Below are 52785 nucleotides of genomic sequence, written 5' to 3' on the forward strand. Positions count from 1 at the left end.
AATGTCTAGCAAACTACATGGGCAACTGGGGTCTTACAATAAGCCACTGGAAGTGTGACAAAGCCTTTCTGTGCCAGTCATTGCTTCTATGGAAAGCTGTCTTGGCATGACTTCTTTCCCTCTCCCAACAGATTCTACCAAGGTTCTTCCACCTGAACAATTGTAAAAGGGGGAACTTAGGCCGTAGTCATTCGATAAAACCGGAGGCCCACCATGACACCTTTATTTCACTGCTTTTGCGGCGGCTGCCTGGGTCCAAGTCTCATGATTTAGATGGGAACTGCATCCTGAACAGCCTTTCGGAGTGCGCCTAGCGGTTCCCGTCGGTTTTCTGCTGCGCTTCTGAACGTCTGCACTGAAGTGGAGCCTGAACTACTCTTAGCCTGTAACCCTGAGCGGGTCAAACCTCCGTTCCTATGGTTGCTAGTTACACCACTATGGCCTCTTAGGACAAAGGGCTCTTCGGAAAATACAGCAAATAGCTCTTATGTCTTGTAAAAAGAGGAGGTTCCTCAGCAGTCCGGTTTAAATTGAGCTTTCTTCGGATTGGATGGAGAAAATCCTTTCTCCTCCGTAGGGACCGAGGATTCTTCAAGTGGCTGCCCACCCACCTCAGCCTCAGGGAGACCCTCGAGCATCAAGTTTTGGCTCGTCTCTGCACTGGTACCCTCCTTACTAATGGCTTTGGACTCAACCTGCTTGTTGCAGCTGGCCACTGCCGCTTTATACTCCTTCCGGAACTCCTTCAGCATCGCCAGGGCCTGCCGGTACTCGCGCCAGTTGTCTTTCTTCCTCCGCAGGATGCACACTGCAAAGAACGCAGGAAAGAAAGGGCCTATTCATGCCGTACACAACTAAACTATGGAACTCCCACAGGAGGTAGTGATGGCCACCAACTGGGACATAGCTGTCAACTTTTCCCTTTTCTTGCGAGGAATCCTATTCGGAATAAGGGAGTTTCCCTTTAAAAAAGGGGAAACGTTGGCAGCTATGCACTGGGATGGCTTTGGAGGACGATTAGACAAATGCATGGAGGGCTATCGGGGGCTACCAGCCATGATGGCTCTGTTCTGCTTCCAATGTTTCTGAATCCCAGTTGCTGGAAACAACAGCAGGGGAGAGGGCCCTTGCGCTTGGATCCTGATCACCAGTTTCCCACAGGCATCTGGTTGGCCACTGTGAGAACAGGATTCTGCATTAGGTGGGCCATTGGCCCAGTCCAGCAGACTCTTATGTTCTTATTAAGAGAACCAAACTGCAGTCAGGCAGGTCTATTTTTCATTGCATTTGCATAATGTACAGTGGTACCTCGGGTTACATATGCTTCAGGTTACAGACTCCGCTAACCCAGAAATAGTACCTCGGGTTAAGAACTTTGCTTCAGGATGAGAACAGAAATCGTGCAGCGGCAGCAGGAGGCCCCATTAGCTAAAGTGGTGCTTCAGGTTAAGAACAGTTTCAGGTTAAGAACGGACCTCCGGAACGAATGAAGTACTTAACCCAAGGTACCACTGTATTCTGCTTCTGCTAGCGAGAGAGGAGCAAGGGAGGTTAGATGGAAAACAGCCTAGCGTTGCTGTGTGAGTGAGTCTTAATCTCTTCTTAGTCTATTTTTGTTTTAAGTTTTCAGAAGGTTTCATAGAGTTGGAATTGGAAGCGACCCTGAGGGTCATTCAGTTCAATCCCCTGCAAAGCAGGAAAGGGCAGCTGCCCCATACGGGAATCAAACCTGCAACCCTGGCATTCTCAGCACCACCTTCTAACCAACGGAGCTAAAAAAGGTAAAGGTAAAGGACCCCTGATAGTTAAGTCCAGTTGCGAACGACTCTGGGATTGCGGTGCTCATCTTGCTTTACCAGCCGAGGAAGCCAGCATTGTCCGCAGACAGTTTTTTCCGGGTCATGTGGCCAGCATGACTAAGCCGCTTCTGGCGAACCAGGGCAGCGCACGGAAATGCCGTTTACCTTCCCGCCAGAGCGGTACCTATTGATCTTCTTGCACGTTTGATGTGCTTTCAAACTGCTAGGTTGGCAGGAGCTGGGACCGAGCAACGGGAGCTCACTCCGTCGCGGGGATTCAAACCACCAACCTTCCAATTGGCAAGCCCTAGGTTCAGTGGTTTAACCCACAGCGCCACCCGCATCCCCCATCAACAGAGCTAAGTGTTGCTCATTTTTCTAAATTTTTCTCACTGATACTTTCGTTGCTTTACCTTGTTTGTAATCCACTCAGAGGTTTCTTCTTTCTTTCTGCAATCAAGTAGTACGTTAATTTTATGAAATAAATAAATACCTAGTGGCATCTGTATGATATTCGTGGGGTTGCGCATCTTCAGGAGGATTTCTTCCAGCTTCTGCAGCCGGGTCTTTTCAGCTGGTGGCGGACGGACACTCAAGGCCTGCACAGAAAGCGGATCAAAATGAGAAGGCCACAGACAATCCCCACATCTTCACTTACCGTTCCCTCTATTGGTGATGCTCAGGAGTGCGGGCCGATCCTTATCCTGTGGTACCTCAGGTTACAGACTCCGCTAACCCAGAAATAGTACCTCGGGTTAAGAACTTTGCTTCAGGATGAGAACAGAAATCGTGCTCTGGCGGCACGGCGGCAGCAGGAGGCCCCATTAGCTAAGGCGGTGCTTCAGGTTAAGAACAGTTTCAGGTTAAGAACAGACCTCCGAAATGAATTAAGTACTTAACCCGAGGTACCACTGTATAGGCAAAATGGTGCGGGGGGGGGAGTGCTAAAAACAATGAGGCAGCTGGATGAGGACTGAGCATGCTCAGTGGCCATCAAATGCCCAGTGTCTGCTTTTTTTTTGGGGGGGGGGACAGGAGAGGAGGCAGGAATGCAAATGAGCATCATGGAGGGTGTTGTGTCTGTCTGCCTGAAGCCCTTCACGCTCCACGCTGCAACCTTTTGCTGGGGATTGCCTAGGTAAAGGTAAAGGTAAAGGTACCCCTGCCCGTACGGGCCAGTCTTGCCAGACTCTGGGGTTGTGCGCCCATCTCACTTAAGAGGGCAGGGGCCAGCGCTGTCCGGAGACACTTCCGGGTCACGTGGCCAGCGTGACATCGCTGCTCTGGCCAGAGCCAGAGCTGCACACGGAAACGCTGTTTACCTTCCCGCTGGTAAGCGGTCCCTATTTATCTACTTGCACCCGGAGGTGCTTTCGAACTGCTAGGTTGGCAGGCGCTGGGACCGAGCAGCGGGAGCGCACCCCGCCGCAGGGATTCGAACCACCGACCTTTCGATCGGCAAGCCCTAGGCGCTGAGGCTTTAACCCACAGCGCCACCTGCGTCCCATGCGCCACCTGCGTCCCATGCGCCACCTGCTTCAGGATTGCCTACCGAGGTATAAATAAAGGTAAAGGTAAAAGACCCCTGACAGTTAAGTCCAGTCACGAACGACTCTGGGGTTGCGGCGCTCATCTCACCTTCAGGCCAAGGGAGCCGGCGTTTGTCTGCAGACAGTTCTTCCGGGTCATGTGGCCAGCAGGACTAAGCCACTTCTGGAGAAACCAGAGCAGCGCAAAAATCTGTGCCTCCCCCCGGCTTCCATTCCACATCAGGTTCTGCACCTAGTGTGACCGAACCAGTTGTGTCCCCCTAAATCCGCCTCTGTTGTCATCTTCCTTAGTGCTATTCTGAATATTGCTTTTTATAGGGTACAGTAATGGAGACGGGCAGGGACGTGGGTGGCGCTGTGGGTTAAACCACAGAGCCTAGGACTTGCCGATCAGAAGGTACCCCCACGACGGGGTGAGCTCCTGTTGCTCAGTCCCTGCTCCTGCCAACCTAGCAGTTCAAAGCACGTCATGTGCAAGTAGATAAAGAGGTACCGCTCCGGCGGGGAGGTAAACGGTGTTTACCTGCACTGCTCTGCTTCGCCAGAAGCGGCTTAGTCATGCTGGCCACATGACCCAGAAGCTGTACGACGGCTCCCTTGGCCAATAAAGTGAGATGAGCGCCGCAACCCCAGAGTCGGCCACAACTGGACCTAATGGTCAGGGGTCCCTTTACCTTTAATGGAGACGGGCAGTGAGTTTACAGAAACTAAAGGGGGGGTGGCTCCGAAAAGTTTGGAAGCCACTAGTCTAGAGGGTGACCCCAGTACAATTTAGCTTCGATATTTTGCAAAGTATTTCACAAAGCGCTTTCTTGATGTTCTTGTTCATTTGACAGCACGCCGTCCTCCCTTTGTATCTTCCCATTTTACAGACAGGGGACTGAGGCGCAGAGGGAACCATTTGCCAAACATCCCTCCCCTAAGTAGAAGTTTGAGCTCCAACCTCCCAGGTCTGGAGGCAAGAGTTTTACTTCCCTGGATACCATTTACCGTATTTTTCACTCTATAAGATGCACCTTTTTCCTCCTAAAAAGTAAGGGGAAATGTCTGTGCGTCTTATGGAGTGAATGTGTGGTTGATCGCTGGCTCCCTTTCCTGCCCCGGCCCTTGCCCTTGTCCATTCTTGAATGTTCTGCAAACGGAGGCTGTTAGTTTCCCCAGCGACATGAGACTGGCTGATTAGATCATCTGTCTGGAAACAGAAGAAACGGCTCCCTTTCCTTTCCTAAAAAAGCTGCAGAACTGTGAGCTGAACCCCATAAAAACAAGATTTTTTCCCTTTGCAAAAGAAGCTGCACAACTTTGAGCTGATCTCAAAAAAAATGGGGCTTTTCCCCTTTGCAAAAGAAGCTACATAACTGTGAGCTGATCCTCAAAAAAACCCAGGGGTTTTCCCCTTTCCTCCTCTAAAAACTAGGTGCGTCTTATGGTCTGGTGCGTCTTATGGAGCGAAAAATACAGTACCTTTTTCTCTGGAGGAACATAAGGCTTCTGGTAGCTGTCCAGCCTGGCCTTTGATTCGCGGTACACACGGGGATATCGGAGCGCCTTCTCCAGAGCTTGGACATTGTGCTGTATTCCTGGTTGAAATAAAAATGGGAGCACAGGGGAAATTGGGGGTGGGAACCATGTTAACGTAAACCCTGTTTAGAAGATCTCTCAGGAATCCAACTAGAAAATAAATTCCACCACGACATCACAAAGCACTTTAAAATAAGCAACAAGCAATAAGATACACCACCCATCTATTTCTGAATTATGTTAGGGTGGGAAAGAGCAAAAGACGACCCCCTGCTTCCCCCTCCCCATACAAGATTATGAAGGGAAATGAATCCCTTTTACTCCCCCAACAGAAAGCCCTGAACCTTTTCTCCTCTGCAATTGGGGAGGCTTAATCCACTCTGAAGTGGCCTGCAAATTTAATCCACTTTATCCAAAAAGGGGGAAAGTTATACAGTGGTAGATCGGTTTTCAAATGGTCCGGAAGACCATTCGAGTTCTGAAACGTTCGAAAACCGAAAACACAATACGGAAAATTCGATGTTCAACTTCCGAGGCATGTTTGAAAACCGAAGCGTTTACTTGCAGGTTTACGGCGTTCAAAAACCGAAATGTTCATCAACGGAGATGTCCGAAAGCCGAGGTACCACTGTAGTTGTTTTTAGATTTACCATTCTAGTGAACGGGGACCACAGAGCTTCATTTTACACACAGCAACTCAGCACCCGAAACACAGATCAATGCAGAGAGTATAGAGTGACTTCAAGAAATAGATGTGCATTTTTAAAAACGTGAGTACATACACTAGGTGAATCTTGAGGGCCCATGCAGTGTAGACAATGCAGAGACAGATGGACCTTTGCAAAAGTTAGATGGTAGCTCTCTGTGTGATGGGAGAGGAAAGTTCAACCATGGGCCCCAGCCAAGATCCTTTTGTCAACTGGAACAAGGAAGGTCAAAGCCTGCACTTGACATTTCCAGCAGTCCCAGGTCAACTCACCCACTGGGTCAACGAAATCTGCGCCAGGGTCTCCGCCGAGCAGCTCTTCATAACCCTTGTATTTTTCGGGGACTGGCTGGGCTTGCCTTCTTCCTTTGCCTGACATCTTACGTGGGGATGCCACCCTTTCAGTCTTCGGCAAGGGACCAGACTCCTCGTCCACCTTCAGACCCAAGAAATAAATGGAGGTATGTGAGAGTCGGGACGCAGGTGGCGCTGTGGGTTAAAGCCTCAGCACCTAGGGCTTGCCGATCGAAAGGTCGGCGGTTCGAATCCCTGCGGCGGGGTGCGCTCCCACTGCTCGGTCCCAGCGCCTGCCAACCTAGCAGTTCGAAAGCACCTCCGGGTGCAAGTAGATAAATAGGGACCGCTTACCAGCGGGAAGGTAAACGGCGTTTCTGTGTGCAGCTCTGGCTCGCCAGATGCAGCTTTGTCACACTGGCCACGTGACCCGGAAGTGTCTCCGGACAGCGCTGGCCCCTGGCCTCTTAAGTGAGATGGGCACACAACCCCAGAGTCTGTCAAGACTGGCCCGTACGGGCAGGGGTACCTTTACCTTTACCTATGTGAGAGTCATGCACAAAACCCACACAGAAACATATCATTGCTTATTTCAACTCGCTTGTGGAAACAACTCAGAGGTCATAAAAGAAGGAAGGTTAACAAGAGGAAGATTTAAAGGAACTATTGGAAAGACTATTCAAGGCAGCAGAGATATGAGATGATCAGAGCCCCCCCCCCCGAACGTGAAGCATGGGAAGTCCCAACAATTTTTTTTTAGAATTTAGGCAGAATATTTGGACTAGAGGGACGCGGGTGGCGCTGTGGGTAAAACCTCAGCGCCTAGGGCTTGCCAATCGTATGGTCGGCGGTTCGAATCCCCGCGGCGGGGTGAGCTCCCGTCTTTCGGTCCCAGCTCCTGCCCACCTAGCAGTTCGAAAGCACCCCTAAGTGCAAGTAGATAAATAGGTACCGCTTTATAGCGGGAAGGTAAACGGCGTTTCCGTGTGCTGCGCTGGTGCTGGCTCGCCAGAGCAGCTTCGTCACGCTGGCCACGTGACCTGGAAGTGTCTCCAGACAGCGCTGGCCCCCGGCCTCTTAAGTGAGATGGGCGCACAACCCTAGAGTCGGACACGACTGGCCGTATGGGCAGGGGTACCTATTTGGACTATTTGATATGTATATGTAGTCCCCAAACATCTGGAGGGCCGAGTTTGGAGATGCCTGCAATATGGACTTCAAACCGGTATTGGGATGATACGTTGTCTAGTGTAAACTACAGGTTGGGATTCTAGAATGGCTTCATTGGTAAACATCTCTTGCTTAAATACCATGGCGTACTACCAGCTGACATACCTGCGTCATGAAAATGGATTCTGTTTCCTCTGCCTCCACGAACTCCCCGCTGCCGCTAAACACCTCGCCCTCACTAGAAAGACTATCATATGTTTCAAAAATAGGCTTCGTGCTCGAGTGGACTTTGGCAAAGAGCATGTAAAGCTCCCTGGAAGACGACCCAGACAGGCCACATTCCACAGAAGTTAAGCTGGCTGGTCGAGATTCTGAAAACTCCTCTTCCTCTGATCCATCTTGGAGCTCGGAACCCGATCGGTCGGGTTCTTGGACCGGTGAGGTGGCCGGTGGAACGGGTTCCAGATGATCCTGCCCTCCTGGAGGGGATCCGGTTGGTTGCGAAGTCCAAGAAAGATTCCGTTCAGCTGAAGGAGGACTTGGCTGGGCCAAGTCTTGCTCCCCTGGAGGGGATCCAGGTGGTGGAACGGTCTCTGGCGGAATCTGCTCTTGTGTGGGTGAGGTGGGTAATGGAGCAGATTCCAGGTGATCTTGCTCTGCTGGAGGGGATCCAGGTGGTGGAACAGGCTCAGAGGGAGCTGGTTCCTCCAAGCAGGGCATCGATGGAGAGACAGGTTCTGCCAGGTCCTGAGAGGGCTCCACCTGATCTTGCCCTTCTGGAGGAGAAGTGGTCGGCAGGAGAGTCCCAGACAAGTGTGGTGGAGCAAGTCCAGGCAAACTTTCGGAAGCTGAGCTATGTGGCAGTGGTGGCTCCACCTGACCTTGATCTTCTGCAAGAGAAGTGGTTGTCAGGAGAATCCCCGGTGGACCTGCTGAGGTTGATCTAGTAGCTGAGACAAGTTCTGGCAATTCTGGTCCTGGAGGAGCTGAGCTGGCTGGTGGGATGGGTTCCGGGTGATCACCCTCCACTGCCGGTGGTCCAGCTGGTGGAGAGGCATCAGGAAAGCCCTGTCCCACCGACAGGGATCTGGCTGGAGACCCGGACAAGTCCTGCTCCCCTGCGGGAGAATGAGCTGGTGGAAGAGGTTCTGATCTACTTCGTCCTGGCAAAAGCGAGCTGCGGGGTGGAAACGGCCTCAGCTGATCTGGTTCTGCTGGAGGACCTTCGGAGAGACCCTGCTCTTGCAAAGGCAAAGGTGAGTTGGGAGGAGGAACAGGAGCACCGTGGTCCTGGCCTGGCAAAGACAATGAGATGAACTGAGGCCTCTTGGGCAGCTCTTGTCCTAGTGAAGGTGCTGTGATCAGAGGGCTGGGTTCAGGCAGATTCTCTTCTGGTGGGAGAGGTTCAGGTGGGAGCTGCTCCACAGGAGGTTGAGTGGACGCAACATTTCCAAACACTAAGTCAGCTAGCGAAGACTGGCCTTCAGGAACATCTTCCACCTGGTCTGCTGAGAGCTGGTCTGCTGAAGCATCACAAACACAACACTCCAGAGAAGAGGGTGCAGATATTTCCTCCTCCTTAAGAGGCAAAACGGGCTTCTCTGGTTTGTACGGTAGTGAAATTCTCTTGATGGGTGGAAGAGGCTCGTCCAGACTCACTCTTTTATTGGGATCCAGATCTGCACCTGTCCACAGCTGCCAGAAGGTGGTCTCCAGGTGGTCTTCTAGCATCTGAGGCCGCTTTTGGACCTTGGGCAGCTGTGCTTTCACCTGCAAAAGACACAGAAGGCCACGGTGTGATGCATTCTAGACCTGGGAGGACCACAGCGGAACAGTCTCCTGTCTTTCCAAACCCAGCACCCATCCCTGGCTGCAACCTACAGCTCTTAAAACCCTAACCATTAATCAGCAGAGCTGGCACTATTTTAGCTGCCCCATGGTGCCCATTCCACATTTGTAAGGCCTTCTTGTCGTTGTTTTGCAATCAAATGGTGCAAAAACTTCATGAAATAAATAACCACAAGTGTCGTTCTTCCTGCACCCCACCCAATCATAGCTGTCAACTTACAGATTTGAAAATAAGGGACCAACAGCCTCAAAAATAAGGGATCAGCAGCCAAAATAAGGGATTTTGTTTAGCTTATGCACGTCGGGGCTGCTGTCGTCCTGGCGCGAGGAGTTCCATCGGCCCTTCCCCGCCCGAGAGAGAGGGAGGGAGGGAGAGAGACTCTCACCCACGAGCCTGGCATGAGGCGGTTGCGGCACAGCCGCAGCCGCTGAAGCACCACCCTTCTCCATCCCTCCCCATCCCCTCCTCTTCCTCCTCCCTCAGGCCGCTTCCTCAGCCACCGCCGCCTCCAGCTTCCCATGGCAGCGCAGTGGAAGTCTCACAAGAGAGCCCGCCGCCACCTGTCTCCTCATGACATGCCCCTGAGGGGGAAAAGGGAGAGATGGAGACGCGGCAGCTCGTGCGCACTCTCTCTTGCTCTCTCGAGGCGGAGGACCCTGAGCCACCGCTTCCCTCCCGAGCTGGGTGAGCATGAAACCCGGGAAATTTAAGGGACATCATCAACCCCGGACAGCAGCAGGAAATGGCGCTAGTATAAGGGAGTTTCCCGCCGAATAAGGGACGGTTGACAGCTATGCACCCAATCACCGTTGCACTTTTCAGAAACTAAGCAGTGGGAGAAAACAGCACCCCTTTTCCCATTGCAGAGGAGTAGCTTTAGGAAGATTTGGGGAATGAACAGAGCTGAGAAAATGAGAAGCTGGCCTGGGAAACTCAGGGCTTGAGAGATGGATAGAGGAACCCATAGGCCCTCCAGATGTGGTCAGGCTCCTTCTCCCATCAGCCTCATCCAAAAGTGGCCCAAGGGTCAGGGAGGATGGGAGTTGGGAGTTCAAAATCTGAAAGGTCCAGAAGTTCCTTATTCTGAGCCTAGAAGGGGATGCATCTGCTGCTGGCAGAACAGGAGTAGGCAGGACTTTGGAAGGGAAGGAATGAGATCTTGGATCTGGGTTGCCAAATAACAACTGGTTGTTGTTGTTGTTGTTGTTGTTGTTGTTGTTGTTGTTGTTGTTTCTTACCCAGGATGGGGGGAGTGGGGGTTACTGGTATGTTTTTCTTCTGGCTTTCATTATGTATTTAGTGTTTTTATCTCGTATTTTTATGCTGTGAACCGCCCTGATACCTTCGGGTGATGGGTGGTGTACAAATTTAATAAATAATAATGAAATAATTCATCCTAAGGCCCAAGGGCAGGTCATAGCAATTTGATATGAAAACGAGTTTAAAACAAATGACCGCCACAGCAATTGGTCGGGTCCTGAAAATGCACATTTCAGGTGTCAGGGGCCAGGGAAAGGAGGCGTGTCTTCAGCTTATGATGGAAACTATGGTATGCAAGGAAGTTGCCAAGCGCACCTTTGTGGGGAGGGAATTCCATGGCTGAGTGTCTGTGACACAGATTGCATTCTCCCAGGCCGCCCCCACCAGCTTGCGCCTGAGAGTGGAGAAACTACTAAGAGGGTCCCCCCTCTGCTGATCTTAACACCTGGGAGGGTCTCTAGGGGAGCAACAGTAGGTGGGCAGAAGCTAAAATTCATATATTAAATTGAACTCCATGTGCCAGCCAAATCTTCAGGTTATGAGTCTCTCTCAGCTGCAGGGAGCTTCCTTGGCCCTTCTAAGTTTGATGAGCAACAGCGGAAACATCATCTTCCTCTTGCCCCATTCTCCTCAATAAACAACAACAGAATGATAGAGCTGGAAGGGACCCCACCGGTCATCTAGTCCAACCCCCTCCAATGCAGGAATCACAGAGAATTCCTACACCCCCGACCTCTGTTTAAAAGCTTCCCATTCTGAAACGGACTTCCTTAACGCCTTCCTAAAGGGCTCCTACCTTCCGGCTAGGCTTGTTGGGTATAAAGATACGTGGCTTTTCCAGTTTCGAAATTTTCTTCCGAACCATTTTAATCCCCAGCTTGTTCTGAAGGAAACTGGTGAGTAAAGGTGGGTCACCTGGAAAGGAAGAGAAGAAAAGAAAGGGGGAGGGAATCGTCATTAAGCAACTGGGTGGTCTATGTTGAATAGATTAGCTTCATTTCCATGATGCATTTCAGCTAGCGACAAAGAGGAACCACAAGGCAGCACAGAGAGTGGAGGCAGCTGCAGCAGTGCTGTGCAGACTTGGGACTAAAAATTTGCACCTGGGTGCTCCAAACTCTATGAATTCTGCAACCTACATAAAATGTGCAGATTGAGGCAGATTGACTTTGCCCTCTTTATTCTGGCTCTCCTAGTCACAGGAAGAGGTGAGATCTGCAGAGCACAGAAAATATAATTTAGGCACCTTCTGGTTTCTAAGGTTTCACAGCAGGCATTTTCATGCCTATAACCACAGGGACAGGGACGCAGGTGGCGCTGTGGGTTAAACCACAGAGCCTAGGACTTGCCGATCAGAAGGTCGGCGGTTCGAATCCCCACGAGGGGGTGAGCTCCTGTTGCTCGGTCCCTGCTCCTGCCAACCTAGCAGTTCAAAGTGCAAGTAGATAAATAGGTACTGCTCCAGCGGGAAGGTAAATGGCGTTTCCGTGTGCTGCTCTGCATCGCCAGAAGCGGCTTAGTCATGCTGACCACATGACCCAGAAGCTGTAGGCCGGCTCCCTCGGCCAATAAAGCGAGATGAGCGCAGCAACCCCACAGTCGGCCACGACTGGACCTAATGGTCAGGGGTCCCTTTACCAACCACAGGGACTAGAAACTTGTTGCTGGCCACACCCATAACCACAGGGACTAGAAAATGGTTGCTGCTGTTCTCGTTTTACCGCTGCGCGATGTGGTGAAAGGGTTGCCGTGGAACGTCAGCTCGGTCAGCGATGGGAAAAGAGCCACGGCTAACAAATCTTCCTCATGTTCGATCTGCAAATCAGAACACAGCAGCGCTTTCAGGTTGGTAGGCAACCGTGAGTCACCGCTGTGAAAGGGAGCCAGCGTTAAAAGGACCAGCGTTACGATTTAGGCTTAGGAAGGAGGCTGGTGCATTGGGGCTACCCCACTTCAAAAAGGGCTCACAGAACCGAATATTCACACAATCTATCCATCCATCCATCCATCCATCAATCAATTACTGGTCATAGAAAATGCACCCAGCATCAAGGAAACGATTCTGAAGATAATGCAGACATTGTATTTAACCTCAGGTAAATATCAATATGCGCATAAACATACTCCACTGATGTGCTGATGAGCATGTGGGAACAGAGGCAGCTACAGACACCTGTGGTGGACATGCACAAAAGTGGCAAATTGGGGGGAACAAGTGTTTAATGCGATAAGTAAAACTACTCATCAGCATATCATGAAGTCTCCAGAGCCTACGCTACAGAGCCTGTATTTAAACGACGACTGAAATCAGGGCTTGGTGGATGAACCAGTAATTGGATTTTATTTAGCAGCAGTGCATAGGGTTATAGCCACATTCGGAAGAGACTTAAAGGGTGCACATTTGAAAGCTTGGTACAAGGGAGGGTGGCATATTGCCCTGAGGGGAAAATTGCCTCACAAATTAAGACTGGCAGGGGGAAGAAAGCAGAGAGGTGCCTTTGCTGGAGCTTCATTTTGTTCACTAATTATCCAGGAAACCAAAGACCAGAAACAAAGGCAACTTGTGGGTCACTTCATAAGAACATGTTTTACAAATGGTTAGATACTATTTTAAGTTGTAGTGCATGTATAGGAATAAAGGCCTTTGTAACGGGTGGCGCTGTGGGTTAAACCACAGAGCCTAGGACTTGCTGATCAGAATGTCTGCGATTCAAATCCCCGTGACGGGGTGAGCTCCCGTTGCTTGGTCCCTGCTCCTGCCAACCTAGCAGTTCGAAAGCACATCAAAGTGCAAGTAGATAAATAGGTACCACTCCAGCAGGAAGGTAAACGGCGTTTCCGTGCGCTGCTCTGGTTCGCCAGAAGCGGCTTAGTCATGCTGACCACATGACCCGGAAGCTGTACGCTGGCTCCCTCGGCCAATAAAGCGAGATGAGTGCCACAACCCCAGAGTCAGCCACAACTGGACCTAATGGTCAGGGGTCCCTTTACCTTTAATATATATATATATTGGGAGGTCTTTCTTTGGAAGGAAGGAAGGAAGGAAGGAAGGAAGGAAGGAAGGAAGGAAGGAAATTTGCATGTCAGGGAGAAGGGTTCTAGCCTTTCTCCTCCCTGAGGGGTCTAGATTTCAGTCTGGAAGGTTGGTTTTTTGGGGCTGTTTTTTATGAAGAAGAATGATGGGCAACAACTTAAAACTCTGAAGTGCCAGAGAGATTTGCCACCTCTGTGAGAACTTGTTCTTAGTGGTGGTGTCTGAGTGCTGTCATACTTTCTAGGCAGGGCAGAGCATCTTCTTGGCATGCAAAGGTGTTTCCTGCCCCACCCCATACTGAGTGTGGTCTCCTCTGCCACCAGAAGTACCTGCCAGGGAGTGGCTTTGAAACGTGAGGTCCTCTAGACACCTGAAAGAACGTCTCCACTCCCATCGTTCAGCCCGGACACTGAGGTCCACCTACGAGGGCCTTCTGGCGGTTCCCTCCCTGCGAAAAGTGAGGTTACAGGGAACCAGGCACAGGGCATTCTTGGTGGTGGCGCCCAGCCTGTGGAACACCCGCCCATCAGATGTCAAGGAAATAAACAACTATCTGACTTTTAGAAGACATCTGAAGGCAGCCCTGCTTAGGGAAGTTTTTAATGTTTGAAGTTTTATTCTGTTTTCAGTTCTGTTGGGAGCCGTCCAGAGTGGCTGGGGAAATGTAGCCAGATGGGTGAGGTATAAATAAAATTATGATGATGTTGAGGACTAGAAGCCAGGTCCTCCAACGGGGTGATAAAAGATCGTAGCGATTCCTAGACAAACTGGCCTCTACCACTTAGTTGCAAAAGATCAGTGTGTCTCGTTAACAGTGGAAAAGGAAGGATCCAGTCACCTGGTTGTTGGCCAGGCTGAGAAACCTCAGCTCTGGTAGGGGAAGCGTGAACTCGGGGTTGAAACTGGCACAGGAGGCCTTAGAAGCGATCTGCGGTGAAGGAGAACTGTCCTGAAAAGAAGGCAGAGGAGAGGTCAGAAACAGAAGCCAGGCCACCAAAGAAGAAAGAGGACCTGCCCCAATGCATCATGAGTTGTTGTGATCCTCCTTCTTAGAATCTCTGCATATGGGCATGTCAGTCTCTCCCTGGGACTGTCCAAGTCCAGAAGGCAAGTGGTGGCTCTGTGATGCCACCTGACAATAACATATAACAATAATACCTTTATTGTCAATGTACAGCCTGTGTACAATGAAATTAACCAAGCCTCCCCCCCCAATACACTCAATCTCATTGCACGGTGTGTGCTTGTCGCACAACACACCAACCCCAAAAGGCAGTTGCACTATAGTATTTTCTGTTCAGCAGCCTAACAGCCCACAGATAGAAACTGTTTTATAGCCTGTTGGTACGACTGATTATACTTCTATATCTCCTGCCCGGGGGTAGAAGATTAAAGAGGTGCTGGCCAGGGTGTGAAACGTCCCTGAGAATTTTTCTTGCTCTCCTAAGGCATCGATCCCATGCGATGTCATCTAGCGGGCTCAGGGGACAGCCCATGATATCATGTGCTGTGTTCACCACCCTCTGTAAAGATATGTGGGTAGTACCAGACTTCGGGAAATCAGATCCCTCCCCCAGTGGCAGTAAACAAGCAGATTAAACAAAAGGAGCGTTCTTACCGGTTGAAAAAAAAGGTAAAGGACCCCTGACAGTTAAGTCTAGTCGTGAACGACTCTGGGGTTGCAGCGCTCATCTCGCTTTATTGGCTGAGGGAGCCGGCGTTTGTCCGCAGACAGTTTTTCCGGGTCATGTGGCCAGCATGACTAAGCCGCTTCTGGCGAAACCAGAGCAGCACACGGAAACGCCATTTACCTTCCCACCACAGTGGTACCTATTTATCTACTTGCACTGGTGTGCTTTCGATCAGAAGGTCAGCGGTTCGAATCCCCGCAACGGGGTGAGCTCCCGTTGCTTGGTCCCTGCTCCTGCCAACCTAGCAGTTCAAAAGCACATCAAAGTGCAAGTAGATCAATAGGTACCGCTCCAGCGGGAAGGTAAACGGCATTTCCGTGCGCTGCTCTGGTTCACCAGAAGCGGCTTAGTCATGCTGGCCACATGACCCAGAAGCTGTACGCCGGCTCCCTCGGCCAATAAAGCGAGTTGAGCGCCGCAACCCCAGAGTCGTCCGCGACTGGACCTGACGGTCAGGGGTCCCTTTACCCTTTACCTAGAGCCGAAGAGGATGACTTGAAAGAAAAGAAAAATCTTACCTGTGTTGGCAGGTCTGGGGACCAGGATGGAAAGATAACTTCTGTTTTTTGTAAAAATAAAATAGAGAAAGAGGAATATCAGTATCAAGATGCTGAATACAGGTGAAGGATAAACAGGACTAAGATGGCAGCCCTAACCATGGCTATATCCTATGAGATTCAATGGGGCACTTCCAAAGAAACTGTGAGCTGTAACCAAGGGTTGTTCCTGACTCGTGGTTTGTTTTGGGGAGAAAAACTCTGAACTGCCTTCGCCCATCCAGCTCAGTACTATTAGTATTGTTGTTGTTGCTGTTGTTGTTACCACCTTGCATTTTATTGCTCCCACACATACCAAAGAGCCTTCACTTTTCAATAAATTGATTAGATGGTCTTCCTTCCCTTCTCCTTACTAGGTCTGTCAGTTCTATCATTTGCACTGCTCCTAGGCTAGCTATACATCTGACGTCAAAGAGTTAAGATTTTCACCCAATTAATAGCCATACGAGTGGCTATCAATACTGTATTGGCCTGAATATAAGCCTCACTTTCCCCCCCAAATGCTGACCGTGGAAAAAATGTGGCTTAAATTTGTGACCTTACAAAAAATGGCGTTTACGATATTGCTGTTGAAACAGACATACAGTAAAATGGAACGGGTGCCTGCGGAATTTTAAGGGAGCAGCTTATATTCAGGTATTGTCTTTTTTTCTCTTCTCCCCCCCCCCCGCCTTGAATTTTAAAGGTGTGGCTTATATTCGGGTGCGGCTTATATTCGGGCCAATACGGTAAATAATAATAATAATAATAATAATAATAATAATAATAATAATAATATATTTATATTCCGCCCTCCCCAGCCGAAGCCGGGCTCAGAGTGGCTAACAACAGTAAAATGATACAACATTCTAAAATCATTTCATTATAAAATCAGTTCAAATCAGATTAATGACAACCATTGGGCTAGAGTTCTGTGAGGATTGCCAAAATGTACTGTCAGTTCTCTTATCTTCTGATAAAACCTGGTCCTTAAGTTAAAATTTTATGCTGTTAATAAATGGCTTATGTTTTGTTTCTTTTTTGTTTCCTAGGCTTGTGTCAGGGAACTGCCATCGGAGCCAGAGGGAGGGCTCCAGAGGGATTACGGAAAGCGTCCCACGAGGGAGAGAAGCAGCCCAGCTATTGGGGAGGGAAATCAGCATAGCACCAGTGGAGAAGGGGGGCAGATGGGGGAATCGGCGAGGTGGCTCCATGACTCCTCGCCGGAGACCAGCGGGGAGAGTAGGGGTCCTCCGTTGCCCACGCCCTCCCTGTGCAGAAGGCTTCCGCGCAGGGAGAGTAGGCGGAGACTAGGCGTCAAAGAGCTTCTTTGCTGGAAGAAGTTCAAGAAACACCCACTGACGGATTCTGCCAGCGACTGAGACAGCCACGGGTGAGTGGCTGTCCGGACAGAATCGGGTTCACCCAGGTAACTCAGCCAGGTGTGGCGACGACTTACGCATGAGCAACCCCTAGAACCATTACAGCTTGGTTCGCTTCTTTCACCATCATCCACGGGGGCGAGGAGCACCACTGCACTACAAAGGAATAATATATAATTATGGCCCACCAGTCCTGTCTGGGTCCTTGCTGTTTTGGAAGACAATGTACTCTGGCTGCCCACCACCAGCCGGGGACTTATCCTGGCGGATCTGTTTCCCAGCACTCTTGCGGCTGCGCAATCCTTCCCTGATGCCCGACTTGGCGGATAAAGGATGGATGGAGAATCGGCCGCTGTCCAAGTGGTGGAGATACGGCACCTCTCTGATTCCGTTTCTGTCCAAGTTTAACTGCTTCAGGCTGAAATGGAAACAAGGAGGCCAGCGGTAAGGCCAAGGTTTGCAGAACTCCTGCAGAGACCAGGGCAAGGTGCAAGACTGTTTTCCAATTATTGCTATATAATATTTTTATTTATTTTTTGCATATAATTTTTATTAATCAACATCAGCAAACAAAACAAAACAAAATACATTAATTTCACATCGTTTTCATAACTTATTTCTCTTTTGGACTTCCCTCAGCTGTTCCGTAAATCATCCATAGTCATAATTTTAATTACACATTTCACAAATTTATATTGACATTATTTATCTCTTTTTTCCTATTCCCTTTAGACAATATTTCTTGCTTTTTTACAGTGCTTCTTTAAATCCCTTAAGCGTCATCTGTCCTTCACTTAAATATTCCAGATATTCCACAAATTTCCCCCAGTCCTCGATGAACTTTTGGTCTCTTAAGTATCTAATCTTCCCTGTCAATTTATCTAACTCTGCGTAATCTAACAATTTCATTCTCCACTCTTCCACGGTCGGTATTTCTTGCTGTTTCCATTTCTGGGCCAGTAACACTCTTGCGGCTGTGATTGCATATCGAAAGAATTTGCAGTCTTTCCTTTTTATCTCATTTCCTACTATTCCCAACAAAAAGACTTCTGGCTTCTTTATAAATGTGTATTTTAAGATCTTCTTTAACTCATTGTATATTTTCTCCCAGAAGTCTTTCACTTTCTTACATTCCCACCACATGTGGTAGAAAGTACCCTCTTTATCCCTACATTTCCAACACCTATTGCATGTCTTGTACATTTTTGCCAGTTTTACCAGTGTCATATACCATCTATAGAACATCTTCATCATATTTTCTTTTAACGTCATACAAGCAGTGAATTTTAGACCCTCCTTCCATAGTTTCTCCCAGTCCTCAAATTGTATATTATGACCCACATCATATTGCTAAATTTATTGGTCACTTTTTGCCACGTGACTTACAAGATGACTTACAAAATAGTAATTATCATATAGGAAAACTTGGGGTGGGTGGGGAATACAGTAATATATCCCACACTCTCTAAAATGCCATAGATAGTTAAAGCCAAAGAAAGGCCTGCTTAACAAGGAACTGTTTTGCCTGTTGCCTGAAAATAGATAACAATGGTGCCAGGAGAGACTCCCTGGAAAGAGCATTCCACAAAAGGGGAGCCACCACTGAAGAGGCCCGTTCTCGTGTTGCCACCCTCCAGCCCTGACATGGACTCTTCCCCCCCCCCCATCGTTCAGCCCAGACACTGAAGTCCAGCTCCAAGGGCCTTCTGGCGGTTCCCTCCCTGCAAGAAGTGAGGTTACAGGGAACCAGGCAGAGGGCCTTCTCGGTGGTGGCACCCGCCCTGTGGAACGCCCTCCCATCAGATGTCAAGGAAATAAACAACTATGTGACCTTTAGAAGACATCTGAAGGCAGCCCAGTTTAGGGAAGTTGTTAACGTTTGATGTTTTATCGTGTTTTTAATATTCTGTTGGGAGCCGCCCAGAGTGGCTGGGGAAACCCAGCCAGATGGGCGGGGTATAAGTAATAAATTATTATTATTACATTATTATAGCAAGCATAGGAGGTCTTCCTTACCTGCGGAGGTTGGCGAGGCTGACAAAGACGTTGGCGTGGGAGAGGCGGTTGTCGTCCAAGAGCAAGACTTCCAGAGCTGGGAACCTCGGGGAGCTCTCACTGCCAAGGGAAACATACAGTGACTTTCGCTGTGCCACATCAGTCAAGAAAAGGCAAAAGGGGAGAGGAGGGTGCAGTGTAATACTTTGACAGAGAAACGAAGAGAGGAAGCCAATGTGGAGCCCTCGAGATGATGCTGAACTACAACTCCCATCATCCCCCAGCTAGCATATCCTGTGGCTGGAGGTGATGAGAATCGCCCCGACCTGGGCACAGTGATCCATGCGACGGTCATCTCCAGGCTTGATTACTGTAATTCGCTCTACGTGGGGCTGCCCTTGAAGCTGTCCCAGAAACTCCAGCGGGTGCAGAATGCTGCAGCGAGGCTCCTCACAGGGTCTCTGCCATGGGAGCATATTCACCCAGTGCTTTTCCAGCTGAACTGGCTCCCGGTGGAGTACAGGGGCAGATTTAAGGTGCTGGTTTTGACCTTTAAATCCCTTCACGGCCTAGGACCCTCGTACCTATGGGACCGCCTCTCCCTGTATGCCCCACTCCTCAAGGTCCATAAATAGCGACACCCTAGAGGTCCCGGGCCCTAAGGAAATCAGATTAGCCTCAGCCAGAGCCAGGGCCTTTTCAACACTGGCTCCGGCCTGGTGGAATGCTCTGTCTCATGAGACCAGGGCCCTGCGGGATCTGATTTCTTTCCACAGGGCCTGTAAGACAGAGTTATTCTGCCTGGCCTTTGGCTTGGAGCCAATTTTATTCCCTCCCCCTCTTTCTTTTTCCTTTCTCCTCCTGTGATGAGGCTGCATTTTAATATTTTAATGTTGTATTTTAATCTTGTTTTTAAGTTGTATTCATTCAACTTGTTTTTATTATTGCTTGTTAGCCGCCCCGAGCCCAGCCTTGGCTGGGGAGGGCAGGGTATAAATAAAAATTATTATTATTATTATTAATGCACCACGTTGGCTTTCCCTGATCTACAGGTTCCACAAACCCCACGCGGCCCGACCTCCCCCCCCCAAAAAAAAACAAATAAAAACTCTTGCTTGCCACCTTCCTCTCCCCATGGGCTTACCTCTCGGGGGCAGCCAGATCGAGGGGAAGCGAAGTGAGCCCATTGGCAGTGAGATGGAGGGCTTTTAAGTGGGACAAAACTCCCAGGGCTCGAACATCCTCGGGAGAAAGGTTGTTGTATGAGAGATCCAAGACCTGGAGCAGAGGCAAAGCAGGCAGTTCCATGGCTGGGGAAGAACCAGCGTCACCTCTAACCCAGCCACAGCAGAAAGAACGACACTGTGAGATGTTTTTATTGCCAATGGCTTTGGGGGTGAAATAAAAAAAATAAGGTCTTATATATAAAATAAAAGTTCATAAATGTACCAAGCAAACACGTACATAAATATATAAAAACCACATGTCTGAAACAGCACAGGAAAACAGCCCTGAAACCATTTTGACTCCCAAACTGACCAGATGATTTCTCTGCAAGGTCAAGGAAAGTGAAAAAGTCTCCCCATTGTCTTTTCATTCACAAATCCTGTCTTAAGGGTATGTCTGTGTATGGATAGGGTGAGCCTGTGACCTGGCTCAGGAACTAAGTATTTATCATTACAAAGACTGGCCAGGCTCTCCAGGGTATCCAATCAAGTGACCATTAACAGGTAATCTGCCAGACAGGAGATGAACAACACACTCAGATTTCTGTTGTAGACCGCCCTTTCTGTGATGTAGGTATGATGTGTCTGGGGGGTGGTCTTGAGCTACACCCCTTTCTGTGATGTATGTATGATGTTTCCGGGGGTGGTCTTGGACTCCAGGGCGGGCAATTTAAAATGTCTATATAAGGGCAGGCACACCTTGGTTCGTGGTCCTCCTCCTTCTCCTGTGTGTGAGGGGAGCACCCTGTTGCAAAAGTTCAATAAAGATCAGGCTTACTAGTTGCTTTGCTTCTCGATATTCTCTGCTTGGCCTCTGTTATTTTCTCCGACCGATGGAGAACCTGCAAAGGACTCTATAAGGGCTCTTGTGTCCTCCATAAGGGAATACGGGCAGGTTTTCATTTATTACAAGGGGCCTGAATTAAGGTGACAGGTTTTGCCATGGGTTACTTATTTCGAGTCATTTATTGAGATCCAATGGGATTATCTTCTCTTTGGTTTCTCGTTTTCCCATCACGAGACCTCCAAAGGCAGCTGGGAGGGAGTGAAAGGAGGAATTAAACAATCGTGTTGCAATGTCTCCTCCTCCCTGGTGTAACAAATGGCTTAAAGATGTATGGGCCTAAAGATGGCTGAAGAACACCACAAAATAAATGCAATGTCTTTGAACTGTCAGTGAACTGATAGTGAGCTGCGTTGTATAAGCGATAATGGAATGTAGAAAACATCACAATGTTTGGGCAAAAACGGTGTGTACCAGGAATGGTACAGAACAGCAAATACAGATGAACAACGAGGTGTATATATGGCAAATCCCTCCAGCCTAAGTTGTAAGCCAGACATTGACTGTGCTGTCATCTGCCAATCGTGGCTCTTACTGAACCTGATCAATCCAGTGAAGAGTGGTGAGTATGAAAGGTGTACGAATGGATGTATGGTTGAGTGCATATTCCTTGTCTTGACATGTGAATTACTTGTTAATCAATAAAGCAATATTACAGAGAAAATCCAGTATTGGTTGTCTGACGTTTACTTGTGCCTTTCTAGGGTGTACTGGGTCTCATCTATGTTAAACACCTAAACAGATTAAAAGGAACCTAATTGGTCATTTCACAGGGACCTGAGAGTTTCAAAAAAGACAGGGACTCATCAGAAAATTCCAGGCTACACACATGTTGCTCTCAACATGCAAAACTGACCTCCGGGGCACTTTTTGAAATTGAAAAGTCACTTTGGGGAGGGGAAATGTGAAGCAGAGAAGCAGATGAGGAGGAAGAGGGGGCCTGACCCACTCCCTCCCGGTGGTTTATTCCCCAGCCACCCCCGGGGAGGTTCTAAAGGCATATCTGAACACAGGAATGATCAAATTACTTTAATAGTGGCTGAATTTTTGAGTGCTGTCCACGTAGAAAGACTGGGCCATTACAAAGAGATTTAGTGGTTCTTAATTGATCGGTGATGTGGTAGCGTTGTATTGTATTATTTATGCAAATTGATTTCCTCTGGAGTTAAAGATCTGACGGGGACAAACCTTGTTATGCTGAGCTCGTATTTTGAACAATTTGTATATGGTGTCTGTTTGAGAATGCATGGTTTGCTATGCCTAATAAAGGATATTTATTTGATTGATCTGCATGAACAGAGGAAGTGGCCTTATAATTGGTCCATCGAGCTCAGTATAGCCTGCACTGCTTGGCAGTGGCTCTCCAGGACTTCAGCACAGGGGCTCCAGACATCCCTGGAGACTGAACCAATGACCTTCTGTGTGCAAAGAAGATGCCCTGTTACTGAGCTACAACCTCTTCCCTAAGTTAAGAATCCTAAGGGGAGCATAGGAAAGTGGTCAATCAAGCTCAGTATTTTTGACACTGATTGGCAGCAGCTTCCCAGTGTTTCAGGCACTGTTCTTCCTGTACTTCCTAGAGTTGACAAGGTGTAGTGATCAGGTGTTGCCGGAAGAAATATCAACAACCTCAGATATGCAGATGACACAACCTTGATGGCAGAAAGTGAGGAGGAATTAAAGAACCTTTTATTGAGGGAGAAAAAGGAAAGCACAAAATATGGTCTGAAGCTCAACATCAAAAAAACGAAGATCATGGCCACTGGCCCCATCACCTCCTGGCAAATAGAAGGGGAAGAAATGGAGGCAGTGAGAGATTTTATTTTCTTGGGCTCCATGATGACTGCAGATGGTGACAGAAGCCACGAAATTAAAAGACACCTGCTTCTTGGGAGAAAAGCAATGACAAACCTAGACAGCATCTTAAAAAGCAGAGACATCACCTTGCCAACAAAGGTCCGTATAGTAAAAGCTATGGTTTTCCCAGTAGTGATGTATGGAAGTGAAAGCTGGACCATAAAGAAGGCTGATCGCCGAAGAATGGATGCTTTTGAATTCTGGTGCTGGAGGAGACTCTTGAGAGTCCCATGGACTGCAAGAAGATCAAACCTCTCCATTCTGAAGGAAATCAGCCCTCAGTGCTCACTGGAAGGACAGATCGTGAAGCTGAGGCTCCAATACTTTGGCCACCTCATGAGAAGAGAAGACTCCCTGGAAAAGACCCTGGTGTTGGGAAAGATGGACGGCACAAGGAGAAGGGGACGACAGAGGACGAGATGGTGGGACAGTGTTCTCAAAGCTACCAGCATGAGTTTGACCAAACTGCGGGAGACAGTGGAAGACAGGAGTGCCTGGCGTGCTCTGGTCCAGGGGGTCACAAAGAGTCGGACACGACTAAACGACTAAACAACAAACAACAAGTGATCAGGTGGGATTGCTATGAGGAATTATAAAAAATATGGAGCAAGCCATTTGTGTCAGCAATGAAAGCCTTGCGTTGACTGGGTTTAAGCCATTTTGATATGATTTCTGATCAATCCACGCCTATGCATCCCTGTCCTATTTCTCTTGCGTGACAAGTCACGCACACAGCCCAATTGCCGGCTGCTTCGCCAGGCATCCTGGGTCGTAAAAGATAGTAGGCAGTTTCTCTGATGTACCCTTCCTTGGTTTTGTTAATCTTAGGGCCTGGAAATAGTTTCACAGGAAGGTGATAAAGATACCTAGCTCCTTGCCATCCTTCCTCTAGTGTTTATTGCTTACTTATGACATCTGGGGTTGCTGAATGCATTCCTTCTTTTTAGTCCTGTTTTATTTACCCTAGAATTATGCATGCTTAAATTAGCTTTTGTAGTGTAACTTTGTCCCCACGTGGAACAGAGGAAATCTGATTGGTTCTTACGAACACTGTGTAAAAAGTTCTTTTGTGAATAAAACGACCTGGGCTGAGGGGTGGAGAGGAATTATTATACCCACTCCTCGCAGAGTCTTGCTGGTCAAAGCCTCTGTGTGTATTTTATTAATCAGAGTCCAATCCTGCCTTGCTTTGGGAACACCACAACAAGGAATGGACCCAGGACATTCTGCAGGAAAAGCCGCTGCTCTTCCAGTGAGTTCCAGGCCCTTTCCCTACATGCCACAAGAAGCTAGCCCCTTAAGCTCTATCAGTCACCCCTCTGACTTACTTCCAAGTGTGGAAAGTCCCCGGCGTTGACTTTTAGATTCCTTAGGCCGTTCAAGGAGAGTTCCAGTTCCCGGAGCCCAGGAAATGTACGGAAAGCGTCTGAATGGGTGATAAAAGGGAAGGCAACATCAACCGAAAGAATCAGTGCCGATTGTTTTGGATTACTGGGCACAAAGCATGTGAATGGTATAGCCGCCACCCCCCATTTAGGACTCCCCAGATGTGCATGTTCTTTTGGGCAACACTGAGTCTCCAAAAAAGGGAACCACACAAACACACTTTCTAAGCATTTCAAGGCATTTTGCCGCCCAAAGCAAAGGACAAGCCGGCTGAATCTCACTTCAACACTTGGAAAGGGGAAAGGTCCTCCAGTGTCCCTGAGGCCAGAAGTCTAGCTTATAGGAATCCCCTCCCACTAGATGTCAAAGAGAACAACAACCAGCAGACTTTTAGAAGACATCTGAAGGCAGCCCTCTTTAGGGAAGCTTTTAATGTTTAACGGACCACTGTATTTTAATATTTTGTTGGAAGCCACCCAGAGTGGCTGGGGAAACCCAGCCAGATGGGCGGGGTATCAATAATAAATTATTATTAATAATAACATTAATAATAACATTAATAACAATAACAATAACAATAACAATAACAATAACAATAACATTAACATTAACATTAACATTAACATTAACATTAACATTAATATTAGATGCATGACAGGTCTATGGCACATGCCACTCTGATCTCCAGCTAGGGATGGGGGCAAAATTGGGTTCGGTTTGCAATAATAATAATAATAATTTTCTTATTTATATCCCACCCACCTGGCTGGGTTTCCCCAGCCATTTAAATCCAAATCGATCAAATTTGCAGTTTCCAAAACAAGACGAGAACTGAAACACAGCCATCCTTCAGAATGTGCCCTTCTCTGAACCAAACGATGCTTACCAAAATACATATATCGGGGGAAAGTGTGCATAAAAATGAGTACCGTATTTTTCGCCCTATAGGGTGCACTGGCCCATAGGGCGCACCTTGTTTTTGGGGGGAGAAATGAATAAAAAAAAACTATTTCCCCCACCCAGCCCCAAGAACAGGCTGCTATCCGCAAGCCTTGCGAACCCGGCGGCAACTCCCGCCGGGCTCGCAAGGCTTGCGGATAGCTTCCTGAAGCCTGGTGCGCACCGACCCCTCTCGCTCTCCAGGCTTCAGCGAAAGCCTGCATTCGCCCCATAGGACGCACACACATTTCCCCTTCAAAATGGCTGTGGGTCATCGCCAGCAGGCCAGATTGGAGCCATCATGGCTAAGAAACACAAGGTAATGTAGTGTTGTGAGTTTGTGGGCTGCCTGGGCTACCCTTCTACTTCCTGGACCAACCCCCCCCCCCTTCCTGAGTGCCAGTCACTGGATTTGGCACATTAACATTTGGGCGAAACCAGCTTCCCGTGTTCAGGAAATCACCTGGGAAAGGAGCCATTGACCAAGAATGAAGCAGAGGTGATGGTACATTAAGAAAGCCATTAAGAAGGAAAAGTCTGAAGTGGGTAGGACCACTCCTCCAGCTCTGAGGAAGCCTAAATCTACATCCTTGTACAAATGAATTGAAACAAAGCATGTTTTCTATCTAAGAGAAGCACCGAGGGCCTTCTGGCGGTTCCCTCATTGCGAGAAGCAAAGCTACAGGGAAGCAGGCAGAGGGCCTTCTCGGTAGTGGCGCCCGCCCTGTGGAACGCCCTTCCAGCAGATGTCAAAGCGATAAACAACTACCTGACATTCAGAAGACATCTTAAGGCAGCCCTGTTCAGGGAAGTTTTTAACGTGTGATTTTACTGTATTTTTGGTTTTTATGGAAGCCGCCCAGAGTGGCTGGGAAGGCCCAGCCAGATGGGCGGGATATAAATAATAAATTATTATTATTATTATTATTATTATTATTATTATTATTATTATTGTGACTGCCACATTGATCAGTCTGTCAAGCACCCACAAAAGTTGTTTTGGGGATGCTTCTGTTATTATGGTGTTGGAAGCCTGCAGCCAATAGAAGGAATGATGCGCTCGCCACAATATATTGAGGTTCTATGAAAGAGAGTTATTCCAGAGCTGGAAAAGAGGTATCCTGACGGTACTGGGATATTGCAGCAGGATCTAGCCCCCTGTCACACATCGAAAGTGGTGAAGAAATTCATGACAGAGCAGCAAATACAGGTACTTGATTGGCCAGGGAATTCCCCGGCCGTAAATCCCATTGAGAATTTGTGGGCTATATGCAAAAGTCGCCTCCGTTCTGTAGACTGTATGACTATGGAGAAGCTCATTCAGGCGCTGATTCAAGTGTGGTACATGGATCCGAAAATCAACAGTGACTGTTTGTAACTAGTACAGTAGACTCCATGTCATGTTCAAATGCTACTTAAAAAATAGCGGAGGTCATATCCATTACTAATGTACGTATATGTGAGTTTTGTACAATAAGCTACTAAATTCATTGTTTGTTTCAATTAATTTGCACAAGGATGTACCCTAATAGCCGTTGTGCAGGCGCAGATGACAGCTGAATGAATGGGAGTTGCAGGAGGCAGGGGAACCCAAAAAACCATGTGTTTCAGGTGAAGACGCCCCCAACCCCATTTTGATGCAAACATCTCTGTGCAAATGCGGAAAATGACCTCTCTGCATTTCAAGCCGCCTGTGTGAACATGCCTGCTGATTCTTCATCACCCACCCAACAGCCCAATTAAAAATAACATGCCAGTGCTGAAGCCCACAAACTGCCACGCATTCCTTACCCAAGGTCAAGAGATTTTCTGTGGCGTTGATATAGGCAACGCAGTCAAACTGCTCAAAATCTTCTTCTTTTGCCTGTAGAATGAAAAGGAAACAAGCTCCATCCACAGAGAAGAAGGGCCAAAATGGTTAGGCTTGCTCCCAACTGCAGAGCAGACTGGAATCCTCTGACATTCATAACCAGGGATGGAACCCAGCCCCCCAACTAAAGCAAAGGTAAAGGACCCCTGGACGGTTAAGGCCAGCCAAAGGCAACTATGGGGTTACGGCGCTCATCTCGTTTTCAGGCCAAGGGAGCCGACGTTTGTCCACAGACAGCTTCCGGGTCATGAGGCCAGCAGGACTAAACCACTTCTGGCACAACAGAACAGCATGATGGAAACCAGAACGCACGGAAATGCCGTTTACCTTCCCGCCCCAGAGGTACCTATTTATCTACTTGCACTGGTGCTTTTGAACTGCCAGGTTGGCAGGAGCTGGGACAGAGCAACGGGAGCTCACTCCGCCGCGGGGATTCGAACCACAGACCTTCCGATCAGCAAGCCCAAGAGGCTCAGAGGTTTAGACCCCAGCGCCACCCGCATCCCATAGAAGCCCCCCAACTAATGGTTGCATAGCAACGTGACTTTCCAGGCTTGGGCCATGGCTATATTCAGCCACTTAGGTGGGTTGTTGTTCCAACCCATTTCACCAGAGCTGCTGCTATCCCAGTACAACGCACACCAGAGTAAATTCACAAGGCAAGCCTCCTACTCACCAAGACAAAATTTTGGTTACTGATGTCCACAGAGCACAAATGTGACGGGCTTTTCACGTGGTGGAGCTTAATCTGGAAATAATAATAATAATATATCATTTGTACCCCGCCCATCTGACGCTGGCAGCTTTCAACATAATATAAAAACATCAAGCATTAAAAACTTCCTGCAAATTCCTTATTTATGTATGCTACTACAGTGGCAAGTATGTTACTTGCCCAAAAACGGAAAGAAGAAGAAGTCCCAGCAAAGGAAGAATGGATACAAAAATTCAGGGAATATACAGAAATGGTGAAACTTACTGGGAGAATAAGAAATCAAGATAACAAACTGTTATCTGTTGCAAATAAATTGTAAACAGATAAAAACACTGGCAGGAGTATTGTAACAACCTGCAGTTTCATAAGAGTATATATTTAAGGAAGATGAACAAATGAGCAAATTAAGACAATTATGATATGCAGAAGATATTAAAAATGAATGTAAGGAACTGCAGAAAGAGGGGGAAGGAAGTCAAGTTTTGACATGTGAAAATGATTATAAAATCAGTGAAATGTATAAACTTGAAAAGTATAAATAAAATTTAGAAAAAAGGGGGGGGGACTTCCTAATACAATAAGCCAGAAAACAGGGTTGTGGACAGACACTGCCCAAGGAAGGCAGTGTGGCCTAGTGGCCAGGGTGTTGGACCAGGACTTTGGAGACCAGAGTTCAGTTCCTTGCTCAGCCATGAAATCTCACTGGGCGACCTTGGGCTAGTCACCAACCACCTCAAAGGGTAATGGGGAGAGCCATGAAGCCCACTTTGAGCTCTTGGGAGGAAAGGTGGGATTTAAATGCAGCAATACAGAAAAAATAAAAATGCAAAATCCTCTACCAAGGAAAGCCAAGCTCTGGGCCTCTTCAAATGATGCTCGAGTTTTTCATGCTCTCAACCACCCCCAAATGGTACAACTAAAATGATCAAAGAGCTGAAGAGCCTAAATAATAATAATAATAATAATAATAATAATTTATTTATACTCCGCCCATCTGGCTGGGCTTCCCCAGCCACTCTGCCCGGACACTGAGGTCCAGTGCCGAGGGCCTTCTGGCAGTTCCCTCACTGCGAGAAGCCAAGCTACAGGGAACTAGGCAGAGGGCCTTCTCAGTGGTGGCGCCCGCCCTGTGGAACGCCCTCCCACCAGGTGTCAAAGAGAAAAATAACTACCAAACTTTTAGAAGACATCTGAAGGCAGCCCTGTTTAGGGAAGCTTTTAATGTTTAATAGGTTATTGTATTTTAGTGTTTTGTTGGAAACCGCCCAGAGTGGCTGGGGAAACCCAGCCAGATGGGCGGAGGGTATAAATAATAAAATTATTATTATTATTATTATTATTATTATTATTATTATTATTATTATTATTATTAATGTATTTGTGCGAGGATCAGCACCAGTCTCAAGCTGTAAGGTCTCTTCCTTGAAGTCACTCCACACACACAACAGAAAAGCAGCAATACTCCGATCACACTCACCAGTTGTGCGCCATCGAGAGTTTTGTTGTCCAGAAGCCTGTAAGCACCACTCGCTGTTTCTGGTCTTCTCAGCCTAACTTGGGGGACTTTGGTCCCAAACAGCAACTCGATCTTGGTCTTCTCCGCTGTCCGGCGGGCCACTTGCCAGTGGCCAGCCCCTGAGGAGCCACGACGGAAAACAGCCAGCATCAAATTGGGAGAAAGCGCACTGTGGATTTGCCACATGCGACCTCATTCATTTATTCCTATTCATTTCGTAAAATTTCTACACCGCTCCATGAAAATGGAGCGTGAAACTTGTGTTTTTCTACACCAATAGTTCAGAAACTTCTACCGTTTGTAACTAAGCAACATTTTAAACTGCCTGTGCACCTTGCCTGACTGCTGCATGGAAAACCACATGAATCTGACCTTTGAAGAGCTTTGTAAGTAAACCATGACTTACCTAATGTGTGGTCTATCTCAGTGCTGGGGAAGTGGAAAACCTTGGAGCGAGCTTTTAGAAGGGGACACTTTAGGACTCACTGGAAGGGCACATTCTAAAGCCTGCATTTCCACGCTTTTCTGTGCTGCATGTTTTGCAGTGCTAAATCTCTTCTGGGGTTCCCTCACAAAAGAGTACTTGCCCCAAACTTGGCTTCCAGGTATCTAAAACAGGAACACTATGCACCAGCTTAGCCTTGCCTGCTACTGGATTGCCTGCCTGCACCGAATCTGACCATGGGCGGCTCTGACCTTGCCTCTCGCCTCACTCTTGTTGTGGTCTGTCCTAGCCTGGACCCTGACCTTGATCAGGCCCTGGATGTTACCCTACTGGTGTTGCATGAGTTGAGTCCTGTGTTTACCCAGGAGCCCAAGGAGAACAGGACATCTACGGGTAATCTGATGCTCTCCACATTCCTGCCTCTAGCCTCACCCACCACTGGGGTGCAGCACCCAGGTTGCCATTGAGGTGAGGGAAGGCCTAAGAGGGAGCCCTATTGATCTCCAGGAAATTTATTTCCACGTTATCAACGTCGGGATGGGTTACCTTCCTCGTATCTGGACCGCAAAAGGCTCCGGGCCGGAAAGCAGTTGGTGGGGCAGCAGTTTCCATCGTCCAGTTTATACATTCCTTTGGTAGCCATGTTGTCATTCTAGCACCTAAAGGCAGCAGAGAAAGCGATCAAAGATTTCCTAGAACAGCAAGGCTCTAGAGGCTAAATCAATGGTTTTTTTTAGCACCCTAGGAAAACAGAAAGCTTCCTTATACTGAGTAACATCTCTCCTACACCAGCAGGTCTCTCCAAGTGTCCCTATTTTCCAGGGACAGTCCCAGATTTACAGAAGCCGTCCCAGTTTCTGATTTGATCCTGGAATGTCCCGCTTTCCCTTAGGATGTCCCTATTTTCATGACCGGCTTGTCCCATTGATTTCAATAGGTTTAATCGAAGCACAATGAATAAGTCTGGATCCTACCCAACATGTTTATATACATGTTGGGTTGGATCCAGGCTCTCTTTTTATTTAAATGTTTGATGATATTTTAAAGCCTGTTTGGATTTTGTAATGGCCATTAGCTACGCAAAAGGATGACTGACGGACTGATGCTGGTTTTATTTGTTCGGGTAATCTATATACTGCTTAGCTACAACTGCCCCAGGGAGGGTTGACAATATTGCTCTGGGTGGGTCAAAGATTGGGTTCGTGTCATGAAGCTGCCTGCATCAGATCACTGGTTGATTGAATCCAGGTCTGTCTGCTGTGAGAGCTCACTAGGGCTGGGCGATACCTGGTTTTCAACTTCATGATATAGCACCATCTAAACATTGTGATATACAGTGGTACCTCAGGTTACAGACACTTCAGGTTACAGACGCTTCAGGTTACAGACTCCGCTAACCCAGAAATAGTACCTCGGGTTAAGAACTTTGTTTCAGGATAAGAACAGAAATCGTGCTCCGGAGGCGCGGCAGCAACAGGAGGTCCCATTAACTAAAGTGGTGCTTCAGGTTAAGAACAGTTTCATGTTAAGAACGGACCTCCAGAACGAATTAAGTACGTAACCAGAGGTACTACTATACTAATATATCACAACGTCTGAAATAAGGATGGAGCTGGTTTTCAACTTTGTGATATATCCCTAGCTGAACATTGCAATATCTTGATATATCACTGTCTGAAATAAGGATGGAGCTATGTAGAACCATTGGCTGGCTTCACAGTTTTTCCACATTCCGATTTTTGCATAGCACACATACACACACATCATGATTCGTGATATATTGTCAGGTCAAGAATTATAAAACCGACATCACAATGTGGATTTCAAACTGGTTTGGGATGCTATATTGATATATTGACCAGCCCCAGTGCCCAAACCCTTTCCCAGCCCTGATGCCCAGGACCCTTCTTCTAAATGGGAGATACCAGGGATTTGCCACTAAGCTGCAGACCCTCAAACCCACAAGTGGGAGAAAATGTGCATGGCACTGATTGAATCTTTAGGGGCCTGGCAAAGTGTGCACGTACTCGGGGTCCTCACGTTTGCATCATTCCCTTCTCCGACAAGTGCAGGGTACAGATGGAGCTGTGCCATTCTTGTTGGGATGAGGCATCTAATCATAAGCCTGCATTTTTATTAAAGCTTATATGTTTAATCAGGGCTTGTATTTTAAAATGAGCTTAAAGATTTTCAAATGTTTTATGCCAGGCAGAAGAGCAGCTGCCTAAGAACCTTGGCAAAATGTTTTTCTCCTAGACAAGGGGGCCCCCTGATTTATAGCAGAAAACAATTCTCAAAGTCGTAAAAAGGGAATTACAGGCTGAGAGCCAAGGTTACACTGACCCTACAAATTAAGGGTTGATAAATAGTAAAATGAGCCATATCTTCTTCCTAAGGTTAAAAAGGCCAAGAGCAAAATTGAAAAGCAACTGGTCTGGCTGGCAGAAAGAGAGCATTTTTGGAAAGTCTTTTCTAAAGCTGTTTCTTTCTTAAACTAAGATCCTTTTAAGATTTCTTTTCCTTTTAAAAGGTTATTTATGTATTAAATATATTAGCTTAAATATAATTATGCAAAGGATTTAAGAAATGCTAGATTCTTATTTCATATAGTTGTAAGAGTTGTAACTATCCTGAAATTAAGTCAGCCACCAGCCCAGCCTCCTGTCAGACAGGAGACGCCATCGAGCACTCCTGATATATGGTTGTCAGGCCTTTTGTTTAGAAACCTTCAAATGAAGGAGATCTCTCAATGTTGATGTGAACTCAAAATCCTTGACATATGTTTAAGATAAAAATTCAAGATTAACCATCTGTTTTGGAAGGCAATAGGGCAAGGAGGGCAAGAGGTGAGCTGGTAATTAAGATTCCTTGTTGAGACACATGTAAGATATATTACTACTTATTTGTCATTTATAGATAGCTCTTTGTGTCCCATAAAAGGGCAAAAGGAAATGGGTGTATCTTTTGTGATTGGTTCTAGCAAACAGCCAATAGGAATTTTAACCAGGCTGATTGGACAGAGGCAGCCACAGGAGGAGCAAGGGGGCTGGATTAAGGAAATATAAGTGCTGGCCAGAATGGCAGGAGGCCAGGCCAGAGCTTGGTAACCATATACCACTGTGCCTCATATTTATTTGTCTGACAAATAAATTATTATTTTAATTTCTCTATTGCTGCGTTGAATATTTCATTCCAGCTAAGCGTTAACCACAAGCAGGGTGCTACAGAGATACTGCCAGGGAGACGGAGGCATTAGGCCTCCACGTCGTCTCTGGACGATCTCCGGTCTCCCGTTGGAACAGCATCAGTCAATTAGCGACACGAGCCTCAGACACATTCCAAGACTCGTGCACACCCTTTTCAGCAGTCTCCACAACGGAAGAGCATATTTACAGCTTTATTCAACGTAGATCAGAACAAAGGAAAAACATGACTGCTTGCATCCATGTCGAGGAAACAGCCAGAACAAAAGCTATATACAAAACGGAAGTTCCCAGAGAGAACAGTGCTGAGAGTAAACAGGCATGTGACACACAACAATCATGCCTGACTCTTTTGAGGAGGAACAGAACTATATCCTAACAATTCTTTCCTCTCAAACAGTCGTTGGAGGCGGGCCAAGGCAGCAAGAAAATGACTTCCTCCAGACCAGCCATGGAACTGCATGTTTGAGCAGGGGTTTGAATCCAGGCCTTCCAAATTCAAGTCCAATGCTCCATTCCGCTATCCCACACAGGGCCTTGTCTACTGCCGGTCGTTCCAAAAATTGCATTACAGTGCAAGAAGAGGCTGCTGGATCAGGCCAATGGCCCACCGAGTGCAACATCCTGTCCTCCCAGTGGCCAGCCAGATACTTACTGGGAAGACCACCAGTAAGGTAAAAAAGGTAAAGGACCCCAGGATGATTAAGTCTAGCCCAAGGCAACTATGGGGTTGCATCGCTCATCTTGCTTCAGGCTGAGGGAGCTGGCATTTGTCCACAGACAGCTTTCCAGGTCATGTGGTCAGCATGACTAAACCGCTTCTGGTGCATAGAGGACCGTGATGAGTGCCAGGGTGTACAGAAATGCCATTTACCTTCCCGTCACAATGGTACCTATTTATCTACCGTATTTTTCCTTCTATAACACGCAGATTTTTTCTCCTAAAAAGGAAGGGGAAATGTCTGTGCGTGTTATTGAGCGAATGTGTGGTCCCTGGAGCCAAATAGTGCAAGGGGAGGCAAAAAAAAGCAGGCAAAAATCAAACCGCGCGTTTCCTAGAAGGGAAACTTGAAAAGAGGAAGCGGCTGCTTTCCGGCATTCTGCCTCAGGGTCTTACTGCCCACCGACCTCTGTTTCCTTGCTGTGTTTGCTCAAACGGAACAAAGAGCAGGGAAAGCCCCTCCCCTCCAGGCAAGCAGAGGGGAAAGCTGAAAACATGCAGAAGGGAGAGAGAGAGAGAGAGCGCGCGAGCGGGCTGGCTTGGGTGGGTAGGTGAGGGAAAACTTTTGCCTTCCTTTCCTCCCTACCCCTCTCCTGCATTCTTAGCCAGCTGCTTCTCTGCACACCCCTCTCTTGCTCCTTGTCCCTTCTGTGTTTTTCCTTCCCTGCCCACTTAAAATGTGGTTAAAAAGCATGGATCCACATGGATCCTCAGGATCTTTGCATTGGGTCAGCCCAAATTCACCATCAGATCACATAGCATGTCCATGGCTACAGCCTGCCCCCCAAAAATCACGCACCCACTGTTGCCTGGGGCTGCAATGGTGCAAAAATGTGGTTAAAAAGCATGGATCCACATGGATCCTAAGGATCTTTGCATTGGGTCAGCCCAAATTCACCATCAGATCACATAGCATGTCCATGGCTACAGCCTGCCCCCCCCCCCCCAAAATCACGCACCCACTGTTGCCTGGGGCTGCAATGGTGCAAAAACGTGGTTACAAAACATGGATTCACATGGATCCTCAGGATCTTTGCATTGGGTCAGCCCAAATTCACCATCAGAGCACATAGCATGTCCATGGCTACAGCCTGCCCCCAAAAAATCACGCACCCACTGTTGCCTGGGGCTGCAATGGTGCAAAAACGTGGTTACAAAGCATGGATCCACAGGGATTCTCAGGATTTTTGCATTGGGTCACCCCAAATTCACCATCAGATCACATGTCTGTGGCCACAGCATGAAGCACAAAAATGATACATCCACTGTTTCATTCAGAATGTTTTTTCCCTTGTTTTCCTCCTCTAAAAACGATGTGCGTGTTATGGTCAGGTGCGTGTTATAGAGCGAAAAATACGGTACTTGTACTGGCGTGCTTTCAAACTGCTAGGTTGGCAGAAGCTGGGATACAGGAACGGGAGCTCACTCGGTTGCGCGGATTCAAACCGCCAACCTTCTGATCAGCAAGCCCAAGAGGCTCGGTGGTTTAGACCATAGTGGGACCAGTAGGAACTGGGTACAATGGACCTCTCCCCACTTGCGATTCCAAGCAACTGGGATTCAACAACATATGGCCTCTGATACTGGAAACAGAACAGTCCTTGTGGCCGGAAGCAGAATATTACACCTCTATTGACCTCTACACAAGCCCCATCATAAGGGCTTGAGACTTTATGTACTGCTGCTGCTCTAAGTAAACCCACGTGATGTCTTTGCTGAGCAAAGCAGCCTTGCTTCTGTGACACAACACAAAGGCCCTCTTCCCGCCAGCCCCCTCTGCAGAGGGGCAGAGCCCAGCAAGCACCATGGCATCGCGGCAGTAAGGACGGTCAGCGATGCGGGTGACACATGGGGACGTGAGGGTTAACATCAAGCTGAAGCCATGGTGCAACGTTCCCAGAGAACGCCTACAAGAAAAGACCTTCTCTTCGCCGTTGCCTTGCACCAGCAACGGAACAAGGAGGAACCATGGCAGGGGACGTGAGGTATAGCCAGGAACGTCGCAAAGTTCAGCCTCGTTTGTTTAGAAGTCGCAGGCTGACCCCCAGAAATCACGTCTTGCCTTAATGGTTTGGGTTTTATCAGATTAGCACCCCATCTTTCCCTGAAGGCACGGTGGTGGTGCGCTGAAGGCTCATCCCCTTCCGTATGCCCCTGTGTGAGAGCCAGTGTGGTGTAGTGGTTAGAGCGTCAGACTAAGACCTGGGAGACCAGGGTTCGAATCTCCACTCGGCCATGATGAAGCTCGCTGGGTGTGTGACCTTGGGCCAGTCATCGCCTCTCAGCTGAACCTACCTCACAGCGTGTTTTGTGGGGATTAACTGAGGAGGGAGAGAGTCTCGTATGCCATCTAGAGGTCATTAAAGGGGAGGGGAAGGAGGGATATAAATACAATATATAATAAAATATATACGGGGGCCTTAAGGGACGCGGGTGGCGCTGTGGGTTAAACCACAGAGCCTAGGACTTGCCGATCAGAAGGTCGGCGGTTCGAATCCACGCGACAGAATGAGCTCCCGTTGCTCGGTCCCTGCTCCTGCCAACCTAGCAGTTCAAAAGCACGTCAAAGTGCAAGTAGATAAATAGGTACCACTCCGGCGGGAAGGTAAACGGCGTTTCCGTGCGCTGCTCTGGTTCGCCAGAAGCAGCTTAGTCATGCTGGCCACATGACCCGGAAGCTGTACGCCGGCTCCCTCGGCCAATAAAGCGAGATGAGCGCCGCAACCCCAGAGTTGGCCACGACTGAACCTAATGATCAGGGGTCCCTTTACCTTATACGGGGTCCTTGCCGTGGGATCACATTCATCCAGTGCTTTACGAACTGCACTGGCTCCCGGTGGAGTGCAGGATCAGGTTTAAGGTGCTTTAAAGCCCTATACGGCCTAGGACCCTCGTACCTACGGGACCGCCTCTCCTGGTATGTCCCACGGAGGACCTTACGGTCTTCAAACAAAAACATCTTGGAGATCCCGGGCCGCAGGGAGGTTAGGCTGGCCTCAACCAGGGCCAGGGCTTTTTCGGTTGTGGCCCCGATCTGGTGGAATGCTCTGTCACAAGGGACTAGGGCACTGCGGGACTTGACATCTTTCCACAGGGCCTGCAAGACAGAGCTGTTCCACCAGACCTTTGGCCAAGGCACAGTCTGACCCCCTCCTTCTGTAAACCTCATAGAACTCTAGCCCAATGGTTGTCATTAATTTGATTCTGAATTGATTTTAGAAAGAATTGATTTTGGAATGTATTTCAATGAATTGACTGTGATTTTATGTAAACTGTGCTATTTTTGCTGCTGTTAGCCTCTCTGAGCCTGGCTTTGGCTGGGGAGGGTGGGAGATAAATAAAATGTTGTTATTATTATTATTATTATTATTATTATGGCAGGGACAGGCAGAAAACTGTTCCAGATTTCGTACCTTAAGAAATGCTGTAGGAATCTTCACATAAAATCCCGTTCCTTAAACTTCACACCACAGCTTTAGTGTTGGAAACAGAGTTCAGGAGCTGGAGGCTGCACAGACAGGAACAGAGGTGATTCTTGATAACTGGGGTCAAAGCAGGCCAGGATCAGTGTTTCTGCAGGACACGCTGCGACTTCCTCCCGTTGTAAATCAATGGTTGCCATTCATTCCTTGAAAGAAAAACAATGGTCTGCTCTCGGATACAGCATTATGTCCTCCACGCTGGGTCCTTAAATGCAGGGCTTTATTTTTTAGCATATAATGGGGGGCAGGAAGAGGAAGGGCCGTAGCTCAGAGGCCCAGCAACTGCTTTGCCTGCAGAAATCTACCCACAGTGGCATCTGCTTCCTATGTATGTTTTGTCAAGATTAGGGCTCTGTTTATTTATTTACTTATTGCATTTACATCCCACATTTTTCTCCAAGGAGAAAATGCTTCTCCTACTCATCATATAATTCCCAAAACAACCCTTCAGGGATGGGTAGGCTGAGAGGCAGTGAGCTTTGTGGCCAGGTAGGGCTTTGAACCCCCCTTTCCTAGGTCATAGTATGACACTCTAACCATTACACCACACTGCCTCAAGCATGGGATACTTGAACACTTTGCCTCTGCCCTCCCCCTCCAGTCCTGATTACAGTGGACACTTGGATTGCGAACGTGATCCATGCGGGAAGCAGGTTCGCAACCCGCAGCACCGTGTCTATGCACACTTGGGTCGCAATTGGCGCTTCTGCACATTGCAAAGTGTGATTTAGCGCTTCTGCGCATGCGCAGAAATCCGGAAGTACAGTGGTGCCTCGCAAGACAAAAAGAATCCATTCCGCGATTCTCTTCGTCTAGCGGTTTTTTTCATCTTGCGAAGCAAGCCCATTGACGGATTAGCGGATTAGCGCTATTAGCGGTTTATCGGCTTTTAGCGGCTTATCAGCTTAGCGGATAAGCAGATAAGCGGCTTAGCGGCTTAGAAAAAGGGGGGGAGGAAAAAAAGCCCGCAGGAACTCGCAAGACATTTTCGTCTTGCGAAGCAAGCCCATAGGAAATTCGTTTTGCGAAGCACCTCCAAAACGGAAAACTCTTTCGTCTAGCGAGTTTTCCGTCTTGCAAGGCATTCGTCTTGCCACTGTAACCTGTTCCGGTACTTCCGGGTTTGGCGCAGTGTGTAACCCGAAATTGTGTAACCCAAAGCGTCTGTAACCCGAGATATGACTGTATTATTATTTTTTGAGGAGGGGCAACACGCCAGCAACCTGCACAGGGAAAATGCAGCCTCTCCCATTTGCTTCAGTTGCAATCAGCCAGGCACCCCTCCCTCCTTCCTTCTCACTCTCTCTCACACAATCATAGGATCGTAGTTGGAAGGGGCCTTGAGGGTCATCTGGTCCAACCCCCTGCAATGCAGAAATCTTCTGCCCAACAAGGGGCTCGAATCCACAACCCTCTTTGTGCTCTGCCGACTGAGCTACCCACACCTCTCCAACTACAATTCTACCTTCCAGGCACCCCACAGCTGCCACGAGGACTGGAATTTTGCAAGCTTCCAATCCTTGCCTTTCCATCTCACACACCCTCCAGTGTCCTAGAGTATGACCCCAGCCCCTTCCCTTATCCCATTTTATCTTCTCAGCAACCCTGCGAGGTAGTGCTTTGGGCTGCTGAGAAAGAAATAGAAAGAGAGAAATATAGATATGACTGGCCCATTTTATCCTCACACTGTAAGGTTGCCACCTGTCCTGCACAATACAGGATTGTCCCGTATTTCGATGTAAAATGCTACGTCCTGTATTGATACAGTTTTGTCCTGTATTTCCCTCTCTCTCTGCCAAGTTAAGGATCCTCTCCAAATGCATGTGCTTGAAAGGATGTGCAAAAGGTCATGTATTTAAGTTTTGGGTAGCCAAGCACATGTAGATTTACACATTCACGTGTCTGTGTGTGTGTGTGAGAGAGAGAGAGAGAGAGAGAGAGAGAGATAAATTCCAGAGGGGCCACCCTGTTGGCTGCAATAGATTGTACTTGATTGCTCTGAAGTCACTTCAGCACCAGGTGGGGAACCCCCCCCATGAGTGTAGCCAGGGGGGGAGCAGCTGCCCCCACCTAAATCAAGTAAATAAATAAAGAAAATTAACTAAAAGTAGAAATTGTAGAAAGATTTTGACAGATTTTCCTGAGCCCTTGGGGTCAAAAGAAAGTAATTTAAAACAAAAACAGACATTTCATTCTGAATCTGCTAGCTATGCCCATGGTCCTGTCCTGTATTTTCCCAGTACAAAGGTGACAACACTACTTCACAGCCACCCAGTGCCTGGGGCTGCTGAGAAAGAAATAGAAAGAGAGAGACAGAGAAAGAGAGAAAGATAGATGAGAGAATGTCTGGCCTGTTGTATCTTCACAGCAACCCTGCGAGGTAGTGTCTTGGTCTGCTGAGAAATAGAAACAGAAAGGAAGAAAGAGAAATATATATACGGCTGGCCCCTTTTATTTCCACAGCACCCCTGTGAGGTAGTCCCTTGGGCTGCTGTGAAAGAAACCGAAATATAGATATATAATAGATATAGGGAAATAGATAGATAGATAGATAGATAGATAGATATGGCTGGCCCATTTTGTATTCACAGCACCCCTGCGAGGTAGTCCTTTGGGTTGCTGATAAAGAAATGGAAATATAGATAACAGATATATAGATATATAGATACAGCTGGCCCGTTTTATTTCCACAGCACCCCTGCAAGGTAGTCCCTTGGGCTGCTAAGCAAGAAATAGAAATAGAAAACATAGACATAGATATGGAAATAGATAGATAGATAGATAGATAGATAGATAGATAGATATGGCTGGCCCATTTTTTCTTCACAGCACCCCTATGAGGTAGTCCATTGGGTTGCTGACAAAGAAATAGAAATATAGATAAATAATAGATATATAGATACGGAAATAGATAGATAGATAGATAGATAGATAGATATGGCTGGCCCATTTTGTCTTCACAGCACCCCTATGAGGTAGTCCTTTGGGTTGCTGATAAAGAAATAGAAATATAGATAGATAGATAGATAGATAGATATGGAAATAGATAGATAGATAGATAGTCAAATATGGCTGGCCCATTTTGTCTTCACAGCACCCCTATGAGGTAGTCCATTGGGTTGCTGATAAAGAAATAGAAATATAGATAGATAGATAGATAGATAGATATGGAAATAGATAGATAGATAGATAGATAGATAGATAGATGGATAGATATGGCTGGCCCATTTTTTCTTCACAGCACCCCTATGAGGTAGTCCATTGGGTTGCTGATAAAGAAATAGAAATATAGATAAATAATAGATATATAGATACGGAAATAGATAGATAGATAGATAGATAGATAGATAGATATGGCTGGCCCATTTTGTCTTCACAGCACCCCTATGAGGTAGTCCATTGGGTTGCTGATAAAGAAATAGAAAGATAGATAGATAGATAGATAGATAGATAGATAGATAGATAGATATGGCTGGCCCGTTTTATTTTCACAACACCCCTGTGAGGTAGTCCCTTGGGCTGCTGAGGAAGAATGAGAGAGCCTGCGCGCGCAGCATCTCTGCCTGGTCCCCAACACCCCCAGCCATCTTCACAGCTGAGTGGGAATGAGGGCAGGCCTGGGGCTCTGCGTCCTGAGCCCGACCCCCTCACCTGTCCGAGGTCACCTGTCCAGGTGTGAGGCAGCATTGGGGGTGGGGAAGCCATAGAGGTCGAAGACCTCCAAGGGCTAGAAAGGCGGCGACAGAGAAACAGAAAGAGGGGGGGGTTGTTTTCATTCTCTACCACGCTTTACCTGGCCTTTGCCCCGCAGCAGTCAGGGTACTCCGCCCCCTCCGGAGCAAGACCACCCCCCACCCCCCGCTCGCCTTCTTTCCCTTCCCCCTTTACGAGGAGGCCCCGGTTCCCATGTCCTCGCCCGGCCACGCGGTTGCCACGGTAACGCGGAAGCCGGAAGCCGGGGGGAACTACGCCTCCCAGAATGCCACGGGCCATTGTCGCGCAGGGCACGCCAAGTTCTTCCCAGAATTCCACAGTCCATTTTAAAAAACAACAGGCAATCCCCCCAATGCGCACGCGCACACGCGCCGGCCTATGGCATCTCCCTCCACGCCCGCCGCCGCGTTCCAAACTACCAATCCCGCCGTCCCTTGCGCGCCCCGTTCCTCCCGCTGCCGGCCAATCAGCGGCGAACAGGTCGCTAAGCAGGGAGGAGGAGGCAAGATGGCGGCGAAAGGCGGCGGCGCTGGAGGAGGAGGAGGCGGCGGCGCTAACAAGAACGGGATATTGGACAAGGTGGACCGGGCTAAGCGGGCAGGGGTCGTTCTGCTTCGAGGGACCCGGGCTGGAAGGGCCTCGGCGAGGGAGGAGGGAGCAATAAATAAATAAATAAATAAGCCGCGCGCGCGCGCCTGGACGAAGGCAGTGGCGGGGAGTTCCGTAGGCTAAGGAACGTTTCTGAGCACAATTCAAAGTGCTGGTGCTGACCTTGAAAGCCCTAAATGGCCTCGGTCCAGTAGACCTGAAGGAGCGTCTCCACCCCCATCGTTCAGCCCAGACATAGCCCAGGAGGTCCAGCTCCGAGGGCCTTCTGGCGGTTCCCTTCCTGCGAGAAGTGAGGTTACAGGGAACAAGGCAAAGAGCCTTCTTGGTAGTGGCGCCTGCCCTGTGGAATGCCCTCCCACCAGATGTCAAGGCAATAAACAACTATTTTACTTTTAAAAGACAACTGAAGGCAGCCCTGTTTAGGGGAGTTTTTAATGTCTGATTGTTTTTAATCTTCAGTTGGAAGCCGCCCACAGTGGCTGGGGAAACCCAGCCAGATGGGCAGGGTATAAATAATAAATTATTATTATTATTATTAGGCTCCATCCATCCATTCCCTGAGGAGCCACAATGCAGCTTTCCCCCTCCCCCAACTCCTGGTTCTTTACGCCGTTAGCGCGTGGAACTCGCAGCCACAAGAGTTAGCCAGCAATTCGGGTGGCTTTGGAGGAGGCGGCAAAAGCGCGGAGGGTAGGCGCCTGCGATGCCACCAGTGTCATCTAGTCCAGGCCCCCTGCAATGCAGGGATCTTTCACCCAACATGGGGCTCCAGCCCACGAACCTGAGAACAACAGCCTTGTGCTCTACCCACTGAGCTCTCGTGTCACTGCTATCATGTCAGGATGCTGGGCGGGGGGTTAGGGGGTGTCCCTTTGGCCTGACCCAGTTGCAGGGCTCTTCTTGTGTTCCTTGATGTTGTTGGTGTCCACCAGCTGCGTTGGCTTTGAAAGAGGGATGTTCATGGAGGAGGAGGCTGTTCTCTCCCTCCCCTACAGCATTTCTTTGCACAATTTAATAATAATAATAATAATAATAATAATAATAATAATAATAATAATAATAATAGTAATAATTTGTTATTTGTACCCCGCCCATCTGGCTGAGTTTCCCCAGCCACTCTTGGCGGTTTCCAACAAAGATTAAAAATACATTAAAATGTCACACATTAAAAACTTCCCTGAACAAGAACGTTATTGACAAGCTGGAAGGTGTGCAAGGAAGGGCGACCAAGATGATCAGGGATTTAGAAGCTCAGCCTGATGAGGAATGGTTGAAGGAACTTAGGATGTTTAGCCTGGGAAAGAGGAGACTGAGAGATGTGATCCTTGTCATCAAATATATGAAGGGACGTCACGGGAAAGATGGAGCAAGCTTGTCTTCTCCAGCTCTGGAGAGTAGGACTCGAACCCATGGCTAGACAAGAAAGGCGAATCCTGACTAAACATCAGGAAGAACTTTCTGATGGTGAGAGGTGTCAGTATCACCTACACTGATGGGCAGCTGCTCTAGACTTCCAGAGTCTTGAACAAATCTGAATTGTTGCCCTCCTGCGTAGGATTATATCATATTAATCCACAGGAAGGCTTGCTTTCTGTCTCCTGTGTTGGAAAGGGATGGATTCAGAATTCCCTTTGAACCTTGAGCAGTTGAAACGCTCCCTCTGTCTCAAGAAGGATGATGTGTACTTTAAGAGGGGTGGTGTGTCTCTCTGTTTTAGGGTTGTAGCGAGTAACAGGAAGCAACCTGCAGAAATGGAAGGAGGAAGGAAGTTCATGGCTTAGCCTCTGACCGCTAGGCCACATTAGCTCTTAGTATCTTTATTAGGCAGGGCTCCATTCAGTCATACTCGGGAGTAGGAATTGAGGGACGTGACTAACTTCAATCTATTCATTACAGTAAGCAAAACTTATGGGCTTATGCTTCAAGCTTATGCATCTTTTCAAAAGCCTGTGTTGATTCCTGCTACACTGTTCCTCAATCATATGTATCTTAACAACTGTTTATAACCAAATGTGAGGGAGAGTTTTTTGTTTGAACATGCAAAATGGATCATTTAGCCCCGTATTTTCTCTGTGCATGGGGAGAGGGGCTTTCACTCTTTGCCCTACCACAGTCCTGCTCCAATCTGCTTATTGCGGTGTCTGTGTGGCATGGTCCCAAGCTGGCTGTGCTCACAAGCAAACACCCTGTAGCATAAAATGAAGCGCATCAGGGCTGAAGACATCAACACCACATCTTGTTTGGCCCTGAAATGCTAGAGCAGGGGTTGGCAACCTAAGGCCCATGGGCCACAAGCAGCCCATGGGGGTCATTTGACCGGCCCATGGACGCCTGCTCGGTCGGCTCCCGTGTGCCATGCTAAACTGGCACAAAGCAGAGCGGGGACCGCCTTCCACGACGCTGTCCGACTGCAGGAAGCTCCTGCAGCCAATGGGAAGCTGCGCTCGCATCCTCTGCGCCGGAAGGAGAACCAGCCCATGCCACAAAAACTTTGCCAACCCCTGTGCTAGAGCCTGGGATCTTGGGAAGACTTGTGATTTGCTTGCCTCTGAGCTGTGGCGTCTCCTGTTGTAATGGTCAGTGTTATAGGGGTCCCCATGACATGTGAGGTCTATCAGTCAACCCCTGACTGCAGGGGAAACTACTATAGACATTTCACGTGGGCTGTATCCAGCTAAGTCATACACGAGATGAGCCCATTGAAATCAATGGATTTGCATTAGTCATGGCTAACTTAAGCCCATTGGTTTTAGTGTATCTCCCCTTGATTATGACCTTGTTGGATGTAATCCAGTGTATTTATCGTCACGTTTAATTGCAGGCAGAGGTCTTTGGCAAGCTACACCTGGTGTTCCTCTCTGTAACACACATTATTCCGTCGCTGTCGGCGTTGCACATTTCAGGAGCACTGCGCTGAAAACATTCACCGGGCCCCAAATTGGAAATGGTTTGGGCTCCAACCAGACGCTGCTGTTGACATATAGAAGAGTTGGTTATAAATTTAACAGATGCACAAGATGAGCAACCGCTTTCACCTGCAATAATTGAGGTGCACTCATTGATGCAACTCTTGCTTGTGTTTTTGTTCCTTTACCCCGCAGTGGAAGATTGATGACAAACCTGTAAAAGTGGACAAGTGGGATGGTTCAGCCGTGAAGAACTCGTTGGACGATTCCGCCAAAAAGGTACCATTTCCCCTCCCTTGTGGAATAGCCAGGTATTTCCTTCACGGTTTTGCAGGCTTCGTTACTCCTCCTTCCTAGCCTCCTCAGCAATCCGTTGGGGAATACTTTGCTAAATTCCTGTATCTCTCCATCGCTCTGATGCTATGACTACTCGAGGTCTAGATCGGGTTTGCTCTTTCCTTTGTTAAATGCGCTTCTTTCCCTCCCTCTAGGTTCTGTTGGAAAAGTACAAGTACGTGGAGAACTTCTGCCTGATAGATGGCCGCCTTGTTATCTGCACAATCTCTTGCCTCTTCGCCATCGTGGCTTTAATATGGGATTACCTTCACCCCTTCCCCGAATCCAAGCCAGTTCTTGCTGTCTGTGTTGTATCATATCCTTTTTGGGGGGCGGGGGCATCGGCCTCCCCCAAGCATTCATTCCCCTTCATAGCTTGGTTGCCGAAATCAGATCTAGCCTGCCCTTAAGAGGGTGTCTTGTCCAAGCTGCCCCCACCCCGCTTGCACAAGATGGAAAGTGCAATTTTGGAAAGACCTGGGATAGCTCAACTGGTAGAGCATTAGACTTTTAATCTCAGGTTTGTGGGTTCGAGCCCCACGTTGGGCAAAGATTCCTGCATTGCAAACAGTTGAACTACAGTTGCAATCAAAATTATTCAGCTCCCATTGCAAATCGGGTTTATTATCTAAAACCTACAGGCTTTCAGCTGTTTGTAATGGGCAAATCAAACAAAAGCAATTGAAATACAGTGGTACCGTGGTTTATAACCATAATCCGTTCAGGAGGTCCAGTTGTAAACCAAAACAGGTTATAACCCAAGGCACACTTTCACCAATGGGGCCTCCCCCCAAAAAAATTGGTTGTAAACCGAACAAAATGGTTTGTAATCCAAAATAAGGGACACACACTTCTGGGTTTGACGTGGTTCTAATCCAAAACAGTTGTAATCCAAAGCGGTTGCAAACCAAGGTACCACTGTAACTCGACACAACAGATGCTTCAAGTGGTTTCCCCAGATTCAGCTGAAAATGCAACTTATACAGTGGTACCTCGGTTTAAGAACAGCCCTGCTTATGAATGATTTGGTTTACGAACTCCGCAAAACCAGAAGTAGTGTCCCGGTTTGTGAACTGTACCTAAGTCTTAAGAACGGAATCCGAACAGTGGAAGGGCGCCGGCAGCAGAAGGCCTCATTAGGAAAAGCACACCTCGGTTTAAGAACACTTTTGGTTTAAGAACAGTCTTCTGGAACGGATTAAGTTCGTAAACTGAGGTACCACTGTACGTTGATATTCACTAGAATGTCAAATGCAATGGCATATAAAGCAAACAACAACAATGAAATATAAATAAAAAAGTTGTCCAGTAGCACCTTAGAGCCCGCCACCCAAGAGTCGTCCACGACTGGACCTAACGGTCAGGGGTCCCTTTAGGTTTGTTCATGGTATGAGCCTTCGTGTGTATGCACACTTCTTCAGATACTGAAGAATACTGGAGGTATCTGAAGAAGGGTGCATGCACACGAAAGCTCATACCAAGAACAAACTTAGTTGGTCTCCAAGGTGCTACTGGACATTTTGTAAATTTATTTTTATATATTTCTACTGCATCAGACCAACACGGCTACCTCCCTGAATCAACAACAATGAATTCATCAAGACAATTCAATGAAGTCGTAGTAATACATAGCATTGCCAAGATACTTCCTAATCACATGGAACCTTACTCCAGAACCCTGTCCACACAAGAGGAAAAGCCACACTGCTGGGAAAACCCCTTTCTGATTACTTGCGATTTTGTATAGGATTGCAGAGTTGGAAGGGATCCAGAGCGTCATCTAGTCCAACACCCCCCCCCCAAATGCAGGCATCCTCCCATCCAATTTGAAACCATACTGGATCATTGCTTAGCTTTGCAAATGTGCTGGCAGTTTTATTGCTGCTCCCATCAAGTGGGCTTGAGCCCGGTGGCATTCCTCGTTTGCAAAACCGTCGGATCCGGACAACGTGGCTTTGAATAGGGCAATAATTCTCTGCAGAGAACAGGCTGACTCTTACCGCCACTCTGTCGCCGCGTACTCCAGTCTCCAGCCACCGACACTCTTTTCCTTAATGTCTCCCCACGTATTTTGTTATGATGGGGATTCTGACCATCTATACCTCGTATAAGGAGAAGAGCATCTTCCTGGTAGCACATAGGAAAGATCCAGCTGGAATGGATCCCGATGACATCTGGCAGGTTTCCTCGAGTCTGAAAAGGTACCAGCCTCTTCTCTTCTCTCCCCTCCCGCCCCTGGGAGAAATCTTATAACGATGTACAGGGCTTTTGAGTATCCTCTCCATTTCTGTATTGTACCCCGCAGCTGTAGGGTATGGTTTCGGCTGTCAAATTTGGCACCCTGAGAATCTCACCTGTCATTTGTTTCTGGAGGAAACACAAGCTTCTAGCCCTGGATGTTGCGCATGTAGCTCAGAGGCAGAGCGCCTGTCTCTGCTTACATGCCTGGCATCTCCCAGCAGGGCTCGCCAGGACCTGTCTGAAACACTAGGGAGCTGCTGCCTGTTAGTGTAGACAGTACTGAGCTATATGGACCCAGTAGTCTGACACTGTGTTCTTGCATAAGCTGAAACAGTGTAAGCCAGAGGTGGGCAGCTGAGCAGAGTTTCCAAGGTATAGGAGGGGAGGTTCTGAGATTTGCCTGTTTCCTTGGCGACCAGAATAAATTGGGCCAGGCATAGGCAAACACGGCCCTCCAGATGTTTTGACACTACAATTCCCATCATCCCTGACCACTGATCCTGTTAGCTAGGGATGGTGGGAGTTGTAGTCCCCAAACATCTGGAGGGCCAAGTTTGCCTATGCCTGAATTGGGCCCAGTAAGCAAACGTGGTGCAGCTCTAGTTAATTCGCAGAGTTCGCTCAGGCCACGAATGCTGCTCCTTGGTGCAGAAGTAATGTCTCCCCGGCAGAGCATGCACGGCCGTGCCTTGCTATCCTCAGTTCCCCATTTCTGCCCTCTTCCCGTTTGCCAGCTGTACCACCTCATTTATTTATTCTATTTATTAAATTTATATACAGCCCTTCATCAATAGATCTCAGGGAAGTTCACAGAATAAAATGCAGGTTAAAGGTAAAGGGACCCCTGACCATTAGGTCCAGTCGTGGCCGACTCGGGTTGCGGCGCTCATCACGCTTTATTGGCTAAGGGAGCCGGCGTACAGCTTCTGGGTCATGTGGCCAGCATGACGAAGCCGCTTCTGGCGAACCAGAGCAGCGCACGGAAACGCCGTTTACCTTCCCGCTGGTGCGGTACCTATTTATCTACTTGCACTTTGACGTGCTTTCGAACTGCTAGGTTGGCAGGAGCAGGGACCGAGCCATGGGAGCTCACCCCATCGCGGGGATTCGAACCGCTGACCTTCTGATCAGCAAGCTCTAGGATCTCTGGTTTAACACACAGTGCCGCCCGTGTCCCTTAAAATACAGGTTAACAACAAGTAAATTAAGTAAAACCAAACAATAACACCCACTTCCTTCAGACACATTCATAAGGCTATAGAATATTAATCTGCCCAAGGCCTGGTTGAAGAGGAACATTTTTGCCTGGCGCCTAAAGATCAGTGGTACCTTGGTTTTTGAGCAGAATGCATTCCAGGAGTCTGTTTGACTCCTGGAACCGTCCAAAAACTAAAGCACGGCTTTTGATTGGCCGCAGCCAATCGGAAGCTGTGCCGGACATTCGGCTTCTGAAAATCGTTTGAAAACCTGGATACTTGCCTTGGGGTTTCGATCATTCAGGAGCCAAGGCATTTGGCCTCCAAGGTACGACTGTATATAGAAGAGCACTCCGCAAATGGGGAGCCACTGAAGAAAAGGCCCCGTTCCTGTGTTGCCACCCTCTGGACTGTAGAGGCACACAATGAAAGGCCTTGTGATGAATGCAGAGTCCAGGATGGTTTATATAAAGAAAGGTGGTCATTGAGGTATTGCACTTGCAAGACCTTAAAGGAACCTTAACCTCGCCGTCGGAGAGTATAGCAGCCAAATGTTGCCCTCACAGCCCTGCAGACTGCCTCGCCGCTAATTATTCAGATTAAGCACTTGAAATACGATCACCGTTATCCCTAAGAAAACATAGTGACAGTTTGAAACAGATAATTCTTGGCTTGCAGGATCACGCTGCTGAAAGCTTGTACTTCACCACGGTGCTAAACTGGAGGTAGGAGGCTCTCGCCCAGGGAAAGCTGCATGCAGAAAAATCCCTTCCATGTACAGAGCTAGGATTTGCTCTCTCGGGCTAGTTTTCTATGAGGACAGTGGGAACTGCTTGTGGAAAATCATGTTGGCCCTGGAGTGGTTCATCCTTCCCCAGTGAGATTCTGGCTGAACTATCACAAGTTATTGAGTGCTATTAGGACGGCTATGCCCTTTTTAAAAGTGTTGTGGGGGGAGGGGTGTTATTGGGTTGTTTTTAATTTTTATTATGTATTTTTTATTTTTTTATATTGTGATTTTATGTTGTAAACACCCTGAGACCTGGAGGCATAGGATGGTATACCAATTTAATAAATAATAATAATAGCAATAATACCAGTTTCTGGAAATCAGAATGCTGCTTGCAGGATTCCCAAAATCTCCTGATTTCCCAAATTCTCCCGATTGGCCACTGTGAAAACAGGATGCTGGACTCAATAAGCAGTGCAGGGCATCTAGTGAGATTCTGATCCGTTTAACCAGACTAATATAATAATAATTTATACCCCACCCATCTGGCTGGGTTTCCCCAGCCACTGTGGGTGGCTCCCAACAAAATATTAAAAATACAATAAAACATCAGAACTATTAGGTTCAGCTCTGTAATGCAGCTGCAAGCAGAACTTAAATGGCTTGACCGCCAGCTCTCTCTGCTCCTGCAACCATCTCTCTAGGTTTGACGACAAATACACCCTGAAGATGACATTCATCAGCGGCAGAACCAGGCAGCAGAGGGAGGCGGAATTCACAATGTCCATCGCCAAATTCTTCGACTGCAACGGCACCTTAGTCATGGAAGCCTTTGAGCCAGAAGTCTCCAAGCTTCACGACAGCCTGCTCACAGAGAGGAAGATAAAGTAGGCTCCGTCCGGCGTCCACCTTACCCGCTGGGCTCATGCTGAGTTTAAGCCAATAAAGCAAAATAGCAACAAATGTTAGCCTCTGTTTTTGTCCTGAGATATCTCTCTCTCTTCCTCTTCCTCTTCCTCTCTCTCTCTCTCTTTTTCTCTTTCTCTTTCTGTTCTTCCTTCCTTTCTCTGTCTCTCTCCAGAGGGGGGGAGAAAAGATTTTAAATTTCTGACATACAAAACAGATGCAAAGATCCAGCCAGGATTCGCTTTGCCTTGCTTTGAGAACGTCTTCAACCTGCTCCATCAGGTTCCTTTGCTACTATGAAGGTGGACTTGCTAAGGACTCTCAGAAGCGGGGAGTTTGCATAACCCTCTGTAGAATTATTTTTATTTTAAGCTGGCAACTGCTTTAGGAGGCAGCCCTGCACCACGCGGCATTTATCACAAAAGCTATGCTGAATTAATTTTTGTCTTGGCTGCTGGCTGCGAAAGGATTCTTAGTTTTTATGTTAGGGATTCAAGACAGGACTTCCATTATTAAGCCAATGTTGTCCATTTGCAAGCAAGTTTTGATTTTTATATATATATTTATCAATCAGGCAGAAGGAAAATGATTTTTTTTTTAAGAAAACCTTTTATTGGATGGGAGAGAGACCCGGGAAGGAAGCTGAGTAAAACTGCCGGGGTGTATTTCAGGACAAAGGCAACGGCAGGAGTTTTTAAAAGAAAACAACAAAGAGGGGTTTAAAATCCATTCCATCTGTTTTTTGTCCCATCTGGTGCGTTTTATTCATGCTGAAAAATCTCTTCTATCCCTTCTGTGAACAACCATTTTCTAAAATGACGTTTTTCTCCAATAAAAGGAACAAATTTATGTCAAAACAGTGTGAAAGTGTTAATGGGGAGTGGAATCAAAGCAGTCCTGTTGTCTCTCTCGCAAATGTAATGGATTGTGTGACCTCAACACACACATATAGATAATAATAATAAATTTTATTTATATCCCACCCTCCCCAGCCGAAGCCGGGCTCAGGGCGGCTAACAACAATCAAATAATCCAACAATCAAATAATCCAACATTCTAAAAACATTTCATTATAAAAATTAATTAAAATCAAATTGATGGCAACCGTTAAGCAAGATTCTGTGCAGGTTGCCAGAGGAGGGAGTCAGGCTGCGCCCTGACCAAAGGCCTGGTGGAACAACTCTGTCTTGCAGGCCCTGCGGAAAGATGTCAGGTCCCGCAGGGCCATAGTCTCTTGTGACAGAGCGTTTCACCAGATTGGAGCCGCAGCCGAGAAAGCCAGCCTAACCTCTCTGTGGCCTGGGACCTTCAGGATGTTTTTATTTGCAGACCATAGATTCCTCTGTGGGGCATACCAGGAGAGGCAGTCCCATAGGTACGAGGGTCCTAGGCTGTATAGGGCTTTAAAGGTTAAAGCCAGCACCTTAAACCTGATCCTGTACTCCACCGGGAGCCAGTGCAGCTGGTATAGCACCGGGTGAATGTGATCTCGCAGCGAGGACCCCGTAAGGAGTCTCGCTGCAGCATTCTGCGCCCCCTGGAGTTTCTGGGTCAGTCTCAAGGGCAGCCCCACATAGAGCGAGTTACAATAATCAAGTCTGGTGGTGACCGTAGCGTGGATGACAGTGGCTAGGTCAGGGCGAGAGAGGTAAGGGGCCAACTGCTTAGCTTGGCAGAGATGGAAAAATGTTGCCTTTGTTATAGCTGCAATCTGCGCCTCCATGGAAAGGGACGTGTCGAAGATTACACCCAAACTCTTAACGGACGGTGCTGGCACTAATTGCGCCCCCGCAAGAGATGGGAGTTGCCCCCCCCCAATCCCATATCGTCCAGTCCTAGCCACAGGACCTCTGTCTTCGAAGGATTTAGCTTCAACCGGGTCCCACGTAACCATCCAGCCACAGCTTCCAAACATCTGGTCAGTGTGTCTGGGGCCGAGTCAGGATGGCCATCCATCAACAGATGGAGTTGGGTGTCATCGGCATACTGATGGCAACCCAGCCCAAAACTCTGGACAAGCTGGGTGAGGGGGCGCATAAAGATGTTAAAAAGCATCAGGGAGAGTATCGCACCCTGAGGCACTCCACACACCAAGGAGTGGCGCGATGACAATGACAATAACAGATATGCGTAACACAAACATACACCAGCAGCCAAATTTGGAAACCTTTTAGAAAATATGTATTTCTGAGGTTTGATGGCTCATAACAGCAGCCTTTTAAAAGAGTAATACCATAAGATTATGTATCATTAGAAAAATAATATAATGCAGAATATAATGCAACAAACAAGGCAGTGACGTCATGAAGAAGCTGAATTAATTTTAGTTGAGAAGCTGCCTTCTACTGAGTCAAGGAACTACTCCATGCAAGCAGATGTTCTGCCACTGAGTTCCATCTCTTCTCCCAACCAATGCTTTTAATCTGCAGCCTTCTGGTAAATACTGTATTTTTCACTCCATGAGACGCACCTGACATAAGACACACCTAGTTCTTAGAGGAGGAAACAAGAAAAAAGAATCATGAATGAAACAATGGCTGTATGATTTTTGTGGCTCAAGCTGTGGCCACAGACATGATATGTGATTTGACGGTGAGTTTGGGGTAGCCCAATGCAAAAATCCTGAGAATCCATGTGGATCCGTGCTTGGTAACCACATTTTTGTGCCATTGCGGCCCCACGAAACAGTGGGTGTGGGGGTTTTTGGTGCAGGCTGTAGCCATGGACATGCTATGTGATCTGATGGAGAATTTGGGGTGACCCAATGCAAAAATCCCAAGGATCCATGTGTTTTTCCTTCCCCTTCCCAGGCAGCCTCCTTTATCTCTAGAGTCCCTTATCTCCCTCCCGATCCCTTGCCTCTCAGCTGCTCAGCGGCTTTATTTCAACACCCCCTTCCCTCTTGTTTGGCTTAGTGTCTTTTCCTTAGCTGCAGCAGTTTTTTGCTCCTTTTCTTCTAATTTCTCTCCTCATTGCTTTAATCTTCCTGTCTCCTCTCCTTGCAAGTTTGCTGTCTTTACCTCCCCCCTCCCAGGCAGCCTCCTTTATCTCTAGCATTCCTTATCTCTCTCCCCATCGGCAAACAATCAGCGGCTTTGTTTCAACACCCCCTTCCCTCTTTTTTAAAAAAAGAAGAGAAGAAGAAGAAGAGTTTGG

At 47.8% G+C, this 52785-nt stretch overlaps 2 protein-coding genes across 3 annotated transcripts; one reads left to right on the forward strand and one right to left on the reverse strand.

Annotated features, from left to right (window-relative positions):
* Positions 1 to 409: 409 nt before the first annotated feature.
* Positions 410 to 40874, reverse strand: XRRA1 (X-ray radiation resistance associated 1). The gene is made up of 19 exons (XM_079973379.1): positions 40785 to 40874; positions 36923 to 37137; positions 30132 to 30244; positions 29102 to 29259; positions 27586 to 27657; positions 26831 to 26903; positions 24043 to 24140; positions 19932 to 20065; positions 18809 to 18907; positions 16981 to 17210; positions 15393 to 15433; positions 14022 to 14132; positions 11871 to 11964; positions 10946 to 11064; positions 7206 to 8810; positions 5850 to 6012; positions 4814 to 4929; positions 2293 to 2398; positions 410 to 808 (listed from the first exon to the last, which is right to left on the reverse strand). Exons 3-19 carry the CDS (start codon positions 30226 to 30228, stop codon positions 513 to 515), a joined length of 3612 nt encoding a protein of 1203 aa, XP_079829505.1. The 5' UTR covers positions 30229 to 30244; positions 36923 to 37137; positions 40785 to 40874; the 3' UTR covers positions 410 to 512.
* On the forward strand, positions 35287 to 49686 carry SPCS2 (signal peptidase complex subunit 2). 2 transcript variants are annotated; one of them, XM_079974169.1, is made up of 5 exons: positions 35287 to 35494; positions 44416 to 44499; positions 44712 to 44871; positions 46622 to 46757; positions 49428 to 49686. In XM_079974169.1, the coding sequence occupies exons 1-5, from the start codon at positions 35345 to 35347 to the stop codon at positions 49612 to 49614; spliced, it is 717 nt and encodes a 238-aa protein (XP_079830295.1). In that variant the 5' UTR covers positions 35287 to 35344; the 3' UTR covers positions 49615 to 49686. The 2 variants fall into 2 exon arrangements, with proteins under 2 accessions (XP_079830295.1, XP_079830294.1); XM_079974168.1 differs by lacking the exon at positions 35287 to 35494 and adding an exon at positions 41130 to 41284.
* The last annotated feature ends 3099 nt before the right edge of the window (positions 49687 to 52785 follow it).

Source organism: Podarcis cretensis (assembly GCF_951804945.1).
Source record: "Podarcis cretensis genome assembly, chromosome: 4".
Taxonomy (NCBI): Eukaryota; Metazoa; Chordata; class Lepidosauria; order Squamata; family Lacertidae; genus Podarcis; species Podarcis cretensis.

Bases quoted from the DNA above. Each gene is read 5' to 3' on its own strand.
- SPCS2 (XM_079974169.1), top strand. From the start codon at position 35,345: ATGCGGGTGACACATGGGGACGTGAGGGTTAACATCAAGCTGAAGCCA. The intron at 35,495-44,415 runs GTATAGCCAGGA...TTTACCCCGCAG, and splicing joins ACCATGGCAGGGGACGTGAG to TGGAAGATTGATGACAAACC. The intron at 46,758-49,427 runs GTACCAGCCTCT...CCATCTCTCTAG, and splicing joins GTTTCCTCGAGTCTGAAAAG to GTTTGACGACAAATACACCC.
- XRRA1 (XM_079973379.1), bottom strand. From the start codon at position 30,228: ATGGCTACCAAAGGAATGTATAAACTGGACGATGGAAACTGCTGCCCC. The intron at 4,930-5,849 runs GTGAGTTGACCT...TATTTCAACCAG, and splicing joins AGATTTCGTTGACCCAGTGG to GAATACAGCACAATGTCCAA. The intron at 809-2,292 runs GTATTTATTTAT...CGTTCTTTGCAG, and splicing joins TATCATACAGATGCCACTAG to TGTGCATCCTGCGGAGGAAG.